At 37.9% G+C, this 60,948-nt stretch overlaps 1 protein-coding gene across 1 annotated transcript; it reads left to right on the top strand.

Annotated features, from left to right (window-relative positions):
• Window positions 1-1,607: 1,607 nt before the first annotated feature.
• Window positions 1,608-48,443, top strand: STK33 (serine/threonine kinase 33). The gene is given in 10 exon segments (XM_075092522.1): window positions 1,608-1,730; window positions 27,389-27,788; window positions 33,432-33,535; window positions 34,770-34,814; window positions 34,816-34,909; window positions 36,518-36,601; window positions 40,484-40,562; window positions 42,135-42,252; window positions 44,609-44,618; window positions 48,364-48,443. Coding segments are annotated over 9 exon segments (627 nt in total). The 5' UTR covers window positions 1,608-1,730; window positions 27,389-27,775.
• Window positions 48,444-60,948: the final 12,505 nt, after the last annotated feature.

The following is a 60,948-nucleotide window of genomic DNA, read 5'->3' as shown; positions in this document are numbered from 1 at the left end:
CCGGAGGTGCTGTGCCCAAGTTACAGCAAGATTGTAGCTGGTGACTCCACCCTGAGGCTCACTCCGTGCAAGGAAAAATTCAACATCCCTAAAGAAAGGACAGCACAAGTGCTCAGATTTTAGTGGGAATGCCATGAAATTGTACCCAAAGCAGGAGAAACACAGTTTGTTCCTAAATTGTGACAGTAGCCAATTTCACTTGCTTTCAGCTTATGCCAGAGCTGACAAATACATACCCATGTCTTTATCTCTAGGAAATTAATAAGCTTTCTTCAGGAAAAAATAATGACAGCTACACTGGTGTATAAGGAATGCATAGTAATATACCTGGAGTAACTGATTAATCTATTACCTTAGCCCTTTCAAACTCAGTTACTAAATGGGCAGATATCTGAGGTCTAACATTGAACTCTGGTGATGTGGCCTATTTGAATAATATTGGTTTCAAAGGCCTGTTTAATATGGTGACAGCAAAAGTTGTGGAGAATGTTTTTAAGCCTGGCTTTTTAAATTTCTCATCTTTAGGACCAATTCTTACTGAAGTAAATCGGGGCAGTCAATGCTGGTTTTGGTAGGAGATGCCAGACTCTTGAAATGTATCAGAAGTCCGGGCAAGGCAGGAAAAAAGGCATCTCAAAGTTCCTCATTGATTCCAGTAGGTCTGGCTTGCATTCAGATACCTTTTAAGATTATACAGTCCAATAGTCCAATAAGTTAATTATACAGTCCAATAAGTTAATATAGTGGTTTTCCTTTTTTGCTGTAGCTATTCAACATTCTCTTTGCCTTGCCCCTTTGTTTTTTTCCACTAAGACATTCAAGGTTTAAAACAGCGTACTGCCCGTGCCGAGAGAACCTCCCCAAAACCATTGTCACGCACTGCTTAGCGACGCAGGAATTATTTTCTTTTTTTTCAGTTGTTGTTTCCTCCAGCAGCCTTGTAGTACTGTGTTTGTTTGCCTGCCCTCTGAAACCGAGCAGGGGTGCATGACACCCCCCTGGTGGATCCTCCTCAAGTACCACAACAGGAGAGGTTACTGAGGTGACCCCCTTCCACTCAGCATGAGCTGGGACTGAGTACCCTGTACCTCAGGTACCCTGAGGGAGACTGCAGCAACTTCAGATTTGTATTTTATAACATATAATGAGCAGAATAAAAGCACATTTTAAAATAGAAACTTTTTGCTTTGTTTTTTACTGGAAAATCAAAAACCTTTCAATCAGGTACTTCAGATGTTTGTATCTCTGAAAGTGAAATGACAATATTTTTGGCATCAGAACTGGAAAATTCAGAAAAGAAAATGTATAGTTACTGCTTGAACAGAGCTTTTAATGCTCTAATCCCTAAAGGTGCTGTCTCTTGGGCCGAGAGCTGACGGCAGGCGTAAGCATTGCTTTGATGTTGTGCACCCACTGGCTTTATTGTCTCTCCAATGGTGAGTAACTTTGGGGAAAAAAGTATAACTAATTGAAGGTCGGTTACATGTGTTGTTCTAAACATATATTAGAAATACCAATATTTAAGAATATTGTTTTTTTTCTAAGATAAACTATCTGGGTCTGAGTTAACCTGATGCTGTTCAACTTCTCCCATAGAATTTTATGAACAAACCAGAATTTATGAATACACAGCACTGGGCCTGGATTCACCTGCAGGATGTAGCCCGTGATTACCACAGAACAACCCAAAACTACAGTGATAAATGGAACACACTGGTGGGTCGGAGCAGGTAAGCGTACCTGTTCATAGCACATCCGAGAGGCAGGCGGCACCAGCCCAGCACTAGGCTGGAAGCTGGGAGAGCCGCGGTTCAGCTACTGCCTGGTCTGGGTGATGAGGTGTAGCCAGGCAGCAGCAAACCTCTGTGTGGGAGCCTTCAGGGGAGTGGTCTGAATTTGAGTATTGGGGAGGGGCAAGCAGCCACTCCATAGGTTTAAAGAAACCTGAAAAAGCAGACTTAAGCACAAGTTAAATTAAAAATCCCCACAATTAAGGGCACCACAAGCTGTGGCATGTGTGGAGGGCCAAGGTGGATGCGGGTCACTGGACGTGGGTCTGACAGCCACACTTGCCGTAGCAATTTCAGTGAACAGAACACAGTGCTTGTGCTAATTGTTGAGCAATTACTGGGCCCACCCAGATCAGCACATGCACCCAGCGCACATGGGTGCCACTGCCGCTCTGACAGAAGCCTGGGGCGCAGAGGGTCCCCCAGGGTGGTGCGGGGTGTGTGGTGGGAGCAGGTTTGGTAAGGCGGCTTCTCAGCTGTTGGGCGTGGAGTTGCTGAGCCAGAGCTTAGGGTCTGACTTTAAAGACAGTGTGTGCCCTCGCACATGCTCACCTGCTGCAGGTGCGTGCAGAGCCACACGGGCAGCAGAGCATAAGTGTGAAAGCTCAATGCCCTGGTGGTAGTGACCTCCATCCCTTCGCCTGCTGGTGGAGTTGCCCAGACCTCCCTTGTGCAGCCGAACGTCGGTCCACGGCTGCCGGGGTGCCATCCAAGGGAGGTAGTGGGGTCTCCAGCTCTTTTCTCCTGAGAGGGAGAAAATCCTGGGCCTCCAGCTCTGCTGCCTGTGTGCAGGGCCCTCGCCTTCATTTCTTCCCTCCCTGTGTGAGCAGGCCCCTCGCTGCTGCCAGCCCCTTCTGCAGACTCCTGGTGCCCAGTGCCCGCAGAGGGAGCACGTGCAGCTTGCAGCGCCCGTTGTCATGCAGGAGGCGGTGGGGTTTTTGTATGGCTCTGAGTTTATTTATGTGTCAAATGCAATTTATGTGTTTCATGCAATTTAACTGAGTTGAAAAATACAAAGTTAATTTATCTTAAAATGAGTAAATTTTCACTTTCTACATTTTTCTGGAATAACAGCTGAAATCTTTGGTATTCTTTCATATTTAACAGTATGTGTTTTCATTATGAACTGAATGTGTGATAAAGTACAGGGTTTAATTTTGATACTAAAAGTATTCTTACATAACATGTTTTGCTAACTTTCTCTGTTTGCCTATAATAATCCAGTTTATCTAGGGATTACAGAAAAGGTCATCTAAGAGTTACTTCACTGAAATACAGCATATTAGTGATATGAAATGCCAATTTACCAAATCAAGTTATAAATACATCCTTCAACTTTACTGCTACTTTTTTCCTGTTTCCCAATAATGTAATTATGTCCTGATTATATTGTGATACATTCAAATCCTTTGGTCAAACAATTTCATAATTGTGTAGGCTCTGATTGTATAAAGCCCTGGCATTTTTTTATATAGAACCTTTGTTTTGTTTTGTATTATTCATTTAAACACAAAAGCAATACTTTGCGGTCAGTTTATTTTGGTATTTTAAAAACAGAAAACAGTGTCCCTGTCAGGGATAATGCACAAAGTTAGTTGCAGATTCTTGTTTCTGCTGCCATAGCTGTTTTGTGGTTAAGATATGCATTTAATTTTCCAGAAGTCTGATATTATTCACAATTCTGGAGAGAAAAAAAAATCAGCTAATTATAAATCAAAATCTTTCTTTTTGTAACAATGTAATGCAAAGGCATACAATGAGAAGGTAGGATTGCATTTGAGTGTTTTCCAACATTGAAAGTGTGGCAGAAACATTGTTCCTCAAAAGTAAGATACTTTCCCTAAAATATGTATTGCCTGAGACATGGAAGATGTGGGGATTTGTGTTGGTATGGCAGTGATTTTAAACCTTCATCTGCTGTTCACTTATTTCATGTTCAGTAGCACTTCGAAAATGCTTAGAGTGTTTAAAATATTAGGTACTTTAAAAAGAACTAGGTAAAAGAAAGTATAATTATTAGGTATAGATAGACTTACAGGAAAAAGTTTCTGAGTGTTTTCCAGGAGGATACACAAGCTCAGACTTGCCTGATCCATTTCCACCCATGTCCCTTCACAGGCTTTTTTTCTGATTCATTTGGGAAGCTTCCTTATCTGTACATTGCTCAGTAAGGGGTATGCCATCTGCATATTATTGTAAATTAGAGGTTTCATCCATCTACTGTTTTAGATGAGTATGGCTTTCCTGCAGGAATTTGTTAAATTGTATAAATTTAATTCTCATATCCCTTCTGGAATATTGAACAAAACTCATTTTACGACTGCAGGGTTTTAAAGCAGAAGGGGCAGTAAACTAATATAATTAATCATTGTGTCATTGCTACAGAATAATGGACTAATTCTCTTCCTAATTTCCAGTTACTTATCATTTTAAATCTCACAGGGAAAGCAGCACTGTACAGAAAGCAACAAGGAACAACCAATTAAAAAACGTGGTTTGTTTCATCATCTTAAGCAAGTGTAACAGAACTGAGGAAAATCTGGTTGTGATTTATTAGTTGCATTTGTTCTTTGAGTTTTCACATAGAGTTAGATATTTCACTGAACTACTTCACATGGAAAAAATAATGAATTTCCCCGTATTGACACATTTCATGCATCAAATCTGCATCTTTAAAAAACACTCAAGTATATAGAATAATTGGCTTGAGTTAAATAAACAAAAAAGCCATCTAAAACACTTAGTTAACAATTTTTTTTAATGTCAACTGTGAAAAAAACTAAAAATTCCTGCCATTACAAAGATTCAATTGTAATCTGACATTCTGTCCTAATTTGTACAGTTTAAACTAAATACTATGTGTTACTTATAATACTGTTTCAAAATATTTATTTCACAGCTGAATTAATTTCTACCATTACAGGTTGGTGAGTATATTTTTTACCAGCTGATCATTTTAAATACATATACTATCTGTCACTAGTTTGGGCACGAGACTGGGGGGTCTACTAAACCTTTGCAGGTCCAAGTTTAGACTGGCACAATAAGGATGACCAGTGCCTCTGATATCTCCCACTGGGCTTGGAATTTGGATGCTTTTAGAGAGATTCAGGTCTTGTTTGCTAGAGACAAGGGGAGACTATCAGGAAGGTGAAAGAATGGAAGGGAGTGAAGCACTGGGAAAAACTGGTTCAGAGATAGCTAAGGGAGGAGCTGGAAAAAAAGCACCACTGAAAAGAGTGGAGCCTGTGAGGATGCAGCTGAGTACTACATGAGATGAAGGAAAAGCAGAGTGGGAATGCCGGAGGGAACAGGAAGTGCTTGACAGGAATAGAGAAGCAAGTTTTGACACATGTGAGATAAGACTCCATGGGATGGGTAGGACAGAAGGCAAGAGGGCTAGTAATATCTGACAGGAGAGAACAGAGGAGGAAGATAAATTGGTAGTTACTGTTGCTGTACAGAGTTCAGAATCATTTCTGGCAGCAAGCTGGAAAGCATTTAAAGGCTGAGCTTTCAACTAAAAAGTCTCATTAAGTAGAAGCCCAGTAACCCCATCTGAAAGGTTAGAAGAAAAACAGTAAACAAGGCAGCATTTTTTCCACTGGTTTTCGTATAAGAACAGCTAATTGAACTGAACCTACAGGAAGTACTGGCTTGAACCTTCTTTTTTTTTTTTTTTTTTTTTTTTCTTTTTTCTCCTTTCCTTGAACTAGAATTCAGCATGAACTGTTTTGTTACTTTGAAGTTTTGTTAATCTGGAAAAACTTTAGTCACTGCTGAACCTAAATTCGAACCCAACTGAATAATTAATATGTTTGACCCTCTACTTAAATGTAATAAATTCAGTATCAGGTTTTTTCTGCATTCCCCAGTTCAATCTCACTTCTCATTTATCCTGCTGAGATTCCTTCCAGTCTTCTGCTTTGAGTCAGGTGGTGTTATGGGCTGTAGAAGACCTTCTGGTGGGATGAGTTGGAGAGAATTAGTAGGGAATAGATTGCTCAGAGATCTTTTTTTGGTGTTTCTCTATTACTGCTGCCATCCTCATGACAAACTTCATGAAGGCTGCAGAGGAATGACCTACCTGCCTGTCAGACACTAGGGAGAATATTTCTCTGTGTTCTGTTGTACTGCTAAGCCATCTGTCCTCTGTGCCTAATCATCAGAGAAGCACTGCTGTGACAAGCCATTTGGAAGAAAATAACAGGGATTGTGTGGGTTTTCACCTAGAACTGACACCAGGTGTTTAAAACATTTTAAAGAAAATGCTGAGAAATTCATATAGAAATTGCCATGCAACCGTTCATGCCAGTTATATTGTCAGTAAACTTAAATGCTGTACAGGCAAGCTTTTTGAGTTTGATTTTTATTTTACTCTGTCTGGAGAACGTGGTGTCAAGTGTCCATTTTTTCTTTCAAGAATAGTCTTAAAGACTTGGTTGCTCTTTGATCCTAATGTTGTGTTGAAGGTAGTTCAAAGTTATAAGGAGCTGTGTATGCTGTATCTTAATGAAATGCTTGTCTGAAATTCTACTGATAGCCTGCTGTGAAAAAATCAATTTGCCATCAGCAAACTGAATGTACTTGATACTCAATTTAGTTCACCCAACTACTTCAAGTTCTTTCCCTATAGTAAAACAAAAGGGTTCTGAGAATTAATTACAGTGTTAGCATCTGCTCATGGCAGCTTTGCTGATAAACTTAGCAGAATAAGATAGTTACACAGGAGTGAGATGGAGTGTAAAGTTTTTCCCACTACCATTTCTAATGCAAATATCCTTTACAGGACAGGCCTCTCTGTTGATTCCTGTACATACTTTTTCTTTTTGCAGTGGAGTACCCAGCTGTGTATAAAACCAGGAAATACTGATCGCTTCCAAATGATTTGTTTTATGTCACTTTTTCATGATTCATATTTCTATAAATATTGCTGACTGCACAGTGGAGTGTTGTGTATCTGAATACCGGTAATAACATTTCTTCCTTTAAAGTAAATTCTGAACTTTTTTGGGATCAGTAGATGAATGAGAAGTTTGCTGAGATTACAGATTCCTGATGTTGAATCTCGTGTTACTGTAATTCCAACCTGTGGTGCCAAGATACCGTGGAGCAACCCTGACTGCTGGACAAGCATACTTTTGTGTTGTGCAAAATCTCCTTTGACAGTTTCGTCTTTATTAATGTTAAAAAATATTAGTGTGCTAATATGCCAATCTAAGCTGAGATTTTATTGTGTTGAATGTAGACTGAGTTGCAGCACAAGTCCATAAAATATTGGTAATTTTAGGATTTTAGTATTCTATAATTTTGTATTTAATGCATATTCAGGTATATAAAGCTCACTCACTTGAGCTAGAGGAAGGATCAGGTCCCTGTACGTTTTGTCCAGGCTTTTTCTTTTTACTGAAACATTACAAGGTATAAATTACCTTTCTTGGAATGCCTGAGAAAACATGATCTCTCAAACTGAAGAAATTTTCATTATTTGTAAACTCTCTATAATTTCTGTCAGGTTGGATCTGAAATGTGTTCATCAATATCACTGTATTTTGGAATGGATTGTCTTAGGTTTCTGTGGGAGAGTGCCTGAAATTTGGTCTTGTAATGAATGACTGTGATGCCAGTAATGGTGGTAGTGTTAGTCCTCTTTGCATTGGAGAACAATTTCAGTTCGTGGTAATTATGACAAAAAACCCTAAGTTTGGTGAAGTAAGAACAAGGTCATGGTATTCAGTAATCTGAAAGAGGAAAATTATGACCAGAACTCATGGGAATTCTAAATGTTATTAATATTTATTGTTTCATATTTTCTGACAAGATGCAGGCACAAATGGCAAAATTGTGTTTGCATGTCTGAAGGTGTAATATATGCTCTAAGCCTTCAGAAAATTTGCATATGGCCCATTAGTTGCTCGTAGGTTTTGAACGATAAGTCATTATCCAAAGAAAGACAACCCTATCTTTCATGAGATTAAGCTTTTTCTTCTTGAAGGCATTTGAATATTCTTTATGATATCATTTGTTAATTTCATTCTTTTCTATATATATACAACATTATCATTAATGCTTCAGCTTTTGTTGGATACAGTTCTTAATTTTATGTCCATTAAGTTGCCATACCTCAAATGCTTTTAACTTCTTAACTCATAAAAAATATGTTGAAGCGGTGGCTGGCACTGGTCAGGTGCAGTGATAATTAATACTGACGTGAAAAGAAAAATATCTAAATTATACATTTCATAAATTAATACTCTTATAAAACTGTAGTAACATAATGTGACATTTCATGTGAACACCTACGTATCTTGTTTCTTCTACCAACTAAAAATTTAACTAAGGGTTGAAAGAGTGGATCTTTGCTCCCTATTGGCCTAGCAATGGAAAAGAATTTCTGTATTTTGTAGATATGCTTTATTAGAACATCACGTGGCATGAAATTTAAACTCTATGCATGTATAACAGTATAACGCGTGGTTTGCTACTCTTCCAGAGCAAACACATCCTCTAAATAATAATCATTCTGGAAAATACTCTGAAAGATTCCTGAGTGTCTAGAGAAATGCTTGAAAATAAAAGGTGGTCTAAGTGAAATGAAAACATGACTAAACTATCAATAACCCTGGTAATAAAAGAACAGCCTATCTGGATTCAGAACTGGGCTGCGCACCCCCATCCTTTTCTGCTTGTCAAAAATGCACTGCAGTTATAAAAACAGGGAGGTAACAAACAGCCTTAAAACTAGAAATCACTTTTTCTAAAAACCAGCTTAATCATGTGCTTCATCCCCAAGTGTGAGAGAGAGTAGAATCTGCTAGTTGTGTAGGGAAGTATTACTGAAATTAGCAGCTTACTGAAATCACTGTGCTTTTCTCCCCTCAATTTGAACATGTTTCATTGGCAAATTTCATTAATACACAATTTATAATGGAACAGTTGTTTTTGTTACTTAAGCTTCTTAAGTGTTTAACGTATATGGACTATTACATGTCATTAGCCAAAATATTTCTATATTACATATAGAAAATGCTATTGTCCGTCAGAAAACAGACTTTCTTATATTATTGTCATATGAAAATGGCTTAATACCATGAAATGTTTCAGCTATTACATTTCTTTCAATCATAAAAGTAGTTCTCCCTGTGTACATGTAGAAAGAGTGTGTTGAACTTGGAAAAAAATATTCATATTTTGTTATTCCTTTTAAAAAATTATTTATAATTTTGTATCTACATACAAAGGCCATCTTAATTAGGAAAAAGGTCTTATTTCTTTATAAAAATAAGACGGTTATTTATTAAAATTGCTGGTGAAAATGGTTGTGATACCTTTAGATATGAATGGATACTCAGGTGAATTGAAAACTAGTGGTTTTTATGATTCTTGACTGTATTTCAAAGAAAGGTATATGTTTTAATTTTTGTTTAACAGTATTGAAGGGAGGGAAAAACAGAAACGTGTTTTATCCATCTAGAATTTTTACGGCACATGGTAATTTTTACCTTGGAAATAGTCAGGATACATTTTCACACAAGCTGTAAGACTTCCAAAACTATTTTTTTCTGTGTTAGATTTGGTCCAGGAGGTGTGCAAAATCTTGTGATCTTCATTCCTTGTATTGGTATGAGAAATAATTGTCAGAAAAGTACTTTTTTTGAATACTTCAACAGAAAAGAAATGGAAGCTTGTATGTAATGTCTTTTCTTCTGTGCTTTCAATTTCATAAGAAGGGAATCAATTTAGCAAATTTTTCTTTGGCGTGGGACAAACATTCCTGATACTCAGTATTTCATAGAGTTGTGAGAAAACGTTTTAAGTTTTCTATACCATTCTAATTTCTCTAGATGTTGAAATGTTTTCACCTGGAGAAGCAGCATATTCTGTGTCTAGCATTTTTCATTACAGATGCTAATTAGAAATAGCAAACAAAGGATAGTGTTATACATTAATACTCAGAAGAGCATCAGGAGCTCCACGAGCAATTGGATCCATTGCTGAGATGGGGGACACCTGCTCCCAGCAGCTCTCAGCAAAATACCAAATGGTATTGAAACAGCATATAGCTATGATTAGAGTGATTTATTTATATATAGTTTAAAATATGAAAAGTGAAAGGAATAGATATCATAACAGAGAATGTTAGGGAGGGAGATTTTACTTAGTAAATAATTTGTTCTTGCAGGAGCAGAGGACATTGATTACTTCCTTCTTCCTGTGGTCTGTGATAGTTGATAGTTTTGGTTAATTTAGTTAATTTCTGCAACAGGTGCTCTGTTTCTTGTGGGATTTGAAAAATCTTGTCGACCTATAGGGTATATTTTAGCACGTGGATTACACTGTTTTGTGGATTTTTTTCTAAGTAAGCATCCTTTGTGTGGTTGCCTGCCACTTCATGGAACTGAACTTGATGATTCAGATAGGCCCAGGTATAAGCTCCAGTGAAGGGGTGAGTGGACTATTATCTTTACCCATGTTTGATGTCAGTAAAATAAGGAATATTTTGCTACAAGTAGCTCCCATTTAATGTGACAGAAATGTTTCTATAGTTTATTTTTCAAACCACATCATTGTCTTGATTGACTCCTTACTATACTTCTTTATCTCTGTAGCAAAAAGATTTTTCTTTCAGTTTTGAAAGGCCTTCATTGCTTGTCTTTCCTTAATCTATGACAGCTAGGTATATCACATTGTAAGCCTCATCTTTTATAGTAGTAGAAGGTTTTCAAGTCCACCTTAAAATACTTCAGGTATTTAACTCACATGTGTAGTTAAAAAAAAATTCAATAGAGGACCTTCTTTCAAATAAGACTCTCTCTGTTGACCGTGGCTGGACACATAAGGCAATTGCACACATAACAAAAATCTCCTTTCTTCTGTTCTTATGCTAGTCCAGCTCATAAGTTTGATGGGTGTGTTGTGGTTTAGCCGGCAACTCAGCCCCACACAGCTGCTCGCTCACTCCCCCACTGGCGGGACGGGGGAGAGAATCAGGAGGGTAACGCTTGTGGGTTGAGATAAGAGCAGTTTAATAATTAAAACAAAATAACAACAACAAAAATGCAATGGAAAGGGAAACAGTGAGAGGCGCTAAACCCCAGGCAGGGAGGGTGGAAGGGGAATGAGCCACCAAAACAAACCGCACGCGACGCAGCCGCCCACCACCCGCCGACCCAACACCACCAGCCCCCAAGCTGCAACTGCCCCCATTAATATACTGGTCAAGGCATCACATCGTATGGAATGAGCATCCCACTGGCCAGTCGGGGTCAGCTGCCCCGGCCATGGCCCTGCCCCTCCCAGGCCCCTGCCCACGTGGCAGAGCGCGGGAAGCTGGAAAGGTCCCTGACCACCACGGGCGCTACAGTGAAGAGAATTAATTCCTTCTCAGCCAAAACCAGCACAAGGTGTTAACTTTTTTTGGATAAATTTTCATCAAGTAATAGATTATAGACTAAAGTTTGTATTTATGATGTCAGATTCCTTCATGCTCCTGTAGCTGCTACCAAAAGACCAGCCAAATGGACTTTTCTTTTGGGTTTTTTCTTTCTTTGCTTGATTGTTTGCTGCTTTTTGCTGAAACAATATGTGTTTTCATCTTCTTCCTTATCCAAGGCTGAAAAGCCTTGATTTGAGCTTGTGTAATTTCTCACATGTTTTTAGCATGTAGGTATAGAAAGGTTACGGTTCTTTGAGGTGATTGATCTTTTTATCTACTGTCAGCCAAGCCAGAAGTTTGGAGGGAAGGTAGGAAATTATATTAGAACCAGTCTTTAATAAACCGCCACAACAAGCACATATAGTTTATTGGAGGCTATTTCATTGCCACAGGCCAGTGCCTAAGATAATTATTTATGTAAGAGGGTGCTTTTTTATTGCATATCTTATGTCACTTGTGTTTTAACTATGGAAACAATTTCATATTCTTTATACAGCAGTCTGCAAAATTCTGAAATAGTTCGTGTTATTACTGAAAAACTTTTAGGGGTCTTCAGACTGAAGAAGTTTGGAACGGGTACACTAAATCTAATGGTAGGCAATCTTTAAGAAGAAATATAGAAAGTTGTGTTGAATGGGCAAAGTAAAGTATCTGCAAGAATTAACTTTTACTCTTGACATTTCTATTCAGTAAATACGATCTTGCAAGAGTGCATGTAATTCACATTCCCCTGTTTGTATTCTTAAATTTGATACATTTTTGGTTTTTATTACTGTTCAAATTGCATGTCAATGGCAGTATAAAAATGAATGACACGTAATTTAGTACCACTGAGTTTTCATTTTCAGGAGAGATCTAAGCAAAATGCATGAATGAGATATACTTGGGAAGATCACCGGAGCAGTTTTCTGTACCCTTTTTCGTCCTTCCAGTCTTTGAAATTATGTTTGATATTTCTATTATTTTTTTTTTTGCACAAAGTAGTTAGCTTAGCATGTGTTCATGTGACGCAACCATGTGTGTTTCTGCGAACTTTTTTATTTAATGTAAAAGCAAAATTGGTACCTTCCCAGATTGTGATCACAAAGTATGGAATTAAAGTATACATACATTTGGTTATGGCAGGAAACCAAACACAAAAGAACAGCGATGAAAACAAGATAGCAGCTTTAGCCTAACTTCTAGAATGAAGGGCATGTTTGGTTGCTTAGCTTTTTCCTCTTCCTAATAAAGTTACTCTTTTGTGACATTGCATTAAAATCTGCCTTACTATCATCTGACAAATCTTTCTGTAATTTATGATTAATTTTTAATTAGTGCTACCTTCAGTGCATTTGCACAGACCCAGTAAAATCTCTAATTAGTTGTAATTTTATAATTCATTTTAAATACATAATGATATAGCTGTTTACTGTATGTACTAGTATGTATCTGCAGCGCAGAATACTTTTTTGGCAGGCACATGTTTAGCTGATGTTTTATTTTATTTTTTTAATATAAATTTTAAAATTCCTATCTTTGGGTATAAGTATTGCATGACTGAACTGTATCAGTATCAGACAGGTGTAAAGCTAGCTTTTACAGGTTAAACTTTATACACGTTTATAGAGTTTTCATTTTTAAAGCTTTAATACTGAGAGTACCAAGTATTAGTACACAGAATACCAAGAGATTTTCTGCAATCATGTCTAAACCAATTTGTCTTTTATATTTAGTGGACAAATTGAATTGGAAAAATGTTGAACTGGATGCCATGACTTGCAAATTGATTCCTATGTCAATGGTAAAATCAGTAAACATTTGATCTTAAAGGAAGAAATATTGATGATTTCTGAATATAAATTCTAATGTCTTTGTACAGTGGCTGCCACTTTCCATCTGAGGTTACAGTATTTATAAAGGAGATGTTGGTCTTATCCAGGCTACTAAAGAAGGAAAATGTAGAATAAAGATGCCACCTTGTGGGTGAAATAAATGATGCAGCAGACATGATTCAAAATAACTTGTTTACCAAATAGATTCTATGCATTTGTGACTTGTTGCTAGAATTTGAGCTTGTATTTTCTCAAACATTTACCATTATTTTGGGGGTTTATGTTTGGTATTTTTGTATGAAGGATCTAAGTAACTGCAGTTGGACCATTCTGGTCTTAAGTGTTAAATGACTGCTAAAAATCACACAGTGTAATTTCATTCACGCTCCTAATCACCACATAACTTTGGCATAAAATTCAATGTGTTGTTCTTAATGTATTGAAACACAATTTTAATGCAGTCATCTTAACTTGTGTGGATAACCAGAATTAATAGTTTGTAGATACTCCCTGTATGAAAACAGAATGGTGATGAATTTCTGTGCAGGAATTCTTCTCACTGTGTACCCAGATTAACGTTACATGTATTAATTTGTATTTCTTAGGTGCACATCATGGATTTATTGCAGCAGTCAGTGAAATACCAGGTGTCTATAGACCTTGGTGCCATGGTTTTGAATCACCTTTGTCTTGGACAGGTTTATATATGGTGTTCTGGATTCTGAGGACATCTATTTCAGGTTTTTTTTTTTTCCTCATGCAGTAGTAATGACCTCTCATAGCTTCTGTATATGGGGAACACAACTGAGAGAAATTATATCAATACTTAAAAAATATGAACCGGCAGACTGTGGCTGAGTCAGCTCATGAGAGCTCTCAGCTGAAGACAGTAGTGATGCTTGGTATCCATGCCACAGTCTAGCCAGGTATCAGACACTTCCCAAGCAGTTTCAGATAGAAATCTGATTTCTGTTCCTGCCATGAAGGATTGTGTAGTGTTCATGTATTCTGTTTGTACAGCTTCCATAGAGTGAGAGAGGGTCTGTGAAGTGCTTCAGGTGAAAGACTCCAGATAAAACCTGTTAATCTGGGCATTTTGCCTGAATTTACTTGTCTTCTTTATTCTTGCATGGATTCTTGGAGACACATTTGTTTTGGTCATTTGCTTTGGAAAATCTACATCTGCTGTTCAGCCCGGGTTTATTGCATAGGAATCTCATAACAAACTCCTCAGGATCAGTTAAGTTTGTTGTGGCATCATGAATCTTATATGTGACATTGGCAGGGGGAACACTTCCCAGTGTTGTAATTTTTTTTAAAAGTACTCCTGTGACTACATGCTGCACAAGATCTTTCTTTCATAGGTCATGTTGGGGATCTTAGAGTTATGTGACCCTCACAACTCGCAGTTTAATTGTTGTTGCCATGCACTATGTGCTTTTTGTTGCTGACTGAGGGAGTATGCATGTGGAAGAGCGTCTGAGTTACCTAGATCTCAAATGTGGCAAGAAATAAGCTAATGGGGGTTACCAAGACTGGTATCAGGTTGTCCTGGAAGCAGCTGCAAGTCAAAATCCATGCTCTACAGGAAGGCTGACTTGAGCCTGTGAGAGCCCTGGTACTCATCCACCTAGGAAATAGCCCCTTACCTTCACTCCTTGCGTTACATGACTTGTACTTGTTTACAGGGTCGTTAAATCTTAGGTGTTCAGAATTTCTTTTAATAAGTACACTTTTATTACAGTTTTTGAAGAAGATGTTGCACAAGGGGGAAAAGGTTTATTTTTGCAAATAACAAAGAATGCAACTGAGAATTTGCATTCATCTGCCTCTAGACAAATACTTACCTCCCCATTGCAATGTCTAACTTGGAGAAGGCTACTTCAGAGTTGCTCCCTTCTGCTTTGCCCCTTCACCTATTCCAAAATGTGCTGAGCAAAACCCAGCTTCTCCAGAAGCATCCATTTCCATAAAAACCTAATGTGTGTATGTCGTGGTTTAGCGGCAGCTCAGCCCCACACAGTCGCTCGCTCACTCCCCCACCGGTAGATGGGGGAGAGAATCAGAAGGGTAACGCTCGTGGGTTGGGATAAGAGCAGTTTAATAAGTAAAATTAAAAGAAACAACAGTAGAAATGCAATGTAAAGGAGAACAACGAGAGGCGCAAAGCCCCGGGGGAGGGGGAGGGGGGGAAACGAACCGCCGGAACAAACTGCACGCGCCGCACCCGCTCCCGAGCCGCAACCTGCCCCCTTCCCCCCCCGCCAATATACTGGTCACGGTGTCACGTGGTACGGAATGAACCTGCCATTGGCCAGTCGGGGTCAGCCGCCCCCGCCCTGGCCCTGCCCCTCCCAGCCCCCCCCCGCCACGCGGCAGAGCGCGGGAAGCTGGAAAGGTAGCCGACCCCCACAGTGAGGAGAATTAACCCCTTCTCAGCCAAAACCAGCACAGTGCACTGGAAAGCAGCCATGACCCAGTCCAGTTCCTGATGCAAATTACCAAAGAATCAGGGCTTTATGGTGCACAGTGGAAGTACGTGCCCTTCAGTTTGGCCACAGTCTCAGTAGCCTCAGTAATCTATCTGGTAAATGCATTTTTATTGTAGTACCTGGCTTTTATGGTTTTCTGTTGTCCAAATTTCAGAGTTATCCAGAAATACAGGATACGATTCTTTTCAGCTTAGTCAAATAAACAAAGTACTCATTTCCAGTGGACCATAGAGTGACAGACTTGTGCCAAACAGGTAATAGGTTCATAGCTTGATGTGTTTATAATCTCAGTACACAAAGGAAAAAAAAATAAAGTTCTACTTTTCCCAGGGAAGTGGTTGACTCGGCCACATTGGACACCTTCAAGAGTCGTCTGGACAGGGTGCTGGGCCATCTTGTCTAGACTGTGCTCTTCCCAGAAAGGTTGGACTAGATGATCCCTGAGGTCCCTTCCAACCTGTGATTCTGTGATTCATGAACACAGCACGTGATAGAGCAGGGTCTTGTGACAGCACTTATAATATTGTGACAGCACTTCTAATATTTCATGAAGGTGGCTAGCCAGCCTTTTCCTGGAAAGAGGCTACAATGTTTTGACGTAATTTTTCATCTTACAGTCTCCAAATAAGGTCTTATTGGTAGCATCCTTTCAAAGGTTAGTAGATCTTTTGTTGTTGTTGTTTTTTACCTTAGAGATTTTATACCTAAGACTGTACTCCATTTTAAAGGTATCATATGTACATCAGTATCTATCGGAAACCAGGTTGCTAAGCTTCTAAAAGAAGGGTTAAAAATTCCAAGCTCAGTCAGGGGGAAGAAAACAGAAGTTGTATCAAGCTGCTTTCTTTAGCACAGCTTCAAATAAAAGAAATGTAGTACTTGGTTTTCCTGCTTATTTGAAGTATCTGCGAGCAATATAGTCTTCCTTTGGCTTTGGATTCAGTTCCTGCTGATTTGTCTGTAGGTTTCAGGAGGATTGTTAATGTAACCTATATAAACACCTAGGTAGGTTTCTTCTTTTCTATGACTAACTTTGGCTAGATTAGGCAAAGGCAATTTCTGTCCGTTTCCTGTTGTGTGGACAACTGGAGTAGTGTGGATGTGCAGTTGAGCAAGTCGTGGCTGTCAATTACTTTCTCCATGTCTGGCATCTCAGATTATTTTATAAAGGACTGGTTCTACTTCTAGGCAAGAGATAGTGTTAGACCTTCTTTATTTGGTAGCTGAAAGGCAGCAGAATTCCTGACACCAGGTCACAGCTGTGAAATCTGCTGCGTGCTCACGTGCTGTCATCGTGAACTGCTGACCAGGAGGTTTGTAGTAGCCCAGGCTCTTCCCTGTGCTGAGCAGGGCTCAGAATGTCAGATGTGCTATCTCTGGTCTCTTCTGGGGGTTGAATAGTAGTGTGGTGGCTTTTCTTGTCTGATATTGACCATAAAAGGTCAGGTATTTAAAAAGAATCTGTGGAAGCATAGTAAAAAAAATGTAGTTTGAAGATATTTTAGGCTATGCTCTCATGCTTTACGTTAACTGGTTTGTGTACTCTTAAGAAATAATTGATGACATTAGAATAATCCAAGAAGCCAGATAAATGCTCTGGTAATAACTGTCAGATGCAGCTCTTTTTGTATATGATTGTGCTTGTATGTTAAGCATGCCAAGCTCTGCTTTATAACCCCTTGATCTGTTATTACTATGGTGTTTATGTGTATTTAAGCAGTAATGTAGTGCAAGAAATTAACATCACGGTTCAAAATATATTACTGCAGCTATCTGTTCCTAATGGCCTGTAAGACTGCTTTTGTTTTGAAAGATTTTTCTTTACCATAGTGGCTCAGTATTCTGAACTTAATACTTATCTGCACCCTGCTCAGAAATTGCATGGTATATGAAACATACTCTGACATTCATTCAAACTTTTAAAACTTATTAGGTCTAGGAGAGACAGATTTAAAATTACTGAGGTTTCTGGTTGAAGTACTTCAAGCAGAAATCCATACTCCATTAGGTTTTGTAACATTATGTGACCTTAATTTTCCAGGTATTTTGCCCTTCAAATTGAAGAAAGTATTTTAATACTATTTAAGTCTCCTGAAGAGCCTTGTAATATGATAGGCTTAAGTTGTGAAACATTTGAACAAAATGAAAGATAAAAAAGTAATTTAGGATTTTGTATTTTTTTAATGTATAGCAACATAAAGATACGCATGAAGTAATAAATTGAAATAGGTGATAAAAGTTTTCTTTGGGGTGTGTTTATCATTGATGTGTACATGCAGTTAGCCATATTTCTTATATGAAGGTCTTTCTTTGCATTTGATTATTTTAAGCAAAGCCATTCCCAGTGCTTTGAACTTAGGGATTTGTCTGTCACGATGTGCTGTACTTCAAATAAAACCTCAGCTGGCAACTAAGCACCACGCAGCCTTTTGCTCACTCCGCCCCGATGGGATGGGGAGAGAATTGTAAGGGTTAAAGTGAGAAAACTCGTGGGTTGAGATAAAGACAGTTTAATAGGTAAAGCAAAAGCCATGCACACAAACAAAGCAAACCAAGGAATTCATTCACTCCTTCCCATGGGCAGGCAGGTGTTCAGCCATCTCCAGGAAAGCAGGGCTCCATCACATGTAATGGTTACTTGGGAGGACAAACGCCATCACTCTGAACATCCCCTCCTTCTTTCTTCTTCCCCCAGCTTGCTATGCTGAGCATGACGCCATATGGTGTGGAATATCCCTTTGGGCAGCTGCGGTCAGCTGTCCTGGCTGTGTCCCCCTCCCAGCTCCTTGTGCACCCCCAGCCTGCTCGCTGGCGGGGTGGGGTGAGAGGCAGGAAAGGCCTTGACTCTGTGTCAGCCCTGCTCAGCGGTAACTGAAATGTCTCTGTGTTACCAACACTGTTTTCAGCACAAATCCAAAACACAACCCCATACTAGCTACTATGAAGAAAATTAACTCTTTCCCAGCCAAAACCAGCACAACTGGCTTGGGGAAAAAGCTGAAAAATTATTTTTTTAAAAATCTGGGAGGAAAAAAATAGGGGAGAAAAATCTTTTCTTATTAATAAAGGTGAAATAGTCTTTTAGTAATGTTAAATATGAGTAAATGAAAATTATCAGCAACTGGTGTTGTGTGCAGCTCCATAATATGTTAGAACTGGACCTTTAGACATTACAGCAATAGCTTCTGATGTTCTACCCTTTCTAATGTAATCCTTGAGCAGTCAAATAGCTATGCAGTATGACAGGTGCAAAACACATCACTTTTTTTTAATAAAATCTCAAAAAAAGTAGGAACAGTATGTAACTGAAGTGTAACAGCACTTATGCTGGATGTGAAATTATACATATTTACATGTATATTTGTACATTTTGTAAGTGTGTATCTCGATAGTTACCCAAGGCATTAGATTTTTTTTGGTCTAAAACAATGTTTTATTCATATACACCAAAAGTGTCAATTGCTAGTTTTTCTGTAACTATCTACAACACTGGTTGTTACTATGTACTGTAACAACTTAGCATAGATTGCCTTATTTAAAGATTTTCATTATTTTGCTGATAAAAACAAAATATTATTTATGTCCTTTTTGCAGGTTTGTGCGCTGACAACTGCCTAGCAGATTATATGGATGTTACAATGTCAAACAAAATTGCCTGAGATGTGGGTATTAATACTGAGACATTTTTCAGTCACAGCTTCAGGTTGGGTATCCTAGTTACTGAGTACAGGAAGGAATTTAAAATGTAACTCAGCAGGCAACAATTAATTACATTTTGCTTGTCTGAACTGTTGTTTTCTTGTTCTTGGCTGCCAAAAATCGAGATTTTTCCATGCATTTCATTAGTTGTTTCCCAGCCCCTTGGGCTTAGCTGTACACTTGATAGGCTTCTCTGATAGTTTTAAATGTAGCGGTCGGTACTGGCTACTAAATATGGTCTTTCTGGCTGGTCCGGTTTTGGTGGAGTCATAATAAATTCCTTTTGCTGACAAGACTTCCAGTTCTGATTTTTAAGCATCGCAGGCTGCCTTGGCACTTGGTGAGTGTGAACATTTACCCTGTTTTCCTGCCAAACTTGGAGTAGGATAACCATGAGTGTAGAAAGATAGCCAGAAACCTTGAATCAGAACTGTGAAAAATTGAGTGCCCTTTTGTCTGTGCTTTTGGACTCTACTTTGCAAAAAACTACCAACCTGACCTCTGCTTTGCTAAATTTTATTAACTAGTAACCGCAAGTAATCTAAAAAAGATTGTTCCAAGTTAATAAAGATTGAATATTTGCTCATTTTTTTTGTTTGAGCTAGAAAGCTGTGAAGTTTTGTGTCTACTTTACTAACTCAGAGTAATTAACTGACCATCCTAGCACTCTGAAACGCAGAGAGCAAGGGTTTAGGAAGATTGCAGAAAGGAAATTACAATCAAAATATGAAAAGACCAGAAACCATAAATTTTTAATGTTGGTGGAGTTAAGGAAAGATCTTTGTCAGATATCTAGAAGTACTGGGTTCATACAATAACTTACTTGATCTCTCAGATGTTTCCTGACCCAGAATTTTTGTAATCCCATTAGCCTTTTTTGAGACAAGCTTTCGTCTGAGTTTGGAAGGACAAATCTGTTTTTACACCTTACCATCACTAAGAACTAAACAAATTTGTGGCCACTGATTCTGCCATTTGTGGGGTCACTTCACAGTGTTATGTCAACTGTAATGGTGGTATCAACAGCATTGTGATCTCTGGTGGTGTTGCATGGTGGGCATCATGTGGCATTCTTAGGCAAAATCAAATTTTCATGTTCTTCATATTGCAGTCACAGATAAAAATAATTCTGCTCATAAAATACAGGGCAAGAATGTTTCTGTCTAGCATTTTACAAGAAGAAAAAAACTTAGTTTTAACTTTGAAGAAATGACATGATCTTGTCTTTTTAATTGATAGAAAGGATCCTTTGCCTGTGAAAATTAAATCCTCCACAGTGTGTAGTTGCTTTTCAAACTCCTCAACCTGACAGTAAAATCGTGTAATCTGGTAATAGCATGTCTGAGGCTTATTGCAGTTTTTTGGGAAGTGGTATCAGCAGATGATGTGCTCTGTTGATTTTAATCACTTAAGGTTTTATTCTGATCCCACTGATCTGGGAGTAAACGCAGAATAACTTCATTGACTTCACTGGAATTACCATAAACATCTCAGTGTAAATGAAATCCAAATTTATTTCATTGCATTTATGGTTCTACCATAGGATCTTCAGAAGTCACCAAAAAAAGGAAGGTATGGATAACTTTTCCCATTTCTTTGTGACAACTTTCTTATTCAAATAGCATCCCTTTCTGACCGGTTGTTAAAATTGTCATGTATCTGTCTGTGTGTTTGTACTGACGACTCAAGGTCGTTGTGCTAAATGCACATGCCAGTTGACTTTTCATTGTCTTACAGCCAGTTTGAGTTGCTTTAAGGTTCCTGCAGTTTGTCACTAGAATTTCTCTTTATTCACGAGCTTTTGTGCTGACTTTATTGTCAGTTTGAAACTGATATGAATATATTTTAGTGTATCTGCAAGGATGAAGTAATTGGACATTTTCTAGTATACTTTTGGTCAGTGGCTATAAATAAAAACTATCGAAATGTAGGATCTAATCCTGCAGTCGTTTTTTCCAACTCCGATGCTGTCAACAGGAGATCTGTCTACATAGCGGAGACTAAGGCATTAGGCTGGTGCAGAACAGAAATGTAGCTTGACCACAGCAGATTTAGTAGCACAGATGTGAATGTAGTTCTCAAAATCTCCCATTTCGCTATTTAAAAATTTTGAACAAAAGGTGCTAATTAATGAAGGTCAGAGATAGCTGGGTGAATAAATACTGACTGTTACTCATCACTAGTAATTAAGTAGTAAGTAGTTTCTTTTATCTCTCTTAATAAATTAGTCCACTGTAATTTTTATTTATCCTCAGTGTAAGTGAGGGATAACACAGAAATATTAAACACAACCAATAGTATAAGAAAGGAGGAGCAAGAAAAAAGTGAGTATGGGCTGTATTTTTATACCAAAAAATACCTGTTTTATTGTAACATGGTAGTACAGTTTAATTGAACATCTGTTCTAGATTTGTCAGAGGCATGGATATAGGGAAATAATTATAGAATCATAGAATGCTTTAGGTTGGAAGGGACCTTTAGAGGTCATCTAGTCCAACTCCCTGCAATGAGCAGGGACATCTTCCACTAGATGTGATTGCTCAGAGCCCCGTCAAACCTGACCTTGAATGTTTCCAGGGATGGGGCATCTACCACCGATCTGGGCAACCTGTGCCAGTGTTTCACCACCCTCATATTAAAAAGTGTTTTCCTTATATCTAGTCTAAATCTACCCTCCTTCAGTTTAAAACCATTACCCCCTGTCCTGTCACAACAGGCCTTGCTAAAGACATTGCCCCAATCTTTGCTATATTCCCCCTTTAAGTACTCGAAGGCCGCAATAAGGTGTCTCTGGAGCCTTCTCTTCTCCAGGCTGAACAAGCCCAACTCTCTCAGCCTGTCCCCACATGAGAGGTGCTCCAGCCCTCGGATCATTCTTGTGGCCCTCCTCTGGACCTGCTCCAACAGGTCCATGTCTTTCCAATGCTGAGGACTCCAGAGCTGGAGTCTCCAGGTGGAGACTCTCCACCAGGTGGAGACTCTCCAGCTCTCCAGAGCTGGAGTCTCCAGGTGGGGTCTCACCAGAGTGGAGCAGAGGGGCACAATCACCTCCCTTGACCTGCTGGCCACACTTCTTTTGATGTAGCTAGATAATGTGTAAGTATTTCTAAAGTCCTAAAACACTGGCATATTTAGAGTTAGATTAACAAACTACTTGAAGTATATTCACAGCCAATGCTACATCTCAGTCCTTATAAGTGTTTGAGTTATGGAGAGCTCAAGTCTGTTGTGTATGGGGAGACACGGCTGCCTTAGATTAGTGTTTGTTTGGCAGGAAGGGCTGTGTCTTTTGTCCTTTGTATTTCCAGGACTTCAGCTGCAGGACAGCCCTGAACCATTCCCTTCAAAGAACTGAGGAGGTCTTCACCTTCCTTTAACACATGGCCAAATGAGGAGACATGGTCACAGCAGAAGAGCTGGTGGAGTCTGTCTTGATCCCTGCTGAGCCTAAAATGTCATAGTCTTCAGGAAGAGTGCAAGATGTGCACTTGGGTCTGTCAGTGATAGGGGGGGCTTGTGTTCCCCCCAGCCTGCCTGTGTGGCTGCGCAAGGCAGAGCAGCCTGCTCCTCAGGCTTCCAAGGGTGAAAGCACTCCTACAGAAATGCTGTGGGTGCTCTCTGAGCATCTGTAGCCAAGCAGCCACCAGGGCAGACTGCGTTAGGAACCCAGTTTGGATTGAGATGCACAATAACTTTTTAGCTGTGTTTTTCCCAGTACAAGCGTGGCAGTTGGGGGCATGTGTGTGAGCAGACTTCGAGTGTCTGCAGCACACAGTAGGGAAGGTCACCCCTACATTCTGCCTCATTTCCTTGGTGTGTCTGGCCCTTAGTGGCTGCGGAATAAAACAAACAGATCAGTCTAGAAGAGAAAGTACTTAGAAGTGTTTGACCTAAACGATGGCTTTATCTGTGTTTGCACTGCCAAGATATTTTTCTTATTTTGTCACTGAGGGAAGGGATGATAATGTATCCTAGCACTTCTGGTGTATGCACACACAAAAACTGATGCAACTGTTAAAGCTAGAGTGTAAATCTGTGTAGGAAAGACCTGATTTTGTGAGTCCCTAGGAAAGTCTCCATCTGCTTTCTAGGAATTCCTGTCTTGCTTTCTAGGCATTTACCCCTCGGCTTTCTAGGTGTTTACACTGTACTTTCTAGGATACCTGATCTTCTGCTTTCTAGGTATATTTCCCCATCACTTTCCAGAATTATTTTCCACCTGCTTTCTAGGAATGTTCCCTATGCTGCCCAGTAATTTCCCCCCATGTGTTCTAGTAATTGCCAATGTTCCTTCTAGAAATTCCCTCTTTTATTTCCAGGAATTTCCCTGTGCTTTTCAGGATTTCTCCCTGTTCCTTTCCTAGAAATTTTACCTCTTGTGTTTTGGGAATTTTCTTTGTGCTTTCTGTGAAATCTCCCCTCCAGGTGGAAATTGTCCAGGAGTTTCGTAGATTTCTCTGTTCTTTGTAGGAATTTACCTTGTGCATTTTAGAACATTTTCCTTGTGCTTCCTAGGAATTCCCCTCTGCCTTCTAGGAATTTGCATCTACCTTCTAGGAATTTTCTCTGTGCTGCCCAGACATTTTCATTCTGTAAATTCAAGGAATTTCCCCTCTGCTTTCCAAGACCTCTTCTATGTGTTTTGTAGAAATTTTCCACATGTGTTTGAGGAATTACCCCTCTTTCTAGGAATATATAATGGACTTTCTTGGCATTCACCTTTCACTTTCTTGTAGTTACATACTTTTCATTTAAGTTAAAGGTAAAAACATACTCCTTATGAATTATTATGTATTTATTAACTAATAGGATCAACTATTTTTATACTTTATATTGAGGCCTTTTGTGTTGAGCCTTTATTTTTTGCAAGAGGGTAAGATTAGTTCTAGCCTTTCTTTCTAAAGAATGGTGCACTGTCAGATTTTGGGAAAACCTACATAACATGAAAAGATTTTCACCGCTTTATTAGAGCAGTTTGTAGTAATCTATGTATAGGCAGAGACTGTCGTCTTGCTTTTGTATGCATACGTTGCCAGCTGCAATGAGGTTCTGACCCTGCTTTTGTGTGTTCTAGGTGTTGCTCTTTTATAAGTAAAATTGTAGGAGGAGGGCACATGATTAATTCATAGCTCTTGCAGTACTTGTTTTCATGTACAAATTATTTTTCATATATTAATATTTTACAACATTAGTTGTGATAAGTGGCATTATCTTAATTTAACAGGTAAAGAAAATGGTGGCATGAGGGTGCTGTAACTTCTCAGCTCCCAAAGGAGGTGCTACACCAGAGAGAAGATTTAATATCTGATTGGTTTAGAAGCAGATATGCCAAAAGTAGAAATGAGTAATCAATAAGGCTTAAACACCACCATTCTGGTTCGTTTTGGCTTTTTTTATCAAGTTCAGGTATTGTAGATGCTAAAAACCATAGAGGAATTGAAATAAAAGAAGAGGTGGTATGTTAGATTCTGATGTATGAGCCCCATAGCTCCTATCTTTCAACAGCAGAAAGTTGAAAGTGGGAATTCCTAGTGTGTGACCATTCTTTATTCACGACAGACACTGTGTCTATTAGTGTATCTGCCTTGACCAGTAACAACTAAATATATTGATGTGAGCTCACATTCCCTTTGGATCCCTCACCATTGTAACTTTGATCAAAAGTACCTAAAAATACTTTTGGATTGGGAAGGAAAAATAACTTCAAATTGCTTTTTGATCATATTGTCAATAGACAATGGAAAAGAAAGCGAGCTGCAAATATGTCAGAGAAGTGCTTCTAGGTGCCTAAAGCTGTCATGTAACATTTCCTCCTCTGCTATTTCCCTGTTTATGCCACTTGCATAATATATTGTCCCTGTTAATTAAAAACAAAGCAAATATTCGTCTGTTCCTCCTGCATAGCTTCTAATTGTATAAAATGTGCATTTGTCATAGTTACATAGAGCGGTTAAGGCTGATAATTCACTCCTGGAGCATTTGAGATTTTGGATATTTATTATCAAAGGATATGTAACAAATGTACTATGTATTCCAGAGTATTCTCTAGTCTTGCTGTATTCTGGATTCCTCTTAGCTACTCTCATTTTTATCTATCCATAGGGCTGTCTGCCATGCTATCTATGAATTCTTTAACTGGTTAATTAAATCTGTTGTTATAGTTTCTAGCTTAAGGGATTAATAAAACATTGCAAAATACTCTGTTAGGTGCACACAGAAGTTGTGGTAGAGTTTGCCTGGTGTCTGCGGTACTGGCATCCATAAGGGTCAGAGGAAGACCATGTGACTCCTAGAAGGTGATTAAAGTATTGAGAATAGGAAGTCTCAAGGAAAAGCTAACATAGGAGCAGGGTTTTTTCCTTTTTTTTTTTTTCTTTTTTCCTATTGGCAGTAGTTTACTTTAAAGTAGCTGTAGGCCCCTCTGTCCCTTATTTATTTATTTATTTATTTATAACTAATCTTTTAGTGGTAGTACTTTCTCATGGCTAGTTGAAGAGTTCACAAAGATTTTCTGGAAAAGAACTCCCTCCTTTCTTGCATATTCTTATTGATAATGATAAAAAAAAAAGATGTATCCTTCAGTTTATTGATTTGTGAGCAGAAGATTTTACTAATTTTTGAATTTTTTAACACAAATTTTGTCCAGAAGCAAAATGTAAACTAAAGTCATTATTTTAGCCTGTTTTTATATTTCCAGAATATCTACAAGAGAACAAAAATATTTGTATGTATCATTAAGCTTATATCTTCTTTGTGCTAGTTATCACATTATTTTTTTCTGGTAAGTTTCGAAGAATCAAATATTGTAATAATTTTATCATATTACAGTTAAAAATTCTTATATGGTAGGAATAAGAGTACTAATATTGTCAGAGGCTTAAATATGGAAATAGTGTATTATTCACATTTCCTGTAAATTGTAAAATGTAGGCTATCGAGTGAGATCAGAAGCTATCTCTCATTATAAAAGCACTATATCAGAAAAGAACATTCTTTTAAGTAGTTTTTGCCTGCTTGTAAGGACTTTGTACTATTGTTTTCTAATAAGCATCTGTCATTCAAAAAGAAAAGTCCTAGATCTGGGAAGTGAGGGGACAGGGAGGAACCAAAGGACTTAAGGATGTGCAAATGATGTCTGAGTCTCTCTCTGAGGTGCATCAGAGGTATTGGAGCAAAGGAGATCTTGCAGAATGCCTACTGAAAAATTGGTCCTTGTTTGCTGCAGAAACACAAGCTGTACACTCTCAGCTTAAGCCAATGTTTTCCATTTTCTTGAAACTTGGATCCATCTTTTATCTCATTTGTATATCCGCCTCTAAAATGCCGTCAGCTGGGTAGTCTCCATAGACTGAAGCCCCAGATTGCCTGAGATAAGGGGTGCTGCCTTTCACAGCTGGGCAGGGCAGAAGCTACTTCAGTGTGGGGAGTAGGTGCTCAGTGAGGGATGATTACAAGTGTAGGCAATCAGGTTCCTGTTCTGCAGGAGGTGAACCGGTATCAGCAGTTTTCAGTGCCTCACATGCGGTGATCTGAAACGCAAGAACAACTCTTATGAAGCTGACCATCTTCAACTTGATGGTTTTCCAAGGCTTAAAGGTAGTTAATAGTTCTCTAGCTAATCCCCTAACACTTTCAGGTATTGCTTCTTCTCAGTTCTCCACTGTAGAGGAGTTGAGCTTCAGCCTCTTTGCCTGAAAATGTTTAGATGAGTATGCTTTTTTTTGTGCTTTTTATCTCCCTCTGAGCCTCTTTGTGCAGCTTCTTTTTTGAGAAAAGTAGACTTTGAGGAATCATGTGCAAATCAGTAGCTCTCCAGGGGAATTACAGGGGTACCCAGAAGTACTTACTTTCATTATCACTGCCTTGGCAGTACTGTGGAAGTATATCCTCACGTTGTGCCAGCTAGAAGCAAAAGTTCTTTTTTATTTGATACTCCAGATCAACAGCTTCCTAGGTTCCTAGGTTTAATGAAGTACATTGAAATCCTCTGAAAATATGTTGTGTACCATTTCCTTTAAGGAAAAATTGATTATAGTTTTGAACCGTCTGGTGGGAAAAATGCTTTTTTTCCATCTCCGAATGCAACCAGCAATCTGTAGATAGACAAGCTGAAGTATCATTTTGATTGGTTTTTTTTTGTTTTGTTTTTTTTTGCAGATCTGCCATCCAAATGCTGTGTTTTATCAATCTAATTCCTGTCAGTGTGGCAGACAGCTGTGGTTAGAATACAAGGCTTTTGTGTTCCACTAGCCCCCTCATCTCTCAGGTTTTATTCTGATTCTTCAAGCAGCGGACACATTCCTGCTTTTATTTAATTTGAGCAGAGCCTCTATAGGACTGAACAGATGCCTGGAAACAGTGAGGGGAAGACCATAAAAGGCACCATGTGCCTCAAATGTACCTCATTTGAACAAAGCAACATTGTGGTTTTTTGCCCACATTGCAACAAAGATCCTACGTGTTCTGGAGGTGCGCTAGCAGAGGCATCCAGCCAAACAGCCAGTGACAGAGAGGATAACAGCCTCACCTTCTGAAGGATCCAGCATGCATAGGGGAGGTAAGCAAACTGGAATTGGTCCTATCTTCCTTTGCTATGTATTTTTGAAGTTTGTAATCAAGAGTAGGTATTTCCTCATATTCAAGAGTTACTAGTGCTTATTTCTATGAGGTAAAGCAAGGATTATATTTCCCAATTAATTCTTTAAAGTATTGTATAATGGAGTAAAAACTCTTCCACAGAGGATGTTTTTGGACTCTTGCACCTAATGACAACCTGATGTTATTTTTAATTATTATAGAAAGTGCTAGGTTCCAAGAAATTAATGAAAACCCAGAGGGGTAGTCACACCAGGTAGGTATGACAGGAATTCCACAGCAGAAGCTTTTCACTGTTTAAAAGAATCTATTCATTGGAAGACATGTGGAATAAGTTAACTTAAAATGTTGAACTTCTAAAAACTGGGGTTTTTTTTTGACATTTAGCATTATTGTTTTACCTCAAGGTAATATAATAAATTGGATTAATTACATAACATTTTGAAATGTAGTTGTTTGTAGTGATATTTACCTGGTAATACCATGCCTTAATTATTAAGATTGAGTCAATTCATGTAGAAGGTTTGTATGCACACCCAATAGATGTATTTTCTTACCACTGTATCAACTGATGAAGAAATGCATACTCTAAAGGGCTTATTAGTCCTACAAGTAGCCTAACATATGTTAGATTATGTTTATAAGGTGTAAAGTTATAAATTGGTCTAAGGATTTATGTCTAGGCAACTATGTACAGAAAAAAATAAAGAACTAAGTAAAACAATTAAATCCATGTCAAAAATAATCAGGTGATACCCAATTAGTTAATCCATCCTGTGGTCAGTGAATACATGCTCAGTCTTTCCCAAATTTGGATTATTTGTTGACTCAATCCCTGAAGAATTGAGCTCTGAGGTCACATGCTTTACAGCTCTGTTGAACAGTATGCTAAGTACGATTAACTTGATTGCTGGAAATACTGGGAATGCACACATTCCATTGAAGTTAATGAAATTTGCATGCTCAGCATATTTTGAAAATCAAGCTTTTGCTTTAGGAGTCAAAGTTCGCATGTGGTGGGAAATCTTCCATTTTTCCTACCACCCACTCTACTCCTGATGTCTTTCAAATATGGTACTCTTCTGCTATGCAATAGTGTGTACTAATGATAGCAGGTGAAAAAATTTAGGCAGAAGTTGGATTTGAAGTTGATTGTTTTTAATTTCTCCATAGTTCATTCTTATCGATGTACAGTCTCTTTTCCTATCATTCCTGTAGTAGTTAACACATTGATGGAGACATATTTACCTTGTATCATAATAAAGAATTCTATATATATATAAAGAATTATATACAATATTAAAGAAGAGATTCTTTAATATTGTAGGCTTTAAAATTGTTTGGGTGAAAATTGTAAAAGCCTTTGGAGGAGTTTGTGTTATATGTACATCTGAAAAGAAATTTTTTAAAAAGCACTGAAATCGAAATTTCAGAATAAAATCCATCATTTTGGATATTAACAGAAATGGGTCCCCCTTCAAGTAGCATTTCTACATATACATTTCTTTATATTCATACACATGGGTATAAAGTAACTATCATCCTAAATGAGTCATATCTGAATATATAACCAATTACTTGCTTTTATGAATTATGTGGAAAATGTGGTTAGTAGGAGGATACACCAAGTCTCAACAAGGAAGTTAGAGATGTGTAGCCATAGATATTTGTGATACTGCAAAAGTAGTACCGGATTATATTGGATAGTCACCTTTATTACCCTGCCCAACTGAACCTGTAGTAGCTCTCTAGTTGGATATTTCATTGCTGACATCTAAACAGTATCCACCTCTAGATCTCAGGAGTTTGATGAAAAATGTGTGAGAAAGTTTGATTAAATTACACTCTTTTTATGTGAAACATACTTTTTTTTTTTAGTGTTATATTCAGTGAATGCCACTTTATTAAGAACCATTTTTAATATGTAAATTCTCAACTACAGACAGTTTTTGCAATTCACCATTGTGGAAGATGGTGGGGTTTTTTTTGTTGTTTGTTTTATTTACCACTAGCATTTATATAGTGACTATCCACTTACTGTCTTGGTATCCGAATTGCCAGGAGACCAGAGAAGTCAATGGGTATTTGTTAGACAGTGGATGAGGCAAGTGAAACATGTCTCTATGTTTGATTTCCATCCTCTGCAGATTATTCCATCAGCTGCTGCAACTTAAGAATTTGCTTCCCCCTCCTGTTCCCTTCACAACCTTTGTAGTACCTCTGGCAAAGACAATGTGTCCTACTCAGCAAAACATTCTGGAGTCAACATTATTTTGGATACCGGAGATAAATATGTGAAAAATAAAGGGGAAAATGCCTATGAAACACTGGGGAGACTTCCTAGAAAGCATGTGGAAGGTATCCTAGAAAGCACAAGGTAAATTCCTGGAAAGCAGAAGAGAGACTTCCTAGAAAATCATAGAATCATAAATGTTGGAAAAGACCTCTAGGATCATCAAGTCCAACCGTCAACCCAACACTACCGTGTCTCCTAAACCATTGACCCCACCACCTCTCTGGGCAACCTGTTCCAACGCCTGACCATTCTTTCAGTGAAGAAATTCTTCCTAATATCCAGTCTAAACCTCCCCTGATGAAGCTTGAGGCCATAAGAAATCCCTAAATGGAGGGGATATCCTGGAAAGCATGAGATAGTACCTGTAGAGCAGTGGGGAGGATTCCTACAAAGTAAAGATGGGATTTCTTAGTAAGCATATGGAAAACTTCCTGGAAAAAGTGATTGGAAAATTTCCTAGAAAGCAGAGGGATGTCTACACAGCCAAGAGGGGTTTCCTAGAAAGCACATGAGAAATTCCTGGAAATCAGTAGAGGGAATGCCTAAAAAGCAGAGGGGGGGGTTATTAGAAAGCATTTTGGTGGTTGGAATTTGTGGAAAGCAGATGGGAATCTGGGAAACTGCATGGGAATTTCCTAGGAAGCACAGGTAAAATCCTGGAAAGTAGGGACAGAATTCCTAGAAAGCAGAGGGGATTTCCTAGAAGGCACATGGGGGAAACACCTGCAGAACAATGGGGAGATTTCCTGAAAAGGAAAGTGGAAATGCCTATAAAGTGGAGAGGGTATTCCTGGAAAGCACAGGGGGAATCCTAGAAAGTGGAAGGCAGAAATAGGAGGAGAGCAGGGTGGGGGTTGGGGGAAGAACACCTGCAAAGGTAGAGAACATCTAGAGAATTTCTAGAAAGCCAAAGGGGGGATATTCTAGAAAACACACTTGAAATTCCTAGAAAGCTGGGGTGTGAATTCCCAGAAAGCACACAAGCAAGTCCTATAAAGCAAAGGGGGAATTCCCAGAAATCATGGGAATTTTCTAGAAAGCTGAAGGTTAATGCCTAGAAAGCAGAGGGATACTCCTGAAAAGTAGCGGAGTGCATTCCTAGAAAGAATGAGACAAAATACTACAAAACACATTTTGTGGTGGGGATGGGCACTCCTGGAAAGCAGAAGGGAAATTTCCCAGAAAGCGTGTGGGAATTTCATTGAAAGTAAAGAGAATTCCTAGATAGCAATGATGGAATTCCAGGCAATCGCAAGTGGTGGGGTGATATCACTGAGATGGGTGAGATGATGGAGGCAGGTTGTGTGGTGGAGTCAGGTGTTCCACCTAACCCTGGCAGGGGTCTGGGTACCAGTAGCAAAGTCACAGAGTGTTTGCTGTGGGTGCTGAACTGTGGCCAACATGCTCTGTGTACAGACATTTGCGCAGATAAGCAAATTTTAGAACTTTAATCTTACCACAAATTAGAATTTGTAAGCATTTTGTTTCTGAAGTCATGTTTGTACTCATGTTGCTGTTCTAAGTCAAAACTGCTAGCAATTTCTTTGCACACTACCACATTGTTCTTAATATTTCAGAATTGCACCTTATCTGTTACTCCTCTGGGATTGTGGTTAGTACAGTGATAGCTTGTGGTACTTTGCAAAGTGAAGTAGAAAACTCGTAGTGAACTCTACAAGTTGCTGGGCTTAAAACTTAGAGTGAGCATTCATGGAGACTGAAACATATCCAGTATAAAAATCTGTAAATATTTTTGTTGAAAAAATCAGATTGTTTCTCTGCTATTAAAGACATCTTTTAAACATTTCATTGCAAAGTTTAGTTTACTTTAAACTCATGGATAATAAATATATTAAGAAATTTTTTTAAAGCTGCAGTTATATTTTTTATTATCTGTTTCTTTATTAAATATATTCTTTTGGAAGATAACTAGTACAAGGCAGCTTTGCGGTGGTAACTGAAGTAAAACACAGGACTACCAACAAAAAATGGGCTATCAAAAAAGTTAACAGGAAAAAGGTGAATGTCAGGTAGATAGATGGCTTTCTTTAAAGTATTCTTAGCTTTCCTATGATTTGATGATTCATCTTTTCCCAGTCTCTGTTTGAGCACCAAGATGTCATATTAGATCCAGATTTCCTCTTTTCAACTATGTAGATGTTTATTCTCATTTTTCAAGTATTTTGTGTCTTAGTCATTGCCTCTGCAGCAAAAGCTAGAAGCTGCATGAGTTTTTAAGGTACTCAACTCTATTGTCTAACCATGTAAGCTAGGGTTCTTATTCCTTCATGAAAGAATAATTGAAAAGATGTTTGCATATTAGATTCCAAACTATACAAATCTGGTTAAAGAGTATATGCAATTGAAAGGTGTTTTTAAAAAATATTTATTTTAATTTTTAAAATTAAAGTAAGGTATCAATTAGGAACACAAAATGTTACATTCATAGGTCAGTATGAATATAGTGGTACAATTTTACACCTAAGGTTTTGTGGCTGCATGATGAATACTGAAACTCGTAATTTTCCAGGTGAAAATTCAGATACATTATTTTGTTCCTCTTGATATTCTAAACTTTTCAAACTGTTAAATGGACAATAATAAAGTCTCTTAAATTCTGGTGTATTTAACAAGTTGGGAAAATACTGCACTTTGGCCATTATTAGCACATGGCAGCTGTGGCAATACTGCGTATGATTATGTTTAGATGGGATACCCTCATGTAGGGTAGAATGAATGTAATCTCATTGATACCACACAAAAATCCATCATATTACTGTTGGGTATGGGGATGCTTGGTGCTCTGTAAAATAAGTTTGCTTATTTGGTCTTGTTCATATATTTGTGAGATCATGGGTATTAGCTCAACTGAACTTGCCAGCTTCCTGTGTGAATAATTATATTTTGTTTAACTCCATTGACCCAACATCCTTATTTTATGTTCATTTTAGATGCTTATTAATCATCACCTGTTCTATTTAAGTAAAGTCTTTTTGTTTCATAGGTATGTGGTGTGTTTGGATAGTGTGAAAATTGTTGCATACAGCCACGAACATTTTCACACTACTCAAGCTTGAAGGCTTACAGGTTATTTCATGGAACTGTGCATTTAAAACTGTAAGATGTTTCAGGACAAATTTATTAGCTCAATGGAAAGAATCCTGCAAATATGCTAGGATTTACTTGGTAGTTGTATTTCTGAGTATAAGACCTATTAATTTTTTTAATATATCCTACAGCTTTTTAAAAAATAAATTGTTGTTGTTGAAAAATATTGTTATGTATGTAAAATGTGTTTCCCGTCATAAGGAGGAAGTTCTGCCATGAAGCTACCTGAATGGGATGTGATCTTCTTAAAGACAGTGAGCTATGATCGTATGATACAATTAGAAGAGATGCTTGAGACACCAAAGGTAAGATTTCATTACTGCTGCGCTAGTGTCAGTAGACTGAAGAATAAAAAAACAAAAGAACCATCTCTATTCCATGGTAACTTATCATGTAACATACCATATAACTTATTTAATGGTTTGGTAATTTGACACAAATCTTACAGCTTTTGACCAAAACATTGTGGAAATATTTATATTTTATTTTCCTCTAAATTCCTGCTAAGTCACTGTTGCCAGAAATATAAACTAGCAGTTCAACAGAGGACAAAAACAGTTTATGTCAAGGGAAATACCTGACTAAGCTTGCTTTGTTCGCTGGTCTCTGATAGGCAGAGACAATTATTACAGCCTAGGTTTGCATTTCTTCCTTCTTCCAAGCCTCATATCTGGTTTTTAAAAAATTATTTTTCCTATTCTATTCAGAACTGTTGCAACAATAATTAAAAGAAAATTAAAGCATTGTTTCTTTCCTCTGCTTGTTTGCCATAGTGGTCTCTAAGGAAAGTGGTCCTCTTGTATGTCCATTACATTTCAAACAAGGGGAAACATCAGCAAGTAAGCAGTCTTTCAATTTTTTACAGACGTCTGCTGTTTCAGTAATTGTTATAAAGCCAAAGAATGGTGGAAATCTTATTTCTGAGGTTAAATTACTACTACTCTGCCTTTAACTTATGGTATGACTTGTTGGAAAGGTGTTACTGCTGAGCTGAACAGAAAAGATCTCGGGACTTTATAATGACAGCACCATATTAAAATATTGCAGTTAACACATGTAAAATAATAATTGCTGTTAGCTGTAACGTAGGTTTTTTTCCTGGGGGATATTGAATTGGTGAGAAGTCTAATTTGAGTAATGTATTACAGTTTTTGTTTCCAGTTGCTGAGAAGTTGCATTTTATATTTTTTCAAATGTTGGTGCTTTCTTAGGCTTCCTGTAAAAGCCATTGATGATGCACTGAATGGAAGAGGCTTTAAGCTAAATCCGTACCTAGTCCTTGTTTGGAAATTATAGTAGTATTATACCTTTTTTTAAACGTATGTGCTTTCAAAGCTTGAGAGTTTGTTCTAGTAAGCACTGGCAATATTTGTGGCAGGCCAATTGTCTTTTGCCTTCTGTTCATAAAATACCAAGTGCACTGGGGTTCTAGGTCATTGCAGCTGGAGCACTGCTATTAGTTATATATATTGTTATTATATTAAAGAAACTAAACTCATAAATAACAAAATCATAACATTCTGTCTTTTTTAATATCAGTAGATGTATCTTGTAATGGAGCTGTGTGAGGATGGAGAACTTAGAAAAAATTCTTTGTAGTAAAGGACACTGTTCAGAAAATGAGACAAGGCACATTCTTCAGAGTGTTGCTTTGGCAATAGCGTGTATTCACAAAAATGGTAATTAAATTCCTCTGTCTCTCCCATATGTTCATTGATTCCAAGTGTTCATATGTTTAACAACTGTTACTGATTGCTATTCTTAACTATAACTTATTTCATAGGATAAAGATAGTCCAGTAAAGAAAAAGTAAAATATACTTGTCGTGGTTTAGCCCCAGTCAGCAACCAAGCACCACGCAGCCTTTTGCTCACTCCCCCCTGGTGGGATGGGGAGAGAATCGGAAGAGTAAAAGTGAGAAAACTCGTGGGTTGAGATAAAGACAGTTTAGTAGGTAAAGCAAAAGCCATGCACACAAACAAAGCAAACCAAGGAATTCATTCACTCCTTCCCATGGGCAGGCAGGTGTTCAGCCATCTCCAGGAAACCAGGGCTCCATCACGCGTAACGGTTACTTGGGAGGACAAACGCCATCACTCTGAACATCCCCTCCTTCTTTCTTCTTCCCCCAGCTTGCTATGCTGAGCATGACGTCATATGGTGTGGAATATCCCTTTGGGCAGCTGCGGTCAGCTGTCCTGGCTGTGTCCCCTCCCAGCTCCTTGTGCACCCAGCAGAGCATGGGGAGCTGAAAAAGTCCTTGACTAGCGTGACCACTACTTAGCAACAACTAAAACATCTCCACATTATCACCAGTTTCCAGCACAAATCCAAAACACAACCCCATACTAGCTACTATGAAGAAAATTAACTCTTTCCCAGCCAAAACCAGGACAATACTACATGAATGCTTTTTTAGAACTTTTTTTTTCTTACAGATTAAATAACTGCTACCATTTTTCTCTTATTTCTCTTTCCGTACCACCTATGGATAATAACACATATTATTATTTCCTAACTTGCAACTGCTTTGCATTATAACATTAACTTAGTTTGGTTAACTGTATAGTCTATTACACGAGGTAAAAGGCAGAAGTGGATTGATTCTGATACTTCTTAATAGTATGTGTTGCATTTAGAATTCAGTAAACACCAGCATTTTCATCCACTACACAGAAGCATTACAGAGAATTCTACACAGTCCAAGACAGAGTTTATCTACCAATTCTAAAATTTTAGCTGGATAGCTTGTGTAGGACTGTGAATAATCCTGGAGGTTTTTTCTTACACGGAACTTATTAATCTCTCTGTTACAGCATACTGCTTCTGGGACTCTTTCATTTATCTTGTTTTCCATACAGGGTTATTGAATGGTGCCTTGTTTCTTCTGTGTACTCATTGGAAGGGCAAAAACATCTACTGGTTTTGGATATGAAAATGAACTGCAGGTATAAAAATTTGTGCAAATTTGATAATTATACAATATAAACCTTACTTTTTTTGTTAGATGATGTCAGGTGATAGACTGATATTGAAGACTGAACCAATATGAACTTTATCCTTTATTACAGGATTGTGGGGAGGAATGAGATTTGAAAATTTGAAATACTTATATGATTCCCCACATGAAATGGGAAAGATGCTTTTGTGTTAGGCTTCTAGTAGTTCAGAGTAAAATGCACTGGAATTGCTCGAAGAAATTACTCAGTCAAAGGAGTTTAAAACATTTCTGCCAGAATATCTTCACTGCAATTGATAACATTTTATTTCTTACTCTCTCTTGGCAGATATTGTTCACAGAGATCTAAAACTGGGAAACATTTTAGTTAAAAGCAGTGAAATCGATGAAGCAAATGAAATTAAACAGAAAGGTAAGACGACAACTGTAGCAGTTGTCTTCAAGGACTGGTTTTGATACCTAGGTATTACTGGGAGACCTGACTTTGATACCTATTAGCAGCTTTTGAAATGAGCTACTAAATGGTGTTATTAGGGGGAAAAAAATCATTTTGGAAGCTAAGTGCCACTGCTGAAAAAGGCTTGCTTTTTTTTTTTTTTTTTTTAAATAAGTACATTTCTAGGTCAATTAAAAAAAAAATTCCTTAAAGTAAACACTCCTTGTTCATCAAGACCTACGTTAGCATAGTCCCAAGCCATTAGTTACAGGAAGCCAGCAAGTGCTGTGAGATGTAATTATTTATAAAATTAAGAATATTGTCAATTTAATGTAAATCTGTTAGTAATTTAGAAAAAAAGCCCATTTAGACTGTGCCCTTGATTGAAATACAAATATATTATAGGATTCTTTTGGTATTAATAAAAATTTACTACCTAAACAAAATGTGCCACATACTTTCATCTGCTTCATATTGAAAAAAATAGTCTTTGATGCTTAATAAATCATATGCTAATTATCCATTGCTGATTTGCTGGTTTAGTAGTAGTTACTGTGAAAACGTACACATCTTCTAAAATAACCTTGTAGAACCAAATTATTGGATCCTGAATGTGTACTATCTTGGGTAGAAAAGTCTGTGTTGAAAAGCATTTCAGACACTGAAGAGTGTGGACAACTTGGTATTTCATGGTGGGAGAAATCCAGGGTGCAGAACACTGCTATGTTTCTTAGAGCTTATATATTTTTATATAATATTATACTCATTTTAAGAAGCATAATTTTGGATTTCCCTATATCCTTCAGTTTGGGGCAGTTTGTACCTTTCTTTCTGCAAATGCCAGATGTAGGCAAGACATTGATATAAATCTTCGAGTTTGTCAACTGGCTTTCCATCCTTGTAGTCAGTTCACCACTTCCATCAGTGGAAACCATCATGGGCAGTTATTCCTGTTTCATGGCCTTGCTTTATACACCCATTTGAAACAGCAACTTTCACACTCTATCATCTCTTCTTCAAGGCGCAAGCATCTTTCCTGGCCTCCATCCTGTGAATGAGAACAGATATTTCCCCATTTTCCTTGTTCTCCGGATTTTAGAGAATAACTCCTGAATAACGTTAATGGAAGAAGCAGAAAACAAGGAAGCAAACTCCAAAGCTGGTATGGCTAGTAGCAATAAAAGCAGCTACAGGAAAGGGGAGGTCCATCACAAAGCATGAAATAAACAACATTTATCTGTTTCAGAGTTTTCAGACTTGAGGCAGCTGATGTTAAACAAGAGACTAAGGTTCACGTCCTCCTGGTTTTGGCTGTGAGAAATGGCCTTCCTGAATCTTTATAACTTTATGGTTTGGGCAGGACATGCAGGGAGAATTATGGGAGAAATCCAGGCACAGATTTCTCCTGGTGAAAGAACATAGATTCTTCCATATGATACACTAGTGCATAGCACAAGTGCATACTGGCATGGGGCTTAGATGAAATTTTGTTCATAAGTGTAGATAAACCTTCAGTTTCAAGCCACCTGTAGGTATCAGGACATTCCTTCCTAAACTCAGAGATACTGACAGCTTCAGATATATGTATTGTCTCACAGCTGTAAAAATATATGGAAGAAATTGGCTTCTTCACATAAATATTACACCTGAATAAGGTTTTTCTATCAAGATAAAACCCCATCTATTTAAAAAAAAAACAAATGAGCATTTCTTTGCACCCTCTGAAATGCTTTCTCACATGAGGGGTGAAGTCAAAGCCCAAGGGATGGGTACTAACTGCTTCCAGTTCTTGCAGCAAAAAAGACAGAGCTTAAGAAATTTTTTATAAGGGAAGGTGACTCTCTGAAAGGAAACAATCAGGTTCCCAGTTTGCTGTTTGTGGGTATGTGGAGTATTATACCTGTATGGAAGATGTTGTGGGGCTTTCCCCCCTGCTTTTGAATATCAGAGCTCTTCATGGTTTTGTCACATGGGAAAAGAAAAGGAAGGAGGTGGTGAGTTCAGGTAATGACAGCCTATTCTAGGACACCTAGAATGCCTGCGCTAGAGAATACTAGTGCAGAGAATACTAGTACTAGAGAATAGGAGCTGCTACCCTCCACCCCACCCCCCTTCCCACCATTACCAAAAAAGGTACAGAGGCTGAATTGTAATATCCTGGAATCCCAAAATACTAAATTTGTGACCCAAACCTCACTCACTTCATCATAGTGATGACACTACTATTTTAAGTCAACTTTTCTTACTTCTAGGGCTTTGATATTGTGCTGCTTATGGCATGACAATTATTTGAAAGGCACAAACTTAGCTTTGTCTCCTTACAGGTAACTTTTAGAGGCAATCATAATTTGACCCCATTTCATTTCACTTTTATTTCACTAATATCTCAAATACATGGTGCTTAAAGCGGTGAGAAGGAAGAATGCAATAATATTGTTCCTTTATGATGTGTTAACTAACATAAACTTGGGGTAGTAGGTTTCGCTTATAGACACCAGCAAAATGAGAAGGAGCAGCTACAGTGTATTTTTTGTTGGTTTATTTTTTCTTTAAACACAACCCCAACCCAAAAAACCCCAACCCAACCCTACCTAAACCACAACATAGCTTTGTAGTTAAAACTTTGCCCACTGTAAAGAATTTTTTTTGAAGGTTGGGAAAGGGTAGACACACAAATGTCTGTTTCAGTGAATTCCAGGATTATAACTGGACAAGCTAGAAGTCTCTAAATGTGGGTTTATTATCCCTCTTCCTTAATTTGCTCACTCTACTTCCATATAGAATAAAATTAATTTGGTTTAACTTAAATGAAATCAAAAGTAATACACTCTGGTTTTAGTTATGATTTTCTAGCCATCACCTTTTGGTTCAATGTCAGAGCTGGTGGTGTACTCTGACGTCTGGTTCAGGCCTGCAGAACAACAAATAGAAAATTGCCTCCAGGAAGTGGAATTTTCATTTTGCAACCTGTTTTTCTTAAAGACCAGCTTGAGAGACAGTGGAATCCATATCAGCCTAATGGACAAGCACAAATGCATTTGTGCAATATGAAATGCAAATTTCAGTGGGCCAAAGCTGCTGACCCACTGAGTGGTTGGCCCTGAACCACTGCACTGAAGGCAGAGGAAAAACGGTCTGCTGCTTAGCTGGGTTTGGAGCCATGCCAAGGATCATCTCTTTTTGGTGGAGTTGATGGAGGCACATTTCCAGCCATTTGCTTTCCTGCTGCTTGCTACATGTCCCGACAGCTGTGAGAAGGAAGGGACCCACCAAAAGCACACTGTAGCCATCAGTTGAGGAGTTGTCCATCTTCATGTGACAGTTTAGGTTTTCATTTAGGTTCTTAACAAGCAGCACTCTGATTTATGAGCAACTTCTTTTCATCTTGACCTTCTAACTTCGGCCTCTGTCCCTCCATGGCCACAGCAATGAGGTGTCCCTACCATCAGTCTGCTGTAGTTGGGCTTTCCAACCTGCTTTATTCACAGAGAAGGTAAAGTGGTCAGCAGGGATTTGGCCTGTGTCCTTGGAGGATACTTAATTTAGTTTGAGCTTGAATGTCAAGGAAAAAACTGTTACATTAAAAAAAAAAAAAACAAAAACCACTTAGTGGAACAAATTGCTCAGCAAAGTAATTACAAGACAAATGTTAGTGGTGTTTGGCACAAACTTGCTTATCTTCATGGAAGAATAGAGGAGGAAGAGACGGAAGATCATTATATAAAAGTCTCATTTTTAATGTTTTTTTATCTGACTTCAGCATTTTGACTACAAAAGTAAATTCTTCACTCAACAAAAGCACTAAAAAAGTCCATCTTTATTGCTAGCTCTAATACTGTATTTTTTTCTGCTAGGCAGCTGACCTAGGTTTAGCTGTACAACAGACTGGTGGTACTGACAGCATGTTTCAGTCTATCCGTGGGACTCCTATATATGGGTAAGTTCAGCACTTTGCTCTTTGAAAAAGCTACAACTTGCTAGATTCCTTCCAGATCACAGAGTCATATGAATTCTAAGCCCCTTCTTTTTCTTTTATTTTCTGTCAGAAATTGTAGTACTAGCTTAAACTGCCTATATTTCTTATCTCATACAGTTATCTCTGAGACCCACAGCATCAGCTTCAGAGAAAGGTGGAGCTATAACTGATAACAACCTTTTAGTGGGGCTCATCAGATCTTATGCAGCTGCTGTGGAATAAATTGTCCATCATTATAAGAGTTTACACTTCATATGCAATTTGCATTACATAAAAATGAATGTTTGTAATATCTGTTTCTGATGTGTCCAGTTTGCTAAGTTATGGCTTCTTCGAGCAGCGAATTCCATAGATTAACTCTGTGTTTGCTTGAAGTATGGTGCAACTGTTGGATCCTTGGCAGACTGCTCACACTGTCTCTGTCTGTGGTCTGTCAGAGGTCAGGCCTTCTCCTAAGGATCTGGAGGGGACAGGTTGCAAATAGGTATCAATAGGTATCAGAGAAGACAGCTGGCAAAATCCTGATACTTGCTTGTGTTTTAAACGTGCTTATTACTCGTTATATATATGAAAAAATAGTGAATTCATGTGGCTTGTCCATATGCAGTCCATTCTACATGCCTTTCAGTTTCTTTTGGCTTTTGGCCTTTTTCCTTTTGGTGTGTAGTAGGAGTGACCCCTTATTGTCTTTATTAATCTGAGATGTCAACACTTATTTTTAAAAATATGTAGACTGGCTGCGAGATATGCAAAGGTCAGCCCTCTCAACTCTTTCTCTGCTGCTGGTAGCCAGGTTCCACAGAAGCCTTGTACCTTCCAGCCAAGAAGTGCATGTGTTCTGAGCTTCTAAGTTTTTTCTGAAGGTAATGATAGAACCATTCTTGACCCAACACCTGCATAGTTTTTCCCCTTCCCCCAGCTTCTTGAAATGGGACTGGGCTCATTTGGCAGAGTCATCTTTCACTGTTGGCTACAGACAGAGCAATATGCAGGTTTCATTTCAAGTTTGTGTATTCTGAATTTTAATTATGATTTATTTTTCCTTTTTTGAGTTCTTTAAGGAAGGAAGCTAAGGTACATGCCTTGCAAGTTCAGATTTTGTCCTACAGAAAAATGTAATCTCTTCAGCTATATGTAGAGTTTTTTGAAAATGTATGGAATCACCATTTTAATTTGGATACTACCTCTACTAAAAAATGTTAGGAATGGCTTAATCTCTTGGAAATAATTGTATTTCATTATGCTGTTACTTGGTCAGCCTTCATAGGTCTTTTGAGGCATGTATTTCTGGTAGGTAAGCAGAACAGCTGCAAACATTCTTTACATCCCCTTTTCAGGGACAGGTGATGAGTATTGCTTTTTTGCTAAGGTATCCTTTAGTAGTCATGGGCTTTATTGTCTGTCTCTGCTGGTTCAGCAAACTGGAGTGGAGATAAATGGGGCTCTGAAGAAAACAAGCAATGATTTATTTTAAATCAGCTCTGGGGTATGTTTGCCTACACATGTTCCTTCTTTCTCTTGCTATTCTGGAAGTTGTCTGAAGGTCCCAGATGACTGGAGGCTTGCCGATGTGATGTCCATATACAAAAAGGGCCAGAAGGGAGATCCAGGGAACTACAGGCCTGTCAGCATGACCTTGGTAGCAGGGAAGGTTATGGAGTGGTTCATCTTGAGTGAGCTCACCGGGCAAGTGCAGGACAACCAGGGGATCAGCCTCAGTCAGCATGGCTTCATGAAAGGCAGGTCCTGCCTGGCTGACCTGATTTCCTTCTATGACAGGGTGACCCACCTTGTGGATGAGAGAAAGGCTATGGATGTTGTCTACCTGGACTTTAGTAAAGCCTTTACTGTCTCTCTCCCACAGCATCCTCCTAGAGAAGCTGGCGGCTCATGGCTTGGACAGGTACACTCTTTGCTGGGTAAAAAACTAGCTGGACGGTTGAGCCCAGAGAGTTGTGGTCAATGGAGTTAAAACCAGTTGGTGGCCAGTCACGAGCGGGGTTCCCCAGGGCTCAGTGTTGGGGCCAGTCTTGTTTAATATCTTTATCAATGATCTGGATGAGGGGATCGAGCGCACTCTCAGTAAGTTTGCAGATGACACCATGTTGGGTGGGAATGTTGATCTTCTTGAGGGTAGGAAGGCTCTACAGAGGGACCTTGACAGGCTGGATTGATGGGCTGAGGCCAATTGTATAAGGCTTAACAAGGCCAAGTGCTGGGTCCTCCACTTTGGTCACAAAAACCCCATGCAAGGCTACAGGCTTGGGGAAGAGTGGCTGGAAAGCTGTGCGGCAAAGGAGGACCTTGTGGTGTTGGTTGATAGGCAGCTGAACATGAGTCACAAGCGGTGCCCAGGTGGCTGAGAAGGCCAACAGCATCGTGGCTTATATCAGGAATAGTGTGGCCAGCAGGAGCAGGGCATTGATCATGCCCCTGTACTCGGCACTGGTGAGGCCGCACCTTGAATATTGTGTTCAGTTTTGGGCCCCTCAGTACAAGAAGGACGTTGAGTTGCTGGAGCGCGTCCAGAGAAGGGCAACAACAGTGGTGAAGGGTCTGGAGAGCAAGTCTTATGAGGAGAGGTTGATGGAACTGGGGCTGTTTAGCCTGGAGAAAAGGAGGCTGAGGGGAGACTTTATTGCTCTCTACAACTACTTAAAAGGAGGTTGTAGTGAGGTGGGTGTTGGTCTCTTCTCCCAAGTTACTAGCAATAGAACGAGAAGCAACGTCTCCAAGCTTCATCAGGGGAGGTTTAGACTGGATATTAGGAAAAATTTCTTCACTGAAAGAATGGTCAGGCATTGGAACAGGTTGCCCAGATGGCTGGTGGAGTCACCATCCCTGGAGGTATTTAGAAGATGTGTAGATGTGGTACTTCAGGGTACGGTTTAGGAAGCCTGGTAGTGTTGGGTTGATGGTTGGACTTGATGATCCTAGAGGTCTTTTCCAACCTTAATGATTCTATGATTCTAAGTTCAAAACTCTCTGAAATTCTTCATTAGTTAAGAACTGGAATTTAAGAACTGGTATTTAAGGTTGTGCCATCCTTTAAGCCCGCCTTGGATGGTTCATGGATACTTAAAGCCTAGACAAAGTTGACAGGAAACATTACTGACCAAAGAATCTGAAATCAAGTGCATGTGGTTTTGGGAAATGTGACATTAGTGGCCAGAGGTAATCAGAGATTCAAAGAGCTGGTTTTAATGAAAGGTAACTAATTCTGTTCAAACTTCCTTCTGCATAAGAGAGACAGAAGAACTCCATACTTCCCAACTACTCAAGGAAGTACAACTGTTGCACACCAGCTGTGGACTGCTGGTAATCACCGCTTGGGTCAGCTGATTGAGGGGATGCACTCACTTCACTCACTATCCAATTCCTAAAGGAGGAGAGAAGCAAGAAGGACCCTACAGTGAAGACAAACAGCTGTTCCAGCTGATTGTACCTCTTCAGGGTGCAAGCAGTGACGTGTTGTGTCATGTAGGGCGTTGCTTTATGATACCTACAGGCTGCATGAAATGAACTCTCTACTGCAACAAAGGAAGGTAACAGGGAAAATTTTGATCAGATATTAGACGTTGCTGTGGAGGAGTCCAGGTTCTTGTCTGATGATATTCCTTGGTGATGCTGGTACTATTCATTGTCAGGCACTTCTTTTCTGCTGGTTTTTTACTCTCTGCTCCCCTAGACCATCAGGTGCTCATTACAATCTCTTAGATGGTATGCAGACCTAATTTATTCTTATCTTCCCATGAGCTTTATCATGCCCTCCATGCAGACAACACTCACTTTGCATTTCCATTCTACATGACATTGCCTTCAAACTGCCTCAGTCTACCTTATGGCTAAGTTAAGTTCAGTGCAAGTACATATTCTGTTGTTACAAGGTCAGCTTTTTCTCTGTTGCTGGGTGTTTTTGAAGCCAACGGTGCTACCTGAATCACAGTATGTCCCTCTGGTTATGTAAACCTAACTTGTAATTTCTGATGTGGTGCATAAACTTTTAGGAATCTCCAGGTAAACAATAGGATAAAATTCTAAGCCAGGTTTTTCTTAGAAAACTTCCACCCAAACAATGTGTCTATCCCACTATATGAAACTGATGATTATTTGATGTTGAAATGGAAGTTGACAAAAAACTATGAAAGCGGGTAGTTATGACATAGCCTGTCCAAAATGCATGCCTTTCAGTGTGGTTTTTTTTATTATTTTGCCTATTTAGGCAATGAATACTTTGCATTCCATAATATAAAGATTTGTACCCCTTTCTGATTTGTACTGCATGCTATAATATACTTCATTATCCAATATAGCATTCATTTTTATTTCTATGAAGTTCTTTTCCTCCATGGTATATACCAGCAGTGCATTTCACAGCTTGCTTATAACAGACTGAAGAAAAAAAAAAAGGTCCTTTTTGGAGGAAGATAATTAGTCCTTCTGACATTTTGATTGATGCAATACTACTAGTGTTAAATAATTCTTCAAGTGAGGGGGTGGCATGGGATGAAATTACTTTCTGATTTACTAATCATGACAGAATCATAGAGTCTCAAGACTGGAAGGGACCTCGAGTCATTCGATTTATTTCTCTGCCCAAAGAAAGAAGCAGCTATACTTAAGTCAATTCTGATGAATATTTGTGTAAAGTGTACTTAAAGACCTCTGGTAATGGAGACTCCATAATCTTCCCAGGCACTCTATTCTGATGCTTCATTATCCTCCTAGAAATTTTTCCTCCTGTGTGCCCTGAACCTTCAGTTTGACAATCAGCTTAAACTCATACCTACAGGCCATGATCTAATAACTTTTTTCATTATAAATTTTCCGTTAACTCACCTTCAGCCACATAATTGCCAAAGCTGACCTAAGGGAGGTGGTAGAAGCCTATGCGTGGGGCTAAAGAAAAGGGTGGAACTGCATTTCATATTTTCAGACTAATATTTCTTGCCCTACCTGTCATGGATATGAAGAAGAATATTCCACCTTCCTTTTTTCAGCAATCTGATATCACACTTCTCTCTTGGTTTCTTTTTTTTTTGTTAGACTAAACAGGATGAATTTTCTCAGTCCTGTCCTGCATTTCTGATCTTTGTGATTGACTTGCTGTGCTCAATTTGGTATACATTATGTTAAAATCGTAGTACCACAAACTGAGCGCAATATCTAGTTGAAGCCTCACCAGTACTAGGCTGAGTGGTAGGATCATTTTGTGTGTACTACAGACCTTAGGCTTGCGTATAAAACACAGGTGATGACTGTCTTTTTGTATTTTATTTAAGGACTCTGAAGTCTACACAAAAGAACAAGAGGTAAGTGCTGGGAATCAGGCCATTGGCCTGTTTTTCACCTGACCTATTTAAATAGGCTTCTAACCCAGACAAGGGGAGGAGTGTTGGTCTTGGCCTCCTCCGAAGGGCAGGTGTGTACAATGACGTTTTGAACCAGAGTGGCTGTTTTACACTAATCCTGCCTTACAGAGGCATTGTTTGGTAACACTGGAACTGTTAACTCATATTTGGCTTGTGGTTCACAACAGTCCTTGAGCTGCTGCCTGACCAGCTTCTCCTTGTGTTTGTATTCTGAGCTTGTCTTTCAATATACTTAGTCATTCCTGGCTTAATGTTGTCTTCAGATATAATAAGCATGTTCTCCCTTGGATCATCCAGGTCATCAGTTACAGTGGTATCATGGCTAGGACAGACACCTACAAAACATCCCTTGATGCAGCCTTCCACTTTGACAATGAACAAGTTACAACTACTTTCTGAGAAGGGTTTTTTATAAGCATGTGTGCATTTTTCCTGTGTTATTTTAATATAGACAGTATTTTGAAAAAAGTTACATGAAACAGTAGCAAAAGCCTTACTAAAATAGAGATATGTGATATTTAGTGTTCTTCTAACCCCGAAGCCTGTCAACCTGTGCTACATGGAGATTTGTTCCTGACAGGTGCATAATGGCTGTTACTTACCTCTCTGGTTTCTTACGGGTGCTTATTCTGTCCAGTATTTTCGTGGGAATTAAAATTAATGGGACGCATCTGTAATTCTTTGATGCCAGCTTTTCCACCCTCTTATGGATAGATGCCATGATTGCCTTTTTCAGTTTTCAGATATTTTACCTGCTTTCCACTAATAGTTCTTGAACAACTAATAGCTCTGAAAGGTCTTGTCAGTTTTTAAAGTACTCTAGAATGAATTTTATCAGTTATGGCTGATTTCAAAATTTCCAACCTAAGTACTTGCTAACCTTTTTCTTCTCTGTAAAAAACTGAGGTATTGCCCCTCTGTCATTGATATTGATTGTGCTATCCAGTGCTTGCAGTTGACATTTTGGTTAAGATTGATGTAAGAAGACATTAAATATGTATGCCTTCTGAGCATCATCTATCAATTGCATTCTTGGTTGAATACAATACCAGCCTCCTTATTCATTGTCTTCCTACTACTCCTATACTTATAGATGATTTAATTTTTAGTTATGTCTTTGTTAGTTACTCCTCATTTTTCCTTTCTGATTTTGCCCTGCAATGCTTATGTTTCCCTTTTCTTCTTATTTCCATCTTTTGTATGCTCCTTTCTTGTGTGTGACACTTGTGGAAATTCATGATTAAACCAGACTGGTTTATTAATTTAAAAAAATTATAAAAGGAATAGCAATTTCTTGATTCAGTCATTTTATTTTCTGCAGGATAAGCATATAAGAATATAAACTTATGTAAGTTTGTAAGTTTCCCCAGGATGTTGATAACGTGAATTTCTGCTGTTTAAAACATTCTCAAAACAATTGAATGAAAATGAGATGATACTGTAGGTTTTGGCCAGTTTAGCAATATTAATGGTAAGAATCTCCTTTAAAGTCTTGTTTTACCAGTTGTAGTATTATCAAACCATTAAGTTAAACATTTTAAGTTCCTTGACATAATAATTAAATATCTGAAGCTTGGTACCTACCTAAAACATCAAGAACTGGGATGGCAGTTAAACAAGCTTTTAGATTTGGTGGGACAATACCAAATAAAATAGTCTCTGTCAATCTCCTCTTCTATTGCGTGAAGGTTTTTGATCTTCTGTTCTTTACTGGGGTTAAGTATGTAATCTCCATTGTTTCTGGAAGTGAAGACCATAAATTTTGCTGTGAACTCACAACCATGATACAGTAGATAAAATATGACTAAGATGGCCCCAAAGTAGCATCTTTTTGACATGTGACTGAAATAATGTAAAGTGATAAGTGAAGAGATGATAAGATTATAATTTGTGGGTTTTTTAATCTAGGATATAAACAAAAAGGTTTGAAAATTTTTACTTTAGCGTATCTTGGCACTGATTTTGTTCATCATATAATGTGTTCAAGCTAATACATGCAAACAGAGGCTCTCATGTTTTGCAGAAACCCTGTGTTCTTATGCACTACTATATCTGGGAGAAAAAGTTTGTATGATGTCTTGCAGTACTTGAAGCCAGTGTGTTATGAAGACTGCTTTAATAACTTATTGTTGGGGAAAAGAATACCAAGTTAAATCATACAGCTAATGTCACAATGTCACCACCCCCTTAACAGCTAAATGATAAAAGTGAGGACACATCAGCATGAATTGTTAAGGTCTGTACATTATTGATTTAAACATCTGCTGTTGGTTCCTCTTTACATATGGGAATAAATTATACCACATCAGCACATTCTTCATGCTTTGTGTTTAAGCATTTAAAAGTTTTTTTTTGTATTATTAATACTATTTTTTCTGCTTGGTTGGCAGCTCCTGAAGTTATCGGTGCCTATGACTACAGCCAACAGTGCGACATTTGGAGCGTAGGTGTCATTATGTACATGCTGTAAGTAGCTTGTAAAAGTAATATAAAATGTACAGACCCATTTATAATACAAGTATTTAAAATTTGGCACTGAAATAAAAATAAACCTGTGTGATAAACCTTCACAAAAGAATGAACTCTTATAATTGCTTGTATGTAAACATGAATTTCTATGCAAAATAAAGTGAAAGATACAGTTCAGAGTTAAAATTTGAGTATTTGACTTGTGAAGCACTTTATAATCCTGGAATAATAGGCTGTTACAGAAAATTGCAGTGAAACACCATAAAACTAAACTAAGAGTTTAGGCCTCTCTTTTTCATGTGTTGGCTGGATTTATATATGAGAGCTAAGTTATTGATTTACTGATCATTGGTCAAATCCTCAAATGGATTGCACAAACCGTGCAATCAGGATAAGGGCTTTTCTTCTCCACCTCTGCCTGTGGTAATTCTGTAATTGACAGGTTCGAGGGCTGCCAGGTCTCCCTGTGCAGGTTAGCTGTGTCCTTTGAAAGTTTGTTGGTCTGCCGTTATTAGAGGAAGAAATTTAATTTTACACTTGTAAGAGTATATGCATATTTTTATTGAAGTCTTTCTTAATTTATAACAATCGTCTTAGACACAAAATAATTTCTCTCTGAAAAATCTTATCCTGCCTATACTAGCTAAATAATAGAAAAAGGTACTTTAGTAATTTAAAAAAAAATTGTAGCAAAGTACATAAATTACCATTCATATGACGCAACTAAATTGTCACACTTTATGCAGGGACTTTTTTCTTTCATAATGTATTTGCATGGGTTCCCCCCCCCCTTCAGTTTTTCTTCTCTCAGTTGCCCCCAGATCATGATTTAATGCCAGTGTTTTAGAACACTACCACTTGCTGTTTAATTTGTTGTTATTTCTGTTCTGTGATTGTTTTACTTTTGTTGCATATACCTGAGTTCTTTTATAACTTTGTACATGAGCATGCAGATACAGGCACACAGTTTCATAACCTCCTCTTTTCTGGATTTTCTTTGTTCAGTTTTTTTTTCCACTTTGGTTGCTCATTTTCTTTTCTATACAGTTAGTTTACTTTTCTTCTTGGGTCAGCATGATGAAACGTTTGTAGCTTTATTGACTTTTTTTAAAATTTTATTTTTATTTCTAAATTCCTTGTGCACTTTTTATGCTGATAGAGAATGAGTTTTGTTATTGTACTTCACGATATTAATATTTGCATCATGGTAGTAGGATTTGCACAACAGATTACAATAGAATATATTATAAAATAGATGGTAGAAATTGGATGGTTTGACTGGCTAATAAGAATCCAGAGCAATGCCTGCAATCAGCACAATTCACAGCTTAGAACTTGTAAAATTCAGAGCAGTGAACTGTTCTGATTGCAGCTGGAGCTTAGAACTTCTGACTTTCTTCCTTAATTAGCAATATAAATATTTTTTAAAATTAGCATTTTGTAATCACAACCATGTCAGAACAAAGTAACATGAATTCACCCCTTGTTGTATTGACTACACAAGAATGAAAATACTGTGTATGAGCTAATAGAATACAATTCACCCCCCTTTTTATTGCTTAATTTGGAAACAGTAATAAAAAGCCGTAAGTTTATCTTATGATTTTAATTCTGTTTTTGCAAATCACTTTGCTTCCCACCCTGAATAATAACATGTGCTCCTGGTGCTCCTTTAATGGGCTTAAAGATACTGTTAGAGCCATTATTGCTGCCATCACAACTTTGACCCTTCTAGGCTACAGCTAATGCCTCCCTGGTAATTTGCTAGCTCTTTCTGCAGTGCAGATGGCATGCTCCATCTTGGTACCAAGGGTATTATTGCCATGAGAGGCTCAGTCTCTACCTATATGGGGAGCGTAAGCCCTGAGGTGACTCATGAACTCTGTTTTCATGAATGTTAATGCACAAGGTTGCCTCTGCATAATGGGGCAATGCCAGCGTGATGGATTTTTATATGTAATTTAAACTGAGGTGTACTTTATACTTTCCATTTCATTTCTGTTTTAACATATACTAATAGAAGCATACACGACAGTAACCAACAAAAAGAAAATCCATTAAAATACAAAAGTATGGCAGTACATTGAAAGAGTAGAGTAGCAAGAGTCCTACTGCCTGTCACACTCTGAAAGAATGGCCCATATGTTGCTCTCTAATATGAAAGGGTCAGGGGCTTCTTTTCCCTGTGTGATCTACGCTTTTGGATTTCTTGCTCATTCTTCCAAGCATGCTTAGAGACTCTGGCCCCTGCAAAAGTGCTCAAAAACCTTTGTGCAACTAAAGAAGTCTAGGATGCCTAATACATTACTTCCTGCATTCCATCAATAAGAAACATATTAAGAAAATATGGTGCTTTTTGCTCCTTTCTGAAGGCACAGGAAATGTCTTCACAGATTTTCAAGGTTCCATATGATATGTTTCATCTACTGAACTTCAGCTAAAGATATCAAGTTATCTGTTGTCTGTTACTGCCGTAGTCTGGAGAGAATTTAGTCCTATCTGTGCATAACAGAATAACGGACATTGTCGTCAGCCAATCCTTACAGTATTTTCTGATCTTTAAATTGAGTTCCTGAGGGAGACTGGGAAGGAAAATTGGAGGATAAAAGAAAACAGCCATTTTTTAAAAGACATTTTGAGATTAAAAGTTTGGGTGAAAATGCACTAAAATATTAATTTTATGTTTTACCTTAAAATTAAAAATTAAAGCCATGTGAATGAAACTCCAGAATATTTTACTTTGATATAAAGTGACAGGCATCTTTCACTAGGATATGACAATTACATTTTCAGTAGCTACTTCTGTGTTTTGGGAGTAGAACTAAAAACATAACTTGATGCAAATAATTTATTTGATGATGTTAGCTTCTTTTTTGTTTTAAATAGACACAAATAGGCGTATTAATTTCTTGAAAGTATTTGCTATATAATATTTACATGTCAGTTGTGCACGAAAAGTGATGTAAAATCTATTAGAAATTTAATCTGTCTTTATTAGTTTTGATTGAAAACACAGATCACATGATATGGTTTTTCATTTGTTATATGATTAGCAGAACACAGGTCAATATTTACTTTCAAAGTATATTCTCTAATAAACATTAATAGTTGATGTTTCTGGCTGGTAGTTCTGTTGGCAAACAGTAATAGTCACAAAAACCAAATACAAAGCAAGTTTCAACACTGGGTTTGATATTAGCACAATTTTTTTAGGAATGCATTTGTTCTAGTTTCATATCTATTACCTTTTTCTATTGTTACCACAACATTAAGAATATAACAGCCATAAAGGAAGCTGATGATACAGGAAGAGTAAATTCAATTTACAGACATTCAGATACTACATTTACTCAATGTTTTACTTAAAATAACGAGAAGTAGATACAGGGCAAGAATGCAGCCAAGGTATATTTTTATGAAGCTATGTACTCTTAATATGTACACATATGGTAGGTCTTAACAACATTCTGACATTTCCAATATCTTTGCTTGCTTATTATCCTATTTCTACTGATACCTTAGTTTAGATTAGGCCAAACGAGGCAACGTTCCCACTATGTGGCTAAAGGAGATACAGCTCGATACCAGAACAAAAAGTTAGGAATTAAAAATTATGTTTTGTTTTGTCATAGTATTTTCTGCTTTATGTTTCTGTTCTGAAAAGCACATCTTTTGTAGCAGTAAAAGGATATCATACACGTCTCTTTTTCTGTGAATCATGCTCGCTTTAATTTACTGTTATTCAATGAAGAATAGCAACTTTGAGGATTGAACATATTTCATAGATCATAAGAATTTTGAACTGAGTTTATCACATTTTGAACAGCAGTACACTTGACACAAGCAACCACTACGTATGACTAAACTGAATTCTCATATAAAATAAGGCTACAGAATAAAACATATCTAGTCATTCTTATACTGAGTCAATGACCTGTGTTTGACCCAAAACTTGTATTTTAGAAAGACAGATGGTTGGGACTTAAACGCCTACATTGAGAGTGGTCTGTTTTGTCTTGTTTCAGTTCTTGTGGCTGCCAGTAACTCAGTGGAGTTTTAACTCACTAGTCTAAAAACAGTAGGACATGAATTGATGGTAGCTATTATTAGTGAAATGTAGTGGTTTCTAGGACAGAATTGTTGAATTTTTTAATGGCAAATATTACTTTGACAATAAATAAAAAAATAGGGTAAGTATAAACTGTTCCCAGTAAATACAATTTCTGTGATGGAAATACTGCACATGGTGGCAACAGGTTAGCTGTCAGTTAGCGAAGTGATTTCACAGAATCACAGGTTGGAAGGGACCTTGGATGAGTGAGTTACAGAAGAGCAAAATATTTTCAGTTTAATTTTTTCTAGCTTCTAACTCCAGTTGTTGTATCTTGTTAAACCTTTGGCAGCTACTTTAAAAATCCATGAAATATCAATTATCTTTTCCTTCTGTGGATACCTAGTGACCAAGATTAAATCACCTTTTAACCTCATAGCCTTTCTCCTTTAAATATGAGACACACATTTTTCAGAACCTGAGACACTTTTATAAAGTTCTTCTGAAGCTTTCCCAGTCCTGCAAATTTTTTTATTTCATAGTGATCCCATAATACATAGTTTTTCCCTCACCAGTGAAAAATAGTAGGTAGCTGTTTACTGAGCCTAATTTTCTTACACCCCCTATAGCAAACATAGAAAAAAAGCTTATTGAACTAATAAAAAAGGGAAATATGTGCTTTAAAAATCCAGTCTGCGAAACAGTCAGTGAGGCTGGTAAGTACAAAATGCACTCACAAAATAAATGCTGACAGTATTGCAATGACTTCCACAAATGTAGTAGTTCTGATCTTTTTTTTTTCTTTTTTTTTTTAAAGTAGTATACATTTTCTGTAAAGGGAAATTTATGTTAAAAATAAATTAACATAAATGATATCATGAACTAATTTCATAGCATTGTGAGTAAAATATTCTCTGCTGAATTAAAGCACTCAGGATCAACTTTCAGAAGTTTCAACTGCTTACCAAACCACAGCTAATGAATTATTTGATAACAAGTGGATAACCCTGAGTTTTGTGGAGGTATCATGTCTTCCCCGGTATTCTACCTCTTACTTGGTACATAAAGATACTGTATTGCCTCAGTGGAACCCGGTAGGGTGGAAACTTAAAAAAACACAACCTAAGCAACAGAAAACTTGTAGGGGCCTTATCCAACTCTCCCAAATCCATTAATATATTTTATTTTGCTTGTATCCCATGGGCTTCTGATAAGCCCATTAACTAGGAGAAGCTTTACACTGTGTTCCTTACCCAAACCAACTTTGCCTGATTTCCCGTATGTTTTGACATAATACGGAAGTATAGGCTCAGGTCAAGTTTAATTAATTCTCACAACATTCCTGTTACTATAATAAAAGTATGTTTTAAAATCTAAAACCAGAAGATTGAGCTACAGGGAAATCTGGCCATTCTGAAGTCAAGTGAATTGTAGTGCTGGAAAGGGAACCTGTGAGCTCCCAGCTTCCTGCCTGGGCTGCAGAACATGCCACTATAATACTGAACTTTCACCTGTCTGATGAAACTGTTGCACTATTCTGTAGTTGAAATTAAAGCAGAGGGAATATATCTGCTACTTAAAGATAACTCTGATGATAGCAAGCCCTAATTTCTTTTGTAGCTGGCTTCAATGCCATGTAGAAAGACAAATGCCAGTGAATCATTGAAAAATATTCCAGTATGTCGGAGGACAAATAGCTCGCTCTATTCAAGATGGACCACTGGTTTTGCCTCACACTTTCATCCGCAAAAGAACCATTCTGGACTAGCGTACATCTTCTTTCCTGCTAATTGAACAGAGCTGAACAAGAAGCGCTTTTTTTCCCAACGTTTCAGTGCATTCTTGTGTGGGGGAGAGTAGGCACATGCAAATGTGTAACAGCCAGGGCCTGAAAAATGAGACAAGTTTTCATCCGCTTCTGCCCTTCCATACTGTAAGTACCATGCTGTCCCTGCTTCATGAAACTGAAGATATAGAAAGCTACCATCCATGTGATTTTCTGACTTTTTACCATGTATATGCATCAAGTTTGAGACTAAATTCCATATGATAACATAATTACATGTAACAAGACCTTCCTATAGTTCATTGTAAACCATTCCTTCTCTCCATACCATACAACATTTCAGGCACAATAAATTTTAATTTGCAATGCTTTTCTTCATTTAAGAAGTAGGTAGCAGACTGGTTATCTTAACTATAAAATATCTACAAATGCAACCCCATCTTAGTTGTCTTTTGTTTGCACTTTCACAGCGCTTTCACCTTTAAGCATTAGTTTCAACGCAGAACTATATTTTTAGATTTTTTTTTTTAATCAAGTTTCAATGTTTCTAAATGTTGAGAGATGGTCGTCATAGGCTGCTGACAGAATTCCCTCATGCCAGGGAGCCAGGTCTGAAGTCTGCTATTATGGACATCATCTGCAGACGTTTTTGGGTCAGAAATAAATACAATCAGAAATGAGCTCTGGAAATAAACTGAATTCATTTGTTCCTCCAGCTGATCTATGCCTAGAACAATTTTAAGCTGCTTCCTTAAGGGAAAACTTTCTGGATGAGGTTCAGATAGTTATCTTGCCTTCATGCTTCAACCTTTCCTGTATGTGACCAGCCAGTGTTTTCTATTACAGTGGAATGGCAAAGAGGGATTTTGGTCTCTTAAATATCTCTGCATTAGCATGAGCTGACTTTTAGTAGCGTTTCAAGGCTTGTGTTGCTGTTTCTTCAGTTCTAAGGGAGACTGGCAGCCATCTGCCTGTGAGCGGTAGCTCCAGCATTAGATGCTTTGGATCAGCTGCCTGTGAACACAGCGTGCAGCTGCTCTGGTCGCAGATGGTACTTGGGTGAACTTGCTCCATGGGCTCATCACTGTGCATGTGTGGTGCCCAGTGTCCTCTTGTGGTTCTGCTGCGTTTCTTGAAAAATATTTTCAACTGATATGCCTGTTTTCTTGAATATTGATGGACATGTTTAGCATTTTTACTATGAAATACATCCCATCTTTGTTCAGTACTGGCATGTCCAATTTATTTTTTTTAATAACATTTTTATTTCATTGACATAAATGATTTATTTTGTATATGGAGCTAAGAACACCAGAATGGTCATATTGGGTAATGTCAAAGGTCTTTCTCGCATCATTATCAGTGGCTTAGGGGATCAGACACTTAGGGGATAAGAACAGAAAAAAGCATTCAGTCACTTGTTGCTCAGGGTTTCCTGAACCAAACGAGAGTGGTGGTAATAAAGCTTGGTTGACCTTTTTCCACTGATTTGTCCAAATATTTTTAAACTCTCATAAAAATTTTCTTGTGGAAAAGAATTTCCCCAGCTTCAGTAGGCAGACCATGAAGGAGAGTCTCCCTTGTTGTTCTGTACCTTCTACCTTCCATCTGCGTGTTTCATTTGAAGCCCCCAGTTGTCTTATTTGCATTCTCTGGTGCTGCTTATAGTTTTCATATGTATTACATATTGCAGTGTTTGAAGTCGTAGTTAAATGCTTTTCCATTTCTAGTAAAAACCTTAGGTTTTTAGAAGAGTATAAAAAGAAGAAACGGGGTCTTAAAGTGATAAGTGATGCTATGCAGAATTCTTTAATAAACGCTCATTAAGACGCCCTAACAAGGCCTGGTTTTCAGAACTACTGAGCACCTGTGGCTCCCATCGGACTTCAGTTGGAGTTGCAGATACTCAGTACCACTGAAAATCAGGACATCAGTTTCTACTTCATGCTTGTGCCTTCACAGCCTTTGTGATTTTACAATAGCCAGATGGGGAACATGGAAGTGCATTATCATGTAGAGAATTCTGCGTGTAAAAAAATTAACCCCTTGGTGCCATGTGACATACGAGCTTCTGCATAGGAAGTAAATGCATTTGGCACCACAGTCTCCCACCAGGAAATCCCTACCATCTGTACCAAAAATTTATGAAGTCACAAGTCATTCTGTATGATTAAAACTGGCATTTCAAACTTAGGCGCAGCAATTTCGTATTCCAGAGCAATACCTTAACAATAAAAAATTTTGATTTAAAAGTTACCATATACTTACAGCTAAACAAATGACCTCAAGATCAATTCAAGTCAGTGGATACCTCTGGAGGTTTATGTGTTGTCAGTTGGAGACCATATGTAGTTTTGGCTGGGGGCTATGCAAAGGGGTGATGATTAATTATTTACTAGAAATACTAATTAATGTAATTCTGTTACTAGTTTTGATTATTCTGATCTTTATACCAGTTAAAACTCTTCCAGATACATTTAACTTTTTACAGCTGCTAAAAAGTCAGAGCATAAAAGATGACAGAATAGCAGAATATTTTTAAGTTTCTAAGGCAGACAAAGATTGTATTACCACTACGTGTTTTTTCTGCATAATCTGCAGGAGTATATTGCGTATATACTGAGTATAATATTAATGAAATATGGGGTAAATCTTATTTTGCAATAAGTGTTTTTATGGATACACATATTTTCATTTGATACTGTAATTTCCAATTTCTTTAAGCTAGATCTTTTAAAATATGGTCTCTTCAATTTTTTTTCTACCTAATATGTTGTATGGATTGTGATACATTTTATCTATAGAAATACTCTACTTCCTTTTCTTCACTTCCCACTAGAAGAATTTGATATTTCCTTAAGTCTAATTTAACAGAAGGTGCTGTTTCCCTTCAGGTGGTGAGGTTGGGTTTTTTTTGTCTTCTTTCCTCTCCTTGGCTGATTTTTATTTTTCTCAGGAGAACTTTTGAGATCATCTAAGGTGCACTCTGGTATAGAATTCTGTGTTAATGCTGTGAAATTTGAAGGCACATGGGCCTGCTTGACTGAAGAGTAAAAGCAAGACCCTAAATATAAAATTTTATGTACAGCATGTGAGACTTCTTATTTCTTTTGGTGGCAAATTAATAACACCGCCTCTCACTTTCCCATGTTAAATTTTCGCAGCTATCTGGAGTTGGATCTTTTTGTGTGCCTAGACCTCCCTCCCTTGGGCAGTTCAGAGCCAATTTACAGATTAGGATTTAGAAACTGCCATGGCACTCAGTGCTTCGATTCCTCTGCCCGCAGACACAACTCAGGAGCTTCCTGACAGAATGTAGGAAAAATCACAGCTTTCTTTTAGTGACTGGCAGAGATACAGCTTTTTGTGGGGCAGCCTAGTGGTCAGACTACTTGCTGACGATGCAGGAGACCCAGGCTCAATATACAGTGTAAACTTGCCTAAGGCAAAAGTTGGGCTGGGTGAGAGCATGGCATTGCTTTTTCTTCTCTTGACTGAAGTGATGACGTCCGGATTGGCTGGCTTATGAGAGAATCACTTTCTGTGATTCTGTAAGGCAGGCATTCAACAAGAATGGCAAGGGCTAAAATATGTACTGCACAAGTGGATTTCATACACATACACCTTCACGCTACACAAAATATGGAACTTGAAACCACTTCAACATTTTTGCTACCAGCAAAATAATGCATTCTGCTGTCATATCTCAATAAAATAAACAGCAGTTGTACTCCATGATATTTTTCTAATATACAAGGTCCCTTTTGTTTATATTATCTGTAATTACTTTTTGGTTTGTCACTGTCTTTTTAAGCTTATTCCATCTTAGTTACTTTATATTTTCCATTTCTGTGGATCAATCTCCTTTTTAACTGATGGTCGTACTCAGGATTTCTTTGAACTAAATAAAAAACATTGTCTCTAGCTTTCTTATGTATAGAAAAACCAAGAAATCACGCAAGACAGTTGCACCTTGTCCATAGTTATGTTGGTTTTGTTTTAAACTCTAAGACCTTTCTGTATGCATCAAGGCTTTTTTCTGGCTCTGTCCACTTTCCCCATGGTATCAGAATAAGTTTTAGTATTACCAGACACCTTGTTCTTCCATTTACTGTGTATCATACCTAATTTGAAGGTTCTTCTGTTTACCTCTACAATATTTTAATTGTTCCAGTGGTATGCTTATTGGATTCTGAATGTCTGATAATGAATCAAGAATTTAACAATTCTATTTCCTGCCCTCAGTTTACTGGTGTTACCTAGAATATCTTTTTTCCCCCAATACTGTAACTGAATTTTTGTCCCCTAAAATCTGAATCTAAAATACTCCAGACTAATGCTTTGAACAGCTCTTGAAAATGATCACTTTGATCTGTCCTTCTTGGTGTTTTTAAATCAGTGTAGGTGCCACTGAAGTTAATAGAATAAAGGTGCTCATCAGGCTTGAAACTTTGTATGTTGGATGTGTTCATGGAGAAGACACTTTATTGGATTTTCCATAAGTAGTTGGATATCTCTGCATTTTTGTCTTGAATCCCGATAAAGTTTGCTTCCTAAAAATTGAGCAGAAAAAAAAGTTGAAATGGAAATAAAAGAAACAGAAACAACATAGTCTGTCAATTAGTAAACCTCCACTCCTTTTACTCGCAGTTGGCTCCAGGTGCTAGTGAATTAACCCAACAGGTGTTCAAATGAGCCAACACAGATAATTAACTTAAATGGTCCTATTTTCTTAAAAACTGTCAAGAAGTAAACTCCCTCTTCTCTTTTATGTGGCATACAATTATCTGGCACTCTGTAAGGCCTAAATCTTTTAAAAAGGCCTAAACTCAGCCTCTGCTTTTGTGGGTGCAGTTCACTGCATGCTACATATTTAACTACATAATTGTTCATGCAAAAGAGGTAGTTAAAATGTGTGTCATCAGTTATGCCCACAGCTTGCATAATTGCAGATGTAAATCTGCATCTGCAACAGATGAGGTTGTTTTGCAAAATTGAAACTTACCTTTCTAGTGGATATGAATGTTTATTCCTTGATCATTCGATACATGTGTGTACATAGCTATCTACTTCAAACGAAGGAACTACTTTCTAAATACCAGTCCCCATGTAAAAGAAAAGAAATAGGAGATTGAAGGAAGAATTGCTAGTCTAATAAGATGGGGGAAAGAGCTCTAAAAAAAGGTCTCATCTGTGACCTCTTTCCTCTGATGGATCCACTGTGTCACCTCAGAAAAAGCCATTATATTTATGTTTTCTGTGTTGCAGTTTAGCAGTCTGTACAATGCAGATAAACTACTTAGTAACTATATATCATTAATTAATATTAGGAAAAAAAATCCCTGCTGTTCCTGAAGTGCTTTAAGGAGAATCAGAAAAATGGTAATATTAATGCAAAATATTATCCCTTAAAAAATAAGTAACAGGACAACTCTAGTTTTCAGAGTTGTGTATAAACTTTGTATATAGTATGCACTTGCCTTTCTTGCCAAACTTTCAGACAGTTGATTGCCATCTTTACTGAATGGCCAAAGGAATCAGACCAAAATTATATCAGATTATTCAGTGTGAGCTGAGAGGACAGCAGCCTGAGCAGTCTAAGAAAAATTGTTCCTTCTGGACCCATAAATCATTGCACTACCCATTCCAGATAAGACTAAGTAAAATGGGAGTGTTGTCTAGGCACCTTCATCTGCTCAGTAACGCAAAGAAATACTAGTGGATGTAGAAGCAGGGAGAAGCAGGGGCAGTGGAAATCTCAGAGCCATCCTCTAACACTTTGGGTTTTCTTGTTGCTGCTTTAGTAGAAAGGGCTAATATTCCTTTGCAAATTTTTGGGATCCATAGTTGAAGGAGTTCTGGGGAAAAGGTAATTTCCTTCCCTTCTGGCTGTAGTAAGGAGAATAATAGCAGTAGTGCTGGCAGGGTTGTGCTTGCAAAAGGGATGAACAGCTTTTGGAAAACACTGTTTGTATCTGACTGTGGATTAAAGTGCATGGCTTAAAACAAATAGGGCCATTACTCTGGTGTTATATTTTTAATAATAGTTCCTAGATTTGTTGAAGTCAAACTTTAATAAAATTTACTGTTACATCTAGGGTGAAACACATGTTGTCCAGAGACAATATCTTGGAGTTAATGAAGGAATGGAATAATAATCTATACATTGATAAGGAATGCAGTATAGAAGAAGAATCAAAGAACCCTGCTACTACATGTCAACAGAATGAAACCAGTGAACCACAAGAAATCTCTACCAGTAACAACGGTAACATAGAACTTGGTGCAGAAATTGAAACAGAGAATGGGTGCAAAAGTCCCGCCACACCAGCAAACCAGGTAAGGTTTCTTGTTCTAATACACAAGAAAGTAAATGGTAAGTAGAATTGAGAGTGAATTAGGACATGGTGAGTGTGACCTAGTGCAGAGAAAACTGCTGGTGTCTGGTGAAATATTTTAATGTAGTGTAAGACTAGAAATAAGTACTAGGATATAAGGTGAACTCTCCAGTACAGAGTTGTCATGTAAGTACTGTGCATTATAAGAAGCCATTTTGTCTTAGATACCAGGTCCATGACAGGCAAAGTCTCCTGTTCATTCTCTTCAGGTGTAGGGGTTAAGTGTGTCTATGGGGTGGGAGAGGGGAGGAGAAATGTGGCAGAAAAATGT

Source organism: Phalacrocorax aristotelis, chromosome 5 (genome assembly GCF_949628215.1).
Source record: "Phalacrocorax aristotelis chromosome 5, bGulAri2.1, whole genome shotgun sequence".
In the NCBI taxonomy this organism is placed as follows: domain Eukaryota; kingdom Metazoa; phylum Chordata; class Aves; order Suliformes; family Phalacrocoracidae; genus Phalacrocorax; species Phalacrocorax aristotelis.
The sequence above is the reverse complement of the archived record's forward strand: the minus strand, read 5'-3'. Positions and strand labels throughout refer to the sequence as shown.